The sequence below is a fragment of the Leopardus geoffroyi genome, chromosome C2, assembly GCF_018350155.1.
Source record: "Leopardus geoffroyi isolate Oge1 chromosome C2, O.geoffroyi_Oge1_pat1.0, whole genome shotgun sequence".
NCBI classification, from domain to species: Eukaryota; Metazoa; Chordata; class Mammalia; order Carnivora; family Felidae; genus Leopardus; species Leopardus geoffroyi.
This window is the reverse complement of record NC_059333.1, coordinates 130,169,345-130,241,433: the sequence shown is the minus strand read 5'-3', so window position 1 is coordinate 130,241,433 and position 72,089 is coordinate 130,169,345. Positions and strand designations below refer to the sequence as shown.

The following is a 72,089-nucleotide window of genomic DNA, read 5'->3' as shown; positions in this document are numbered from 1 at the left end:
AAGACTATAATTCTATAAAACAAAAAAGCAAAATGGTATTCTGCTATGTAAAACAGTAGTCTTCTGAGTTTTCTGAAAGAAGAATGCCCTACCTATAAAGAACATGTGTGTTGCTAGTAAATGATTATTGGATAAAATTAGAGTAGGGCAATGGTTTTATGAAGCACATCAAGTGAACCAGAATGGAAGTTTATCCTATGTTTCCATTTATAATCATGGTAGACAGATCTTATTTTACTCCTATTTTATAAAATAAATTCATCCCTCTAGTGTATTAATTTTAAAAATCAATTTACAAATAGAATAGAGATCTGAAAGAAAAGTCAGTATCTTTCCTCTTAGGATCTAGTGGACTAAGCTCATACTAATGTAATTAAAGCAAATAATGAAATGGTTCTGGAGATTATAACAAAATACACTATTTTGTGTTGGGCTCTTTAATGTTACATTGGGCTCAAGCTTTTTTCAATACTAAATGATGTAAAAAAAATGCTTGTGTTCACATTCGATCTTATTTCTTGAATGGGCACAGAGAAATAAAAACAATGTCAAAATCCAAGTTGTTTTCAACTATATTCTTTTTTTTTTTTAAGACTTTATTTTTAAGTAATCTTTATACCCATTGTGGGGCTTGAATTCACAACCCTGAGATCAAGAGTTGCATGCTCTACTGACTGAGACTGCCAGGTGCCCCTTAACTGTATTCTTAACACAACTGTAAGAATTTTTAAGTTATCTCAGTGTGCAGTAAGGCAAAGCCTGTAATCTCTATTTTAAATATTATCCCACCATGCATGTAAGAATGGTCAAATCTCTCATACTCTTATTCACTGTTTTGCTTTTCCCAATGCCCTTAGAAGAGGTTGCTATGAAAAGGCTCTTTCTTACACTGATCCTTGGTCAACAGTAGACGAAAGGACTCTGCACTTGGGGAGAAAAGCACAGGAAAAAATCTGATTTTTCCACTCATAGATCATACCCTTTGTAGCTGTGTATTGCTATTTATCCCTTTCTTTTTCTCATAGTCGACAACTAAGTCTATTGGCTCTACTGTCAAAATTTACCGATTCCTGTTTCTCATCACTTCCTCCACCTCCACCCTGGTCCAAGCCACCAGCATCTTTCACCTGGTGACTGCAAGAGCTCTCCAACTCTGCCTTCCTTCACTACACGGCAGCCCAAGAACATCCTTGTCAGAATCGTATTTCTTCTGCTGCTGCTTAAAGTCTTCCAATGACTCAAGTAAAAACCCCCAGGTAAAAAAAAAAAAAAAAAAAAAAATCTCACTCCCAGTAAAAAAAACAAGGTTTCTATAGTGATCTCCGAGGTTCTTTACCCTTAGCTCCCAGTCACCTGTCCTATTAATCTCCCCTTACTCACTCCCACCTCATGGCCTTTGCTCTAACACTTCCCTTGGGCAACCAGGTTCTTAAAAAAATAACCTTCTGAATTTTACCTTGGCTTTGTTGGTCTTGTTCAGGTTAGAAACTTGATCAATCAATTGCTGGATGGAGTTGGAACTGACTTTCCCATCCTCTAAGCGATGATAAATTAATCGTGGTTTGCCTTCAGTGTTTTTCAGAAAAGCTTCTTCGCAGTCTTCCAATAAAAGGCTAGATTGGAAATCAGTATTTCTTGTCCTACACTGCACTATGGCAGCAAACAATCAACCTAAGTGTCAATAATGGCAGTTTAAAGCAATGACAAGGGGCCAGAAGAAGCCCAGGGACAGAACAAGGCACCTTTCCAAAAATGGATGTTTTATAGCTCTGTTCCAGCTTAGCCAGAAAATATAACGCATTCATTAGCAGACAGAACAAGTACAATAAATTCTGCATTAAATTGAATCTCAAAGCATACATAACTTTAATTTTTCAAATCTAACAACAACAACAAAAAAAACTCTCAAAAAATACTGCAAACATGGCTCAAAATAATGGACCAGACTCATGAGACTTTGCAAATAAATGGAAACCTAATTCCACTTAGAAATAAATAATTTCCAAATTAAAATACAACTATTATCAAACCCAGTGCTTCAAGATTTTTCTCTTCTCTAATCTGTTAGCCTTTCTCATCCAATGAACGACCTGAATCTTTATACCCAAGATACAGTATGAGAAAGATCCAGAGGCAGATGGGGGAGGTCAGATGGCTAGTAAAATCTTAGCTGAAGTACAGGGTTAAAAAAAAATTCTAACTTTGCTACAGGGTACCATAATGACAGTTTTTATTATTCCTATTTAAATTCTAGAAAAATCTTAAAATAACCTACCAGTGTTTTCTACACGGCAAGGAAAATTACAACCAATTCCCCTTTCTAAAAAGCATTAAATGAAAGATTGTCTAGAGAGGCAAATTAGTGTGTGTATGCAAGGGAGAGCTATTACATGATTCAAAATTTACATAATATATTAAAATACTAGCCCCAATACAAAACAGAGTAATGTTCTATCATACATCTCTGTGCCAATCCAATCAAACCAAACCAAGGAACTTTTCCTTGTTCAAATCATTCTGACCATGTTCTATATAATTTTTGGATTTTGGTTCTTTTGTTATTACTTTGGGAGAAAAGTCTGTGGTACATGTGAATACTAAAGAATGGGCCACCGTTCAGGCACATGTTGCTATTTCAAAATCACTCCCTACAAAATTGACACATGGGGCTCACATGAAATGATATGACATCTGGGATTTGGTTCAAATTCTTTGGTGGGAGGGAAGAATATGGGGCTACTGGGTACTGCTCAGGGGACATGATTCTAGAGTCATCTTTTGAGAAGAATGGGGGAATCATCATGAGAGGTGAAGGAACAACCTGAGAAAAATAAAAGCTCTATCAACCCTTGTTTACGGTGTGAAGCCTACAATTACTGCCATATTTCTTGACAGCCATGAAATAAACATTAAGGAAATAAAATAATCAGCAGATGGAATATGAAAAATTAAAGCAAGATAAAGGCAAAGCATAGGTGAAGAAATGATTAAATTTTAGAAATTAAAATTCTTATTCTTTAAGAATAAAGTTTTTAAAATGTAAAATAAATAAAATTTTAGTTAAAGAAGATAAGCTGAAATCTGCCAAGCAAAGTAATAAAACATGAAAGAAATGAAGGATAAAGGGTAAAAGATGAAGGGTAAAAGATTAAGAGGGATTTAATATGAGAAAGATAGAAATAAACGTTAAAAATGTAAAAATAGGGGTGCCTGGGTGGCGCAGTCGGTTAAGCGTCCGACTTCAGCCAGGTCACGATCTCATGGTCCGTGAGTTCGAGCCCCGCGTCGGGCTCTGGGCTGATGCCTCAGAGCCTGGAGCCTGTCTCCGATTCTGTGTCTCCCTCTCTCTCTGCCCCTCCCCCATTCATGCTCTGTCTCTCTCTGTCCCAAAAATAAATAAACGTTGAAAAAAAAAAATTAAAAAAAAAAAAAAGTAAAAATAATGTGCAATATTTTATTAACTAAACATGGATAAAAGGTAAAGAAAAAACAAGATGGTTTAAAGGATTAATCCTTTAAACCAAACAAATGACATATTACCACCTGAGATAAAATACTACCCAGATATTAAATAATAAAACAGAATATATCCTTAATAAATACAAAAAAATAACAGGAAAAGAAAAGGGGCGAGGGAGGAAAAGAACCCCAACTAAAAGGGAATCAAGTGGAAAGAATCCTTGAAACTTGTTTGGGTGGAGGCTCATTGACCAAGTGGTTCCTTGGCCACTGGGCAGTCTTAAGGAGCGATGATGGATCACACTGCAGGGTCTCTGGTAAAGCCTAGGGCTCCACATACTTCTGCACACAGTTGAGGTCAGAGTTGGTCCTCAATAAAAGGAAAAATGCTCTGGAAGGGTTAAATCCAATCAGACAGCAAATGTAGAAAGAAAACCTCTTATTAAATATATTTTGTCTTCTATCTATGTATCTAGTTGGTTAAAAAAAAATCTTTATTTGCAGACTAACTCATTGGTGTTAATTATATTCACATCACAAGAAAATTGCTCACTTTACTGGAATTAAGTAGTAAGCTCCTCAGAGAATTAAAAACTTGATTTAACATCTATATAAGTGTTCAAGTAGCTCTCAATTTGTATCTGAAGAAAGAAAATAATGAAAGTTAATGCAGATTATTGAAATCAGGAGTTGCCAACTTGCTCTATTAGGGCCAGTGAGTATACAGTTTAGGCTTCATGAGCTACACAGTCTTTGTTGTAACCGCGGTACTTAACTCTGCTCTTGTAGTATGAAAGCAGCTGTAAAAATACATAAATAAATGAATATAACTATGTTCCAATAAAATTTTATTTATAAAAGCAGGTGGCTGACTGGATTTGGCCTGAAGGCCATAGTTAGCTACCCCTGATTAAAATGATCTTTGCATTAATGATGCCAACATTAGGACCTGTTAATGCAAACAGTGTAAAGTTCTTAATTCTTTGTTTCTGTATGAAAAGCCAAAACATTTATTGAATTTTGTGGATTGTTTTTGATTATAAGGATGCAATTAGAACTTATCTTTGAAGTTCATTTGGCAATCTCAATTCTTTTTTTTTGTATTTTATTTATTTATTTATTTTAAATGTTATTTTTTAAAATTTACATACAAATTCGTTAGCATCTAGTGCAACAATGATTTCAGGAGTCGATTCCTTAGTGCCCCTTACCCATTTAGCCCATCCCCCCTCCCACAACCCCTCCAGCAACCCTTAGTTTGTTCTCCATATTTATGAGTCTCTTCTGTTTTGTCCCCCTCCCTTTTTTTATATTATTTTTGTTTCCCTTCCCTTATGTTCATCTGTTTTGTCTCTTAAAGTCCTCATATGAGTGAAGTCATATGATTTCTGTCTTTCTCTGACTGACTAATTTCACTTAGCATCATACCCTCCAGTTCCATTCAAGTAGTTGCAAATGGTAAGATTTCATTCTTTTTGTGGCAGTCTCAATTCTATACAACTCCTACACTTGATCTTAGTCAAAAGGCCAAGAAGTGATCAATTCTATACAACTCCTGTAATAAATGACAGAATTTTCAGCTTACCTTGGTAAGGTTAAATGAATGAATAAAATAACTAATGAACTCTTCTCAATTTCCCATTTTCTAACAGCAAGGTATTGATTTTCAAGATCTATTGGAAAATATATAGCGTGGAAAAAATATCCCATTGTCTCACACATTCTTTTAAGTTTAGGTGAATAGTCCTAAAAAGAAATTAAAACAAAACAAAACACAAGAAATTAAAACATAATAAAAGCACAGCTTATATAACTAAAGATCTAGTCAGCTTCATACTACTTAAAATAAAAAAGCATGCTTTAGAACAGGTTATATAGAATATTTTTTTAATTTAAAACTTAAAAATATAATTATATTTTAAAGAAAATCTTTAAGAGAAAAGGCAAGTTTCCCTTAAAACAAAAATATATAAGCTTAGTAACTTGGCTGTTTCCTAGCTCAGAAAATAATTTATTTCATAATAAAACCTAAAACAATGGAAGAAAAATATTGGCATAATTTCCTTTGGTATTTATTTTTGTTATTATTATTATTATTATAAATGATTTCTGCTTTATTGTTATAAAGAGTAGAAAACCCAAATCCATGAATCTATATTGTAAAAAGTGTCCACCATGATATATTAGAACATTAAAGCAAACAGATATAAATAAAAAAATTATGTTGGTCTATAACAAATTAAGTTACTAAGTAATGATGAGCATTATTATGCAATAAATGAGTAATTCCCTCAACATCAGATTGGTAATAACCTATATTCAGTTAGTGAGTAGAAACTTTGGTTTTCAAAATATTTTATCTCTCAACCCAAGTTGAACAATATCAAAAAGCAAAGCTAAATAAATTCATTAATCAACAATCTTTTAATCAATAATGTTAATATAGCAGGTATAGCATGTGACATGCAGATTTATTTAAAATTCAGTTAGAACAGTAATAGGCAAACTTTTTCTGTAAACGGCAAGTATTCTTACAAATTAGTAATAGCTTAATGACTTGATATTTTAGCAGAGGTCCTTGGGGTTCATTTAGTCTCTAGTGATTTATTCCGCCATTGTAGTATGAAGCAGACATAGACAGTGTGTAAATGAATAAGCTGTGTTCAGCTTAATAGTGTGTAAATGAACACTAGCTGTGTTCCAGTAAAACCTTATTTATAGACACTAAAATTTGAATTTAATATAATTTTAACATGTCACAAAACATTCATCTTTTCATTTTTTTTCCAACCATGTGAAAAGGTAAAAAGCAATTTTAGCTTTCGGTCCTATAAAGACAGGCTGCAGGCCAGATCTGGCCCACAGGCTGGAGTATGCCTGCCCTCTCCCTCAGGTTAACCCCGATGACTGCCTTGAAAAATTAAAAACCATGATAAAGATTAAATTTTGTTATAACCTGAAACAGATTCAAGGCTAGGGCTGGCAGATATTACCTAAAGCAGGCGCTATCAACAAGGGTCTTAAACGCTGTGCACAATGTACAATAAAGCATTCATCAGAATTAAGTTCCAAAGCCTTTATTTGAATACACTGATAAAACTGAGCAAGATTTTCTCTTAAAAAAAGCCCAAATTCTTCTTGCTCTTTAAGACATATAATCTGATAGGTAGTAAACTACTTGGTTTAGATGTAGTAGTGTCATAAATAGGACACAATATTAACTTGTATTTTAAATCAGTGAATAAAGAATTTATAAATATCCTCACCTTAAGGAAAAGATCCACTTCAGGCTGGGTTTCATCTGTATAAATGAGGTAACATCTGACAGTGTTACTCCACAGAGAATGTGAAAACAATGGAGTAACTTGTAATAAACTAGCTACAGCAACATCCCAGTCATCTAAAAGTAAAATTTATCATGAGTTCATGAAAAAAAATCATCAAAAAACATTTGACAAGATGTTTAAAAGTCTTTTAAAAGTCTGCAAAAACACAACAGGCAACATAGAATGCAATCTGATCTTACTCGTTAATAATGACACACCTTCTGGAATAACATATTAGAAGGCAAACAGTTCTTTAACCTCAAATTCTATCCTTGGACATAAAGTAATCAATGTCACCCAGGGTCCTTGCTGAGGTACCAGTGGTTCCAGTCAATATCATGAACCTATGTTACTTGAGCTGTTTAATTAGTTTGCAACTGTAGGAGGGCCTACATTTGCAGGCTGGCCTATACTTTTACCTACTTATTATTCTTGAGATATATTAAGTCAAAAAGAAACTTTAAGAATGGCATAAAATGAAATGCTATTTAGTGAAAAAGAACATTTTAAGACATATTTGGCTAATTCAAAAGGCATAATTAAACACTTTTCATTTTGCTGATAATCTTATAGTTTAAGAAAAAAAAAATAGAGCTACTTATAACATCTCAGATCTGCACTGGCATTGAAATTCTGAACAGATCTCAGAGCTGTTTTGGACACCAAATTATATAAAAATAATGAAAATATTCTTCTGACTAAGGATACTACATTGCATAACTTTGTACTCTATTCTGCAGCCTTCTCTAACCTTTAAAAGCATCAAAAACACAGAGGGAAAGACTAAAAACTACTGTTTCTCAGTTAATCTATATTACACTCTCAATGATCAACTGAAACCCCTGAGAATTCAGACCAGAAGCGAAGTTTTTAGAACCTGATTTGTCAGTCTGGCCAGGGAACACCATCTGATCCTGATGTGAATTACAGAACTTACTTAGCCCTGCTCAGTGACAGCACCGGTAAGTACATGCTGGTTTGACAGTGGAAGACACCCAGAATAAAAATCTCATGCCTGGTTGATGGTTGTTTTCCCAGCACACAAGATTACAGCATAGGAACAGTCATTACCATTAGCCAAAGTAATTGGCAAATGGCTTGTGTTACCTCTGTTGACATTTGCAAAGGGTCCTTCCACATCTATAGAACTATGGGCAAACTCAGGACCCCTGAAGGACTGCTGAAGCTGGATCATACTGCCTATGGAAGGTTCACTTCCCAAAGCTCCTCCAGTCCAGTATTCACACTGGGTTCCAGCAGCTATAAATGCAAGACATTTTATCTTGTGAAAACCAAATTACTGAATGTTCAAAAACTTATCACATATACTACACAGGATTTCTAATTAAAAAAAACTATAATATTATATACAACAAATACCCAAATATTCAATCTTTAATGATTTTGAAAGTACTTTGTCACCAACTTTTGGCAACTTCTAAGGTGCTGGTTAGCATAATTCTGGTTGTCATCTCAAACTCAAAGAGGGGACTAAAGAGAGAAAGATGAAAAGAAATAAACGATATAGTAACCAAAGGAACTGTAACAACTGTGAGAAGTTAAAAATATCCCCATACAAAAATTCTAAACAAGATTTCTAACCATATAGTTTAGGCATCAGTGTAAAATTTGAAGGAAAGAATTTAAAAGGAAGACTATTACTAGCACACCTGTAATTAACATTGGTAATTCATTAGGATGTAAGCTAAAGATGTAAAGAGTGCCCCCTCTTTAAACTTCCAGAGAAATAAAATTAATGTCTGAATCAGTTGGTGCTTATGAACACAGCATCTTTGACTAAATATGCATATACTAGTATTTGGACTCAATATCTGGCAAAAATAAGATCATTATTTGTAGGTCTTTGAATGTGAAATGAATGATGTTCCCTCAGTATCCTTTCTTTATGTTCAAATCAAAATATGAAGAAAGACCTAGGAGGAAATACTAACTTGTTCTTATTAACTTGCCAAGGCAATTACGATATAATAGTTTTGAAACACTGCACATTTTAAAACATGTCAACACTGAAATAACCACTAAGACTAATGTGGGGTCAACAAGAGGATCCTCTTAGTCACTCAAAGCCATTAAGAATCACTTCATTTTTTTCCCCTTCAAAAGTTAGTAATAAAAATCCCAGAATGCTGGTCAGATTCCAATGGTTCTAAAATGTAAACTAAGAGGGAATTGTCAAGTTGCCATATTTCACTCCCAAATCAGTTTGTAAGAATAAAATGCAGGTTCCTGTAAATGAGAGAGTGACTACATTTTTCTACTGCATTCATCAATAGAATATTTTTCATTTTTCAGTATCAGTCACAGTTTATTATTATTTTCTTAGAACATGGTAGACCCTTGCCTTCTATGGCTCCAAGCTTTATTTCTAGAAAAACATATTTTATATGTTTAATTACAGAATATAAACTTTTTGAATAGCTTACGGGACTGCCCTGGAAACCATTTAGTGGAATATCATGCAGATATTCTAATGGATGGTTGCAAAGAATTTATCATTATGTGGAAAAATAATGTAACAGAGACTACCAACTATCCTCCAATATCCATTCTCCCCTTCTCCCTTTAGTAACAGAATTTCCAACTTTACGTGGATACATGACTCTCCTACTAATGATTACACTCTCCAGTCTTCCTGAGTGTAGTGCTGGCCAATGCGGTATCAGATTGTGCTTCTTTCTTTCTTTCTTTCTTTCTTTCTTTCTTTCTTTCTTTCTTTCTTTCTCTTTTTCTTTCTTCTTTCTTTCTTTCTTTCTTTCTCTTTTTCTTTCTTCCTTCCTTCCTTTTTTTTTTTAAGTTTATTTCTTTACTTTGAGAGAGAATCCCAAGCAGGCTCCACACTACCAGCATTGCTGCTAGATGCAGGGCTCTAACCCACAAACCAGGAGATCAAGACTGGGCCCAAATCAGGAATTGGACACTTAACCAACTGAGCCACCCAGGGGCCCCTTTCAGATTGTGCTTTCAAGGAGAGGAATGAATTCCCTTCCCTCTTCCCCCAGCCAAAATGGAGATATCACGGTGAGACCTGAAGGAGCTGAGACCAGAGAGAGAAAATCTATGGGGTGAGGTTGGCAATGCAAGTCAGAAGAAAACATGGCTCTTAACAATGTCATGGACTTCATGGAAAATTGCTGTCATAACACCTGAGAAAGAGGCAGAAAGTGCAATTCTGTTTATAACAGCAACCACTCACAACTAAAAGGATTCAACGTTGGCTCTACAATATCATTACACCTATAGTGAAAACTTAAAATATTATAAATAGGAAGTCAATTTACCAGTAACATCTGTACAGTTGTCATCTGAATCAGACTCTCCAGGATCAAATACTTGGATTCCCTGAGCCTGGAGCCTCTGAAGTTTACTTTCCAACTCTCGCTTAGCCCTCAGTAAGTCCTGAATTTCATTCTCCTTGGTCTCCCTAAAAATCTTTAAAAGACAGATGTTAATTTTGAAACCTCTCCCATAATCAAAAGGTTGTGTCATCAACTCTTAACCAAAAAAATCTTTCACTCATGAAACCAATATTCAGTTCGGTCCTGACCTGTAGGATGAATAACTAAAGTAACTCTACTGTTTTGTAACTGGAACCCACTGGAATTTGGGCAGGAGGCCTGTCTGTGCCGTGGGGCTGTTTTGTGCACTGCTGACGTTTAGCAAATTTGTCTCCCTCCCACTAGGTGCCAGTAATGCCCTGCCATACAAAACATCCCCAAATATTTCCAAATGCCTTACCCCCATATAGAAAGACTTTCTTTTCCCCAAATCCCTATTGCAGTGCTCACTTTTTTTTTCCTTGAAATGATCTCAAGTTTACTAGGTCCATCTCAAAAATGTAAAAAGTGCTCTACTCTAGTTCTTAGAACCTTCAGGACTACATCTACTTATTCATGCAGCATTATAGAAACTTTTAAAATATGTTGTTTTTATTCTGCATCACTCTGCAGGTAAAAACATAAGGCATTTACCTTGAATTGCCTTTTCACTTTATCTCTGTCATGTTCAAATGTTGCTGCTCTCTCCATTGCTTGGTATTTTGCTTCTAAAGCACTTTCCTTTTCCCGAAGTATCTTCTGATATGTTTTTTGAAGCGCCTGAAATAACTGACCTTGTTATTTCTAACAAAAATAATATTCCTCCCAAATTTTTCAGTATCTTACATATATATTACATACATACCTTAGAACTGTACCAATCTACTTACTATTTTACCAGTTATCAAGGACTACATATTGCCATTTTATTCAAACACATAATGAATCATGAAAAAAATGCAAACATGCTTAACTATAATAAATGAAGACACTTCAATGTTAAGCTTTTAATGGAAATTAGTACTGTGAATTGAAATTGAAATACTGTGTCAAACTCTTAATTTTCCCTATGGCACAGTTTTCCCATCTGTAAAAGAACAAAAAGTATATGAGGCGCCTGGGTGGCTCAGTCGATTGGGCGTCCGACTTCAGCTCAGGTCACGATCTCGCGGTCTGTGAGTTCGAGCCCCGCGTCGGCCTCTGGGCTGATGGCTCAGAGCCTGGAGCCTGCTTCCGATTCTGTGTCTCCCTCTCTCTCTGCCCCTCCCCCGTTCATGCTCTGTCTCTCTCTCTGTCTCAAAAATAAATAAAACGTTAAAAAAAAATTAAAAAAAAAAGTATATAGTTTGTAAGTCTTAACTTGAAGGATAATTAATTCTGTGTGACCAGGCACTTCCTGGCTCCATGTCTTTCTCATTTTGCTATCCCCAGAGCCCCCTTGGTGCCTGTCACATTGAAGGCCTCCAGTAAGTGTATGACTGAATGGGTTAAATAAATATGGAAGAGGTTTTTTTTTTAATGCCTAGATATATGAGAAAGGAATCAAAAAGGCTGCATAAAAAAATGGGTGGGTTAGTTAAGGAATCAGTTTAGACCTCAAGATAATACTAAAATGCATAGTGAATTCTACTCAACTTTCAGAACTACTACATAAGGTAACAGGAGGAACCTGAGACTGGCATTTGTCAGCTCTTACTGCACTCTGCCCTGGTTGGTCCAGCCTTCTTTTCTACCCCCCATCTCACAGCCATTTCCAATGTGCAGCGTCCATTAGACAATAGCTTCGATGCATGAAATCAGGTATCTGAAATGCGTTAAGGTTATACAATGCAAGCTATTAGACAATAGCTTCGATGCATGAAATCAGGTATCTGAAATGCGTTAAGGTTATACAATGCAAGCGCATTAAGACTGCCCAGTAGGAAAACTGGGCAGTCAACAGATAGACTGGTAAGTAATTCTTCCCAGATAACAGTCTAATTTTACAACAGCTACTAGGAAAGGTGCCTAGTCTAGAAGGAAGGAGGATTTTTTTTTTTTTAATGTTTGTTTATGTTTGGGGGCGGCAAGGAAGAGAGAGAGGCAGAGGTAGACACAGAATCTGAAAACAGGCTCCAGGCTCTGAGCTGTCAGCATAGAGCTGGATGCCAGGCTGGAACTCATGAACCTTGAGAACATGACCTGAGCCAAAGTTGGCCGCTTACCCAACTGAGCCACCCAGGTGCCCCTGAAGAAGGCTCTTCTCAGAAAAATCAGTGTGAGGTATTTATTCAATTCCTACTGTGATGAGCCCAGAAACACTTGCGCTGTCTAGAAGTCTCTTCCACAGTTAAAAATAAAAAAAAAGAGTAAAACCACAACCCTCAGAGAGGCCTAAAACAGATGACACAAAGTCTGAGAAATTTGCTCACAGAAAAGCAACCTCTTGCTTTACATACCATTTTAATGAGTCAAAACACATCTCCTAGAGGGAGACCACGCAATAATTGTTTTTCTGAGTAAATTAGTCAAGTGCATTAAGAGCATTTGACTACACCTAGGGAATGTTTTCAATCAAAGCAGTTAGGATGGTGAAAATCAGATTTCCAGAAAAATTCACTTCAAGATCATTAAAACTCAAGAGCTCCACACGAAGAAACTGAGAGATATATTTAAGGGGGCGGGGAGTGGAGTTAAAAACTCCTAGGGAATTTGATGAGTTGGCTTCAACAGATGTCACCAAAATCTTTGTGTGTCTGTGAGCCCTGGGTTAACCTACTTCCCTGGAGCCCCCTGCAGATTGGCATTTGCTGCTTCAGGACACGTTCAGGCTAATTGTTTCAAGGTGTCTGAATGAATGAACCAGAAATAGAAAAGGGGCGGATTAGTTAAGGAAATCAGTTTAGACCCCAAGAGAATGTGTCTCTCAAATTAAAACGCAGAGCGGTTCCTAGCCAACTTTCGAAACTACTTGGTTTAGAGAGGGGGCAGGATGGACGAAGGACGGAGTTAGGCGTCCAAAGCCCAGCCTGGCAGGGCGCGGGCGGGGCGGGGGGGGGGGGAGTCCCGACTGCCCCCGCCGCGCACGCGGGCCGGGTGTTACCTGCAGCTCCGCCCGCAGCCGCTTGTTCTCCGTGTCCAGCTTGGCCTCGCGGCGGCCCATAGACAACAACTCCTGATTCTTGCTGACCCGGAAGATCTCATATTCCTTCTTCAGCCGCTCGTACTCGGCCGCCGCGTACTCCAGCTCCGGCACGGACGAGCCGGTAGACTTGAAGCTAGCTCCCAGCAGCCCGCCGCCGCCCGCTCCACGGGGCAGCGACCCGGGCCCGGCCCCTGCCGCCGCTGCTGCAGCGCCGCGGCGGAACGAGCTGCGCAGCAGGCGGGCCTTGGGCTTCACCTCCACCGGGATCTCGCAGGCCTCGCCGCCGCCCGCCCCATACGTGTCCTCTATCACTTCCCCGCCAGCGGGGCTCACAAGCGACGAGGCGGTCCCCATTACGCCTGAGGCCGCTCCTACCTGCCAGCGGGGTACCAGAAGGGGGCGGGACGCGGCGAAAGAGACGGGGCGGGGCAGCAAGAAGGGGCAGGGCAGGGCGAAGGGGCGGGGCGAACGGGATGGGGCGTGGCAGCAGGACGGGGAGGGGCGGAGCGCAAGGCGTGCGGGGCGGGCGGTGTAATACGGGTGGGGAGGGGCAGCAGGACGGGGCGGGGCAGAGCTCAAGGCGGGCGGGGCGGGATGGATGGGGCGTGGCAGGAGGGCGGGGCGGGGCCGAAAGAAAGATGGACGGCCGCGCGTGCGGGACCTATACTGTACTAAGTCGGGGGCTACGGACCAGCGCGTGCATGGCTCCTCTCAGCAGGGTCTTCTCGGTCCCAGGCCCCCTGACGAGGGCGTGCCTCACAGCTGGCAGGTTGCTCTACCTTAGCGGCTGCTGTTCCTGTTCTGCCGCCGTGGGAGACCCAGCGCTCCTCTCCAAAGGCAGTTGGGAAATCTGAGAAACGTACTGAGCGCCTGCTGTGTACCTGTCACTCTGTGTTTCACGGTATGCAAGTAGTTGGAATGGCCAGCAAGACATAGTACCACACAAGAAAAAGCTTTTAGACTTTACAGCCTGAGACCACCAGGGACAATCTTTAGACAAGGTGAGGTTTTTTGACTTTTTGTACGGATTTTAGAGACTGCACGTCAAAGGAGATGTGGGGCATATCACCAAATAAAGGGAAAGATAAGAGTATTACGGTATTTGGGGCAAGGGTGGGCTCTAGGTGATATGAAAATTTTCAGAAGATGGGGGAACTGTTTTAAATAAAGTCAGGGAAGGGGTAGGGTTGACGTCTTTTACCCTATCTTGGGTTCTTGCCCCTGCGCCTGCTAACTTGGGCTTCTAACCTCTCCAGGTTGGGAGGCCTACAAGAAAGTATTTGACTGACGCTCCTGTGAACTGTATGTTGGTACTCTTTGGACTTGGTAAACTGTTAAAAGTTGGCCTTTTTTCCTCACGGGTACTTTTGTTAGGTTTTTCAAAGACCCCTCTCCCCCTCATAATTAAAAACCTTGACCCAGGCTGGTGTGGCTCTATTCAAGCTGTTGCTCACTCTTTCCCCAGCTGGAATCCAGTGATACATTAAACATCCTTTCTGCTGATGTTTGTTCAGATCCAAGATAATCCACTGGTTCACTTGACCCAGAGGCCCACATCTGATCCACAGGTGTTACAGGTCAGGTTTCCTGGGAAGCTGACTCTGAGATGGAGACAGCCATGCAAGATGTTTATTAGGGAGTGTCCTTGGGATCAACACTTATGGAAAGTAAGGGAAAGAAGCACGTTTGCGCAGCAGCAGAAGTTGAGCTTTGCTGCATCTCAGTGGAGGCCTCAGTCAGTCCTCAGAGAGTTCTGATGCTGGAATGGCCCTGTAGAGTGGTCCTAAATTGGGGTGCAGGGCTGGGACTTTATACCCTCATACCAGCCAGTCATCAGCAAGCTCTCTCCAGCCAAAGCAATCCCCATGGGGACTCATAGTTGAGGGCTCTCTGCTGGTATGACTTCCAGTGGCAGGAGGAACAAGTCTTTCAGTCATCACAACATCTACCACAGTAGGAAACACAATCTTTTCCCTGAAGAACTCTGGGAGTGCAAGCCAATTCTCCACCAAAGTAGCTAGTCATCCTTTCTCTTACCCTTTAGATTTTCATCAGGAGGGAATCAGACACCAGGCCATTACGGTTCTTCAAACTCCAGGAGACACATATTAAGTTTTCAGATTGTCTCCTGAGATTAAGGGCATCATTACTACCATCCCAGTACCTCAGGAACTCTCTCCCTTTTAAAGTCCCTTCTGATCTCTAATTTCCAATCCTTGTACCCTCAATGGGGATCCGTGTTTTAAGGATCATTCACTAGGTTTCTGACCACCTCCTCTGAAAAATTCTGCATCTTAATCTTGCACCTTCTTTGGAATGTAGCTCAGTTGAAGACTTCCATTATTATTCTTGCATATAAAATAAAAAGCCATCACCCATCCCCTTTAAACCAGTAACAAACAAACTGCAGTAAACGTCCCACAGCTTGTGGAGTGAATTCAGATTCTGCATCCTGGTACTGAGTGCCTGAAGCAATGAGTCTCTCCTTTCTTCACTTCTCATCTATACAGTAACATCCTTCTACCCACATTACTCTATCCTAGTCGGGCTAATTTTCTTCTCCTCAAGCCAATAGGGTTTCTATTTCCTTTCAGGACTGTCTGCCAAGCTCCATCTCTTTCAACATCTACCTTTGTTCCCTCAGAAACTTGCCCTGGATAATTATACCTTTTGAGTGGATCATATCAGTAGTTTCAACTCAGTAATCCTTGCCCCCCATGTGCAAAGTACTATACTTTTCCTGACCTTATTCTTCATTCATTGTGTCTATCAATCTTGGTCTTTCAGTAGTTGTTTTTGTTATTGTTGGTATGCCATTTGTTGCTTAGATTCATCCCAGCAACCCTTATTGACCTCCTGCTGGAAACATAATGTAGCACAAATGACTGATGACCCAAAGAGATGTTAAATGTGGCTGAGTTCTCAAAAAGCATGTGAGTCGTCTCTGCCTTCCTTGATAACCTTTAAATAGTTTTGGCAGATGCCCCAAAACACAAATCCAAGTTTGCTGAGATCATGGAGACTTTTCCTTTCCCCATATAGTAATTACTAGCTGCCTTTCTCATCAAGGACACTGTGTATACTGCATGCATACTGACCTTGGATAACTGTTGGTTAATGCCTAAGCCACCTAACTGGATGAGCCCAGAGGTGATCAGATCTAGAGTACTAGCAGGTACTCAGCATAATAGCGTGGTTGGTTTTCAACGGATTTCTTAATTGTAAAACATCACAGAATTTAGTCTAATGGTAAGTCTAATTTTCAACATCATAATTTGTTTTTCTTCTTTATGCTGAATTTAACCTACATACCTCAGTTTGAATTTTGAAAGGATAACTTTGGGGGTGCCTGGGTGGCTCAGTCGGTTAAGCATCCGACTTTGTCTGAGATCATGATCTCACTGTTCATGAGTTTGAAGCCCATGTCAGGGAGCCTAGAGCCTACTTTGGATTCTGTGTCCCTTCTCTCTCCTCCCCTCCCCCTGCTCGCTCTCTCTCCCTCTCCAAAATATATAAACATTAAAAAAATTTTTTTAAATAATTTAAGAAAGTATAACTTTGAATACAGACGTATGGTGAGGAATAAAGTCTCCGGCAAACAGCTTATGACTAATGAAAGATGGCTACAAATTTTTTAATTACTCCTTTTATTGTAAAGTGAAGTTTATGAGGACAGGCTATATAATTTGTGGGACCCAGTGTAAAATGAAAACGTGTTGCCCTTTGTTCAAAAATTGTAAAGAATCTCAAGATGGCAACAGAGCATTAAACCACAAGCACAGAGCCCTTTTGTGTTGAGCACTTGGGGTTCTTCATGGGTTGCACAGCCATGACTCCTGCCTGTTTATGACTCCTCCCCTTGAATCTGGTTGGGCTCTGTGACTGCTTTAACCAGTAGACTATGGCAGATATGACACTGTGCGAGTTTCTGAGTCCGGCACTTGCGAGAATGGCAGCTTCCATTTCCTGTGTCGTGGAACAGTCTGTCTGGGAGACTTCAGCCACTATGTAAGGAAACCTACTACCTCACATGGGACTGCCAGACTGGAAAGGTTATGTGTGGACATTCCAGGCAACAATCATGGGAAGTGAAGCCATCTTGGACTCTCTGGAACAGACTACTTGCTAGTTGGATACTACTAAGTGACTTTAGTTAACACCACAGGGAGAACAGAAGAATCACTCAGATGATCTCTACCCAAATTCCTAATCCAACAAAATCATGAGATATAATAAAATTGTTGTTAGTTTAAGCCACTGAATTTGAGGTAATTTCTTCTCACATCTGGGAGAAAGATTTCCCCGCATTTGGTGAAAGTAGCTTGTAAAATTAATGCTACCACCTTTTTAAAAATGTGATTTGTAGAATAAATAGCATTTGTGGTGGTGACTGTGTATTTGGTTCTCAGACTATGAATCTCAGAATCATTTGGGACACCCGTTAAAAATTAAGATCCACTGAATTTTAATTTCTGAGACTGGAGCTTGCAAATTTGCAGGTTTCATTAGCTCCCAGGTGACACTTATGTAGTTTAAGATCTCAGAACCAGTGAAATTGCATAAAAATTGTGGCTAGGGATGACCTAATTCCTTGCTACTCAAAGTGTGATCTATGGACAGGAGCATCAGCATCACCTTACAGCTTGTTAGGAGTCAGAGGCTCTGGTGCCGTCACAGATGTACTGAATCACATGCAGAGTAAGAAGATCTCCAGGTGATTTGTATATACCTTAAAATTTGAGAAACTACTATAGAACAATGTTTTTAATGTTGGTTGCACATCACCATCACTTGGAGAACTTAAAAAAAAAAATACTACTGCCTGGGTCTCTCCCCAGAACAATTAGATCAAAATCTCCAGAGGTGGGGATATGGCCATCATTATTTTTTAAAAGCTCCTCAGAGGATTTTAATCAGCAGTCAAGGGGGAATACCAATGGCTTCATCCTCTGCTGTCTCATTATTTCCAACATGTGTGCAATCCACCTTGGTAACTGTCTTGGCATATGTTTGCATACATCTAGCTTCCTATTGAAGGTTTCTTTCCTTTAATCTCAGTTCATCATAGCGAGTGCACATGCGATTTTGACCATATTGTTAGTATTGTGCTTCACTTTTAGAAATAGACATGGTGGGGCGCCTGGGTGGCGCAGTCGGTTGGGCGTCCGACTTCAGCCAGGTCACGATCTCGCGGTCCGTGAGCTCGAGCCCCGCGTCGGGCTCTGGGTTGATGGCTCAGAGCCTGGAGCCTGTTTCCGATTCTGTGTCTCCCTCTCTCTCTGACCCTCCCCTGTTCATGCTCTGTCTCTCTCTGTCCCAAAAATAAATAAACATTGAAAAAAAAAATTAAAAAAAAGAAATAGACATGGCATTACAAGTGGTCACTATATCCCCCCAAAAATCTGATTGGAAATGCTGCATAGGGTAATAGTGCTTGGAGAGCAAGCAACTTTACAGAAGGAAGGGATTCTAATTCTCATTAAAACTGCCAATGTTCTCCCAGGCCATTTAGTCCTGCTCCATTATACCATTCATAATCAGAATCAGGAATTCTGATTCCTGAAGTCCCTTGCTACAAAGTCTATATGTATGACTCGGATTTCAAGAATTAGTAAACAATGGGCAACATCTAATCTGATTAAGCATCTGTGATTTAACATTTCTACCATCAGGGGGCAGTATAACTCAGGAAAAATTAATTTGGCTGGTAATTTGTATATATAAAAAAGAATCCTCATATGAAGATAACATTTTATTTTTTATTTATTTTTTTTGAAGATACCATTTTAAAGAATTTAGTCAAGTGTTGTTTTCAGTAGTGATCATCTACATTGCCTTACTTAGTTCCCATCACAATTAATAACACTTGTCTGGAAATTAGTCCTGAAACAGACAAGAGCATAGTTTGGCAAAGTTTTTTTCTGTAAAGGACCAGATAGTAAATATTTAACTCTCTGTGGGCCATTTGATCCCTGTCTCAATTACTCAACTCTGCCATTATAGCATGAAAAAAGCCATACACAGACATCAATGAATGGACATGTCTGCATTCCAATTCCACTTGGTTTACAAAAACAGATGGCAGGGCATATTTGGCTTGAGGGCTGTAGTTTGCAGACCCCTGAACTACAGGGACAATTTTCAAACCTGGAAAATTTTCAGAAGTATCTGGGGAGCTTGTTAAAAATGTAGAGTCTTGAACCCCACATCAAATCTACTGAATCAAAATATCTGTGGACCAGGCCCTGGCATCTAAATTTTTTTAAGTCCCCATGTGACCCTGCAACAAATATGAATTTAGTAACCATTAGGCCAAAATAAAGTTAACTGCCCTTTTTGGGAATTGTAAGGTCCTCCTTGGCATTTTATAATATTTTTAGTATCTGAATACATTGTAAAAGATATATATGTGGAGTTTAGGGTTAGATTATCCTATGGGTGCTATCAAAGTGCACCAGTGAAGGCCTCATTTCTGTGTAAATGTATTGTGTGCATGGTTTGGGGTTGTTTTGTACCACAGCACATGTTAGCCCATCCTGACTGGTAGAGGGGCATACGGAATTAGTTTGAACAGGGAAGGGGAGGAGACTGAAGAAAATGGAAAAGGAGACAGAAGTGTTTAGTGAGATGGTGGAATGTTGTGCAGGATCTCTCCAAAATGTCCTAAATCTTCAATAAATTTACAAAATTTACAAAAAAGGTGGCTGTGATTGAATTTTTGATTTTTTTTTTTTTTTTTTTTTTTTTTTTTTTTTTTTTTAAGAAATTGGGTAAGGAGAGGAGTTTAATGCCTGGATGAGTACAAAGGTGAAACAAAGGCAACACAGATGTAGTGGGCAGGGAAGTTGGGTAAGAATATTTTATGTATGGAGTATCCATTCTTCATGGTGTGTGTTCTCTGAAGATAGGGTTGCCCTGGGCTTTTTACCTTGGATTAAATAAATATATGGGTATGTAGAAAGACATGCTCTAAAAAGAGTTGCAATGGGTTTTCTTAAGAATATGATAGCAAATATATTTACTAGTGGTCCTAAAACAGATCACACATTTTGGACACTTATTTAACAAATAAAGCGATTCTGTTTTTCCAGAGCAGAAGCAGCCTCGGAGGTGCAGGAAGCCATTTATTTCTTGCTTGCTGAAAAATGTCCCTTTGTTTCTCAAGTTCAGCATTTTTCTTCCCCCCTCCTTCTACTCACATTCAGCTGTGAAGTTGAATATAACCTTTTTTGTTCTTTTGAAGTTGAATATAACCTTAATTTTTTTTTTAAATTGAGCCACCCATTTCAAATCTGGCAGCCAATGTCCACTTTAGGCTGTCATTAGTGACTGTCACTTCTTACCCACACCCATGACCCACATGGCAGGAAGCAGGCAAGGAGCCAGATTTAATCAGCTCCCACAAAGGAGAAATGAAGTGTTTTCTCTACTGTATAAATGTAAATGTGAAAAAGGATGTGCCTTTTCTGACTTAAGTCAGGCACTGAGGAGAGTCAGCTGAGATCGGTAGTTGTAAGAAGAAATTTTTGTTTCTTCACAAGTAATATGTGAATAAAAACAGCAGGTTTTAACTTTCAGAGTTTAAAATGTAGAAGAGTTTATCTTTTAGATATGATTTATTCATGGTTATGAAATTTTACTAACTCTTATAAAACTGATGGGAGTTATTTGAGTTATTGCCTCAATCTGTAAGTGAGTTGTGTTCCAATGATTAATTTAATAATCTGATATTTAGTATTTGAAGCATATTTTCTCAAGAAACAATGTTAGATAAGATGGTTATTGTTTCATCTCAGCACACAGAATACTATTTATGGTAAGTGCAGAATAAAAATAATTCAGATGCCATTGTAACATGTCATCTATAGAGCCATGCTTTCAGCATATTAACTCAGATTATCTAGGAACACATCCATCTTTGGGTTGTAAAATCTTAGATATCACCTCTGCTCATATTTGTGGCTTGTTGGTCTCCATGAAGAAGATAACTACAGAAGGCAATAATAAAGAGTAGAGTGGAAATAAATGAAATAGAATGGAAAAACAATAGAAAAGATCAACAAAATGAATGGCCGGCTGGTTTTTGAAAAGATAAACAGCATTGACGAAATTTTAGCTAGACTTGAGAAAAAAGGAAGACTCAAAGAAAACATAGAGAAAAAGCTCCTTGACATTGGTCTTGGCAGTGATTTTTTTTGGATATGACACCAAAATCACAAGCAACAAAATAAAAAATGAACAAGTGGGATTACATTAAATGAAAACGCTTCTGTACAGCAAGAACAAAACAAAACCAACAAAATGAAAAGGGAAATAGGCACGTGGGTGACTCAGTCAGTTAAGCATCTGACTCTTGATTTCGGCTCAGGTCATGATCTCACAGTTCGTGAGATTGAGCCCTGCGTTGGGCTCTATGATGATAGTGTGGAGCCTGCTTAGGATTCTCTGTCTCTGTCTGTCTGTCTGTCTCTCTCTGCTCCTCCCCTCACTTGCATGTGCTCTGTTTCTCTCAAAATAAATTAACACCCTAGGGAATGAGAGAAAATATTTACAAATTGTATATCTGATAAGGGGTTAGTATCCAGAGTATATAAGGAACTACATATACATGGAACTTAGACAACTCAATATTAAAAGCATCAAATAATCTAATTTTTAAATGGGCAAAGGACCTGAATAGGTAATTTTCCAAAGACATACAAATGGTCAACAGGTACACAAAAAAGTATTCAATACCACTAATCATAGAGAAATGTAAATCAAGACCACAATGAGATACCACCTCACACTTGTTAAAATAGCTGTTATCATAAAGACAAGAGGTAATAGGTGTTGGCAAGGGTAGGGAGAAAAGGGAAACCTTTTGCCCCACTGTTCGTGGCATTATGGAAAATGGTATGGAGTTTCCTCAAAAAATTAATAGAAGTACCAGCAATCCCACTTGTGGGTATACATCTGCAGGAAATGAAGTCACCATCTCAAAGAGATAATCTGCACTTTGTGTTCATTGCAGTGTTATTCGTAATAGCCACAACATGGAAACAACCTAAATGGATGGATGCTGGTGGATGAATGAATAAAGAAACTGTGGTACATATACCCTGTGGGATATTATGCAGCCTTAAAAGGAAGTCCTGCCATTTGTGACAACACAGATGAACCCTGAGGGCATTATACTAAGAGAAATAACCTAGACAAAGAAAAATACTGCATGATCTCACTTATATGCAGAATCTAAAAAAGTCAAATTGATAGAAGCAGAGAGTAGAATAGTGGTTACCAGGGGTAGGGAGGTAGAGGAAATGGGGAGATGTTGGTCAAAGGGGACAAACTTTGTTATAACATGAGTAAGTTCTGGGGATCTGATGCACAGCATGTACAGCCCTGTGACTATGGTTAAGAATATTGTATACTTGAAATTTTCTAAGAGAATAGGTCTTAAATGTTCTTACCACACACACAGAAATGGTAACTATATCAGGTGATGGGTGTGTATATACTAACCTTCTTGTGGTAGTCGTTTCACAATTATATATATATATATATATATATATATATATATATATATCATATCTCACATTGTACACCTTAAACTTACACAATGTTATTTGTCAGTTATATCTCAATAAATCTGGAAAAAGAGATTCCTCTATATACTCATCCACATAACTAGAGGAAAAAGAAAAAAAAAGAGATGATTTCTAAGTGTCAGAAGGATAAAAATTTGGAGAAACTGCAACTCTGTGCACTGAGAATATAAATTAACATAAACACTTTGGAAAATTGTTCATAGTATCTCTTAAAGCTGCATATCCTACCTATCCTAGTCCTAGGCATAATCCTTACTCAAATGCACCAAAACCATATACGAGAATGTGAAGAGTACTATTACTCATGACTACCCAAGTTCCCATCAACAGTAAAATGGACAAATGTATGGAGGTATATGGTCACAGACAAATACTACACAATAATGAAATGAATAAATTATGTCAACAGGTAGTAACATGGTTACATTTCCCAAATATTGGACAAAAGAGGCAGACACAAAGGAGATAATGTTTCATAATGCCATTTATAGTATGTTCCAAAGCAGGCAAAAGTAACTGATGATGGGAGGGTACAGTAGCTTCCTTTGGCGAGAGAGAGAGAGAGAGAGAGAGAGAGAGAGAGAGAGAGAGAGAGAGAGACAGACTGGGGGCTTCTTGGGTACTGGTTGTGTTCTATCTTTGATCTCTTCTTTGATCTGGAAGGCAATAACATGAGTTATTCACTTTATAAAAATTAGCCAAGATTTACACTTAAGATTGGTGTACTTTTCTGTATGTCTTACTTATTTTAATAAAGAAAATTCACTCTTAAAAAGAAAAAAAGAGGACACCTATAGCCACAGGTCAAAGTGGGCACATCCCACTGGTCTGAAACATGCTCCAGCAGGAAGGGGACCTGGAAGAGGGGAAAGGGAACAAGTTGTTATATAGTTTCCATTGTTTAGATTCTAGCAAGATCTTGTGCAAATTATTTGACTTCTCGCACTTCTGTTTCCTCATTTGAAAATGAAGATGATATGGGGTGCCTGGGTGGTCAGTCGGTTAAGCATCCGACTTAGGCTCTGGTCATGATCTCGCGGTCTGTGGGTTTGAGCCCCGTGTCAGGCTCTGTGCTGACAGCGCAGAACCCGGAGCCTGCTTTGAATTCTGTGTCTCCCTCTCTCTCTGCCCCTCCCCTGCTTGTGCTGTGTCTTCCTTGCTCTCAAAAGTAAATAAACATATTTTTTTTTTTTGAAAATGAAGATGATAGAAATTCACCTCATAGCAGCTGTGGACAGCCAAATGAGTAGTCTAGAAGTGTTGGAATTCATTATATTTTGTTCCTCAGGGAATCCAGAAACACACTACCTAATTTAGCTTAATTCTCTTCTTTAAGTAACTTAGTAGGATTGCGCAAAAGAAGTTTGACAAGCCTGACAGATATATTCATTCTCTGAAGGCTACTTGGATTGACAGACCAAGACTCGGCCTCTCTGTGACAGAGAAAGCTCTGGCGTATCTGCATCCTTATGCACACATCACCACTGTCCTAAAAACAGTATCTCTCGACTGCTTTTGTGGCTGTTCCATTTTGAGCCAATCAAATCATTCCAAGAAGATGGTCTGTTAGATTCTGAGGTCAAGAAGCAGGAAATGTCAGACTTCTTTTTAGCAGCATCTGAGATGTCTTCCATATATCAGTTTTTAAGATGGCAACAGATTCACAAATCAAATTGAACCAAATCAAACCAAAACCCACAAAACACACTCCCCTGAGGATGGCAGAAAGCATTGTTTTTCATGGAGGAAGAAACATAACCAGAAGAGAATACAATTTTTGTCTTGACACATCATTATTTGGTAGCACCAAATTACAGACTATAGCAAATAGGGAATAGCTTGCCTAATCACTTTTTATTACCTGTAATTAATGTTTTCTGCACTCCTATTGGACTCACGGAGTCTCCACAAAACTGTCTTTGGCTTTTCTTCCAGTGTATTTAGGTTTTGAGTGGCCCCATCCTCAGCTACAAGGTCAGCTGCATTCTGTGTACAAGTGACATTTAAATCCACCCTTTCACTCTTGAACTCCTCTCTGTCCATTTTTGTATTACCTTTTGTCAAGTGTACTTCCGCTGGATGCTTATTTGCAATTCAAATGTACCTGGGGAAAGCCCATCTTCTAATCTTTTCCAGCAAAGGGTAGCAGCCACAGTCTTTTTTCTTACACCATTTAATCTTCAAATCAGGCAATTAAGTAACATTTGTGACCTACCAATAAGGTCTCACCACTTTCACACACAAAGCCAGTTATGCAAATTTACATGATTCTCAGTCACTAGGAAGTTTCCAGAGATTCAGGTTCGCTGCCCTTGCCTTATCCTACGCGTTCTACGGGTTAATTTTTATCCTTGGTGGTTATCCATAATTTCCCTTTATTTTTTTTATACCTTTTTTTAAATGACTTAACTTTATTTTTTATTTTTTAAAATTTACATCCAAATTAGTTAGCATATAGTGAAGCAATGATTTCAGGAGTAGATTCCTTAATGCCCCTTACCCATTTAGCCCATCCCCCCTCCCACAACCCCTCCAGCAACCCTCAGTTTGTACTCCATATTTATGAGTCTCTTTTATTTTGTCCCCTCCCTGTTTTTATATTATTTTTATTTCCCTTCCCTTATAGTCATCTGTTTTGTCTCTTAAAGTCCACATATGAGAGAAGTCATATGATTTTTGTCTTTCTCTGACTAATTTTACTTAGCATCATACCCTTCAGTTCCATCCACGTAGTTGCAAATAGCAAGATTTCATTCTTTGTGATTGCCGAGTAATATTCCATTATGTAAATATATATATATATATATATATATATATATATATATATATACACATACATACCACATTTTCTTTATCCAGTCATCCATTGATGGACATTTGGGCTCTTTCCATACTTTGGCTATTGTTGATAGTGCTACTATAAACATGGGGGTGCATGTGTCCCTTCAAAACAGCACACCTATATCCCTTGGATAAATGCCTAGTAGTGCAATTGCTGGGTCATAATTTCCCTTTAGAGTAGTTTAAAAATACCACATAAGAAGAAACTTCAGATTCACTTAAAATCCATTCTTGTCTTTCTCCATTATATACTATTCATTACTTAGGATTATTCACTTTTTCATTAGAGGATTTTAGATTTTTATGCTATCTTTTTCATCTTTGTGGTTTTCGAGCCACAATAACATTGCCCAGAATAATGGAGCTATGTTCTCACCATAGTACACGCTCCAGCATTAGTCTTTTCCAGTTAATCCCTGAGACTTTCCAAAGCTTTGGCTTAGTGGAAGGAATAATAGGAGGTAATGAGCCATGCCAGGGTTTGAATCCCAGCTCTGCCATTTTCTAGCAGTGTGACTTTTGACAAGTTACTTTACCTCTCTGAACTTTTTTTCTGTTAGTCTTTTTTTTTTCCTTAATAATAAAATGAAATTGCTCCATAGACTGGCTATAAGAATTAAATTTGATTTCACAGTGGTGACCGAGCTTTATCTAGCATGTTCCCTTTCTCAGTCAGTGGTAGCTCCTTTCTCCTTCACCTCTGCACCCCCTTGCATCTGGGAACTAAATGAGCCAATTTCCTAAAAGAATTAAAGGGCTGAAGTTCAGACAGAAGTAGGTTCTGACATTATATGCATTGTTAATAAAAAAAACCAAACATGTAATTGTCATTTCCGAAAAATTCATGTATAGAGAAACCTCAGCTATGGGGAATACCACCCAAACAACATAAATGCAAAAGGAGGAAAGTGGTGTCTCCAAAGTCCTTAAGCTTTGCATGGCCAACATTCACTTGACTCACAGGAAAGCATCTAAGGTCTCTATGAAGATCCTATGTATTATTATGTTGGATATTGATTTCCAATTTTATTTTATTTTACACTTATTTATTTATTTATTAATTATTTTTTTTATTACATCCAAGTTAGTTAGCATATAGTGCAATGATGATTTCAGGAGTAGATTCTAGTGATTTATCCTCTATGTATAACTCCCAATATTCATCCCAACAAGTGTCTTCCTTAATGTCCCTTACCCATTTAGCCCATCCCCCCTCCCAGAACCCCTCCAGCAACACTCTGTTTGTTTTCTATATTTAAAGAGTCTGTTATGTTTTGTCCCCATCCCTGTTTTTATATTATTTTTGCTTCCCTTCCCTTATGTTCATCTGTTTTTATCTTAAATTCTACATATGATGCAGTCATATGATATTTGTCTTTCTCTGACTAATTTCACTTAACATGATATCCTCTAGTTCCATCCACGTTGTTGCAAATGGCAAAAGATTTCATTCTTTTTGATTGCCAATTAATACTCCACGGTATATATACATACCGCATCTTCTTTAGCCATTCATCTGTCAATGGACATCTGGGCTCTTTACATACTTTGGCTATTATCGATAGCACTGCTATAAATATTGGGGTGCATGTGCCCCTTCGAAACACCACATCTGTATCCCTTGGATAAATACCTAGTAGTGCAATTGCTGGGTCATAGGGTAGTTCTATTTTTACCTTTTTGAGGAACCTCCATACTGTTTTCCAAAGTGACTTCACCAGTTTGCATTCCCATCAGCAGTGCAAAAGAGATCCTCTTTCTCTGCATCTTCACACACATCTGTTGTTGCCCGAGTTGTCAATTTTAGCCATTCTGACAGGGGTGAGGTGGTATCTCATTGTGGTTTTGATTTGTATTTCCCTGATGATGAATGATGTTGAGCATTTTTTCCAGTGTCTGTTAGCCATCTGGATGTCTTCTTTGGAAAAGTGTCTATTCATGTCTTCTTCCCATTTCTTCACTGGATTCTTTGTTTTTTTTATCTTGATGAGGTCCCAATACTTTGCTTTTGCTATTGTTTCCCTTGACTCTGGAGATGTGTTGAGTAAGTTGCTGCAGCCAAGGTCAAAGAGGTTTTTGCCTGCTTTCTCCTCGAGGATTTTGATGGTTTCTTGTCTTACATTTAGGCCTTTCATCCATTTTGAGTTTATTTTTGTGTCTGGTGTAAGAAAGTGGTCCAGGTTCATTCTTCTGCATGTCGCTGTCCAGTTTTCCTAACACCACTTGCTGAAGAGACTGTCTTTATTCCACTGGATATTCTTTCCTGCTTTGCCAAAGACTAGTTGGCCATATGTTTGTGGGTTCATTCCTGGGTTCTGTATTCTGTTCCATTGATCTGTGTGTCTGTTTTTGTGCCAGTCCCATACTGTCTTGATGATTACAGCTTTGTAATACAGCTTGAAGTCTGGAATTGTGATGCCTCCTGCTTTGGTTTTCTTTTTCAGGATTGCTTTGGCTATTTGGATCTTTTCTGGTTCCATACATGTTTTAGAATTTTCTGTTATAGCTCTGTGAAGAACACTGGTGTTTGTTGGGATGAGCACTGGGTGTTGTATGGAAACCAATTTGACAAAAATTTCATATTAAAAAAAACACTGGGGGGGCGCCTGGGTGGCGCAGTCGGTTAAATGTCCGACTTCAGCCAGGTCACGATCTCGCGGTCCATGAGTTCGAGCCCCGCGTCGGGCTCTGGGCTGATGGCTCAGAGCCTGGAGCCTGTTTCTGATTCTGTGTCTCCCTCTCTCTCTGCCCCTCCCCCGTTCATGCTCTGTCTCTCTCTGTCCCCAAAATAAATAAACGTTGAAAAAAAAAAATTAAAAAAAAAAAAAAAAAAAAAACACTGGGTGTTATTTTGATAGGAATTGCATTGAATATGTAGATTGCTTTGGGTAGTATTGACATTTTAACAATATTTGTTCTTCCAATCCATGAGCATGGGATGTTTTTCCATTTTTTTTGGTGTGTCTTCTTCAATTTCTTTCATAAGCTTTCTATAGTATTCAGTGTATAGGTTTTTCACCTCTTTGGTTAGGTTTATTCCTAGGTACTTTATGCTTTGGTGCAATTGTAAATGGGATTGATTCCTTGATTTCTCTTTCTGCTGCTTCATTATTGGTGTATAGAAATGCAACTGATTTCTGTACATTGGTTTTATCTCTGAGACTTTGCTGAATTCATGGATCAGTTCTAGCAGGTTTTTGGTGGAGTCTTTGGGTTTTCCACATAGAATATCATGTCATCTGCGAAGAGTGAAAGTTTGACTTCCTCCTTACTGATTTGGATGCCTTTTATTTCTTTGTGTTGTCTGGATGCTGAGGTTAGAACTTCCAACACTATGCCGAATGACAGTGGTGAGAGTGGACATCCCTGTCATGTTCCTGACCTTAAGGGGAAAGCTCAGTTTTCCCCAAATGAGGATGATATTAGCGCTGAGTCATTCATATATGGCTTTTATGATCTTGAGGTATGATCTTATATCCCTACTTTCTTAGGGTTTTTATCAAGAAAGAATGTTGTATTTTGTCAAATGCTCTCTCTGCATTTATTGAGAGGATCATGTAATTCTTGTCCTTTCTTTTATTGATGTGATGTGTCACATTGATTGTTTTGCAGATATTGAACCATCCCTGCATCTCAGGTATAAATCCCACTTGGTTGTGGTGAATAGTTCTTTTAATGTATTATTGGATCCGGTTTGCCAGTATCTTGTCGAGAATTTTTGCATCCTTGTTAATCAGGAAAATTGGTCTGTCGTTCTTTTTAGTGGGGTCTTTGTCTGGTTTTAGAATCAAGGTAATGCTGGCCTTGTAGAATGAGTTTGGAAGTTTTCCTTCCATTTCTATTTTTTGGAACAGCTTCAAAAGAATAGGTGTTAACTCTTCCTTAAATGTTTGGTAGAATTCCCCTGGAAAGCCATCCAGACCTGGACTCTTGTTTGTTGGGAGATTTTTGATTACTGATTCAATTTCTTTACTGGTTATGGGTCTGTTCAAATTTTCTATTTCTTCCTGTTTCAGTTTTGGTAGTTTATGTTTCTATGAATCTGTCCATTTCTTCCAGATTGCCCAATTTATTGGCATATAATTGCTTGTAATATTCTCTTACTATTGTTTGTATTTCTGCAGTGTTGGTTGCGATCTCTCCTCATTCATTCTTGATGTTATTTATTGGGTCCTTTCCTTTTTCTTTTTGATAAATCTGGCTAGAGGTTTATCAGTTTTGTTAATTCTTTCCAAGAAACATTTGGTTTCATTGGTCTGTTCTACTGGTTTTTTTTTTAATTTATTTATTTCAATAGCATTGATTTCTGCTCTAATCTTTATTATTTCCCATCTTCTGCTGGTTTGGGTTTTATTTGCTGTTCTTTTTCCAGATCTTTAAGGTGTAAGGTTAGGTTGTATATTTGAGACTTTCCTTACTTCTTTAAGAAGTCCTGGATTGCTATATACTTCCCTTTTATGACTGCCTTTGCTGCATCCCAGAAGTTTTGGGCTGTCGTGTTTTCATTTTCATTGGCTTCCATGTGCTTTCCAGTTTCCTCTTGAATTTCTTGGTTAACCCATTCATTCTTTAGTAGGATGTTCTTTAGACTCCAATTATTCATGGTCTTTCCCAAATTTTTCTTGTGGTTGATTTTAAGTTTCATAGTGTTGTTGTCTGAAAATATGCAAGGTATGATCTCGTTCTTTTTGTACTTGTTGAGGGCTACTTTGTGTCCCAGTATGTGATCTATCCTGGAGAACATTCCATGTGCGCTCAAGAAAGAATGTGTATTCTGCTGCTTTAGGATGAAATGTTCTGAATATATCTGCTAAGTCCATTTGGTCCAGTGTGTCACTCAAAGCCATTGTTTCCTTGTCTATTTTATACTTAGATTATCTGTCTATTGCTATGAGTAGAGTATTGAAGTCCCCTACTATTATGGCATTATTATCAATGAGTTTCTTTGTGTCTGTGATTAATTGATGCTTTCACATTGAGGGTATAAATATTTATAATTGTTAGCTCTTTTGATGGATAGACCCCATGATTATGATATAATACCCTTCTTCATTTCTTATTACAGTCTTTATTTTAAAATGTAGTTATCTGATAGAAGTATGGCTACATCAGCTTTCTTTTGGTGACCATTAGCATGATAGATGGTTCTCCATCCCCTTACTTTTAATCTGTAGGTGTAATTAGGTAAAAAATGGGTGTCTTGTAAGCAGCATAGAGATGGGTCTTGTTTTCTTATCCATTCTGATACACTATGTCTTTTGATTGGAGTGTTTAGTCCATTGACATTTAGAGTGAGTACTGAATGATACGAAGTTCGTGCCATTGTGTTACCTGTGGAGTTGCAGTTTCTGGTGATGTTCTCTAGTCCTTTCCAGTCTTTGTTGCTTTTGGTCTTTTTGTTTTGTTTTGTTTCATCTTTTCTCCACTCAAAGAGCCCCCCTTAAAATTTCTTGGAGGGCTGGTTTAGTGGTCACAAACTCCTTTAATTTTTTTTTGTCTGGGAAACTCTTTATATCTCCTTCTATTTTGAATGACAGCCTTGCTGGATAAAGAATTCTTGGCTGCATATTTTTCCAATTCAGCACATTGAATATATCCTGCCACTCTTTTCTGGCCTGCCATGTTTCTGTGGATACGTCTGTTGTGAACCTGATATGTCTTCCCTTGTAGGTTAAGGACTTTTTTTTTCCCTTGCTGCTTTCATAATTCTTGCCTTCTCTGTGTATTTGGTGAATTTGCCTATGATAGGCCTTGTTGATGGTTAGTTTTTGTTGAATCTAATGGAAGTTCTCTGTGATTGGATTTTGATGTCTGTGGCCTTCCCCAGATTACAAAAGTTTTCTGCTATAATTTGTTCATATAAACCTTCTTCTCCTTTTTATCTCTTTTCATCTTCTGGGACTTCTATGATATGGATGTTATTACTTTTTAATAAGTCACTGAATTCTCTAAGTCTTGTATCATGCTCTTTTGCCTTTGTTTCCCTCTTTTTTTCTGATTCATTCAAAAGGTATTAAAAAATTTAAAAATTTGAAAAAAATGTATATAATAAAATAGAATAAAATGAAATAAAGAAAGTGAAATAGAATAAAAAATTTACAAAACCACATAGTAAAAATTTTTTAAAAATTAAAAACAAAATAAAAATTGAAAATAAAAGTTTTTCTTTCTGTATCTAAAAAAAAGAAAAGAAAGGATGAAAAAAAAAGAAAAGACAATTTAAAGACTGAAGAAAAAAAAAAACGAATATAGGAACCAGCAAACAGAATGAAACCTGAATGAAGTTACATCCAGTTTCCCTTAGAACTCAAACTATGAAGCACTCTATAGCCCATACACTGAGCAGGCAGAGAGACTTGTGCTGGTCTAGCAGATGTGCTTGGAGGGCACAGTTGGGTGGGGCTTGGTATAATGGCTCAGTTCTCCACTAGGTGGCGCTGCTTGGCTTACTGAGGTGGATCAGTGTGACAATAATGCGTGTGTGTGTGTGTGTGTGTGTGTGTGTGTGTGTGTGTGTATGTATGTGCATGTGCAGGAGAGGTGGAAATGGCTTTACCCAGCTTCCTGGTCTCTGGCACTGGAACTTTGCACTCTCACTGACCCACAATCAAGCACCCCTCCTTTGTCTCAGGCTTCTGTCTACTCCCCGCCTCTACCCTGTCTGTGTCCATGCCATCAGCCTGCCAGGCGACACCTTGCTCCGGAGTTTTTTCTCAGATGGGTCTGCATTACAAAACTCCTCACTTCAGACAACCCTGTGGCTTGGACCCACACCAACCCTCTAGTATAGGGTCTCATTGAGCAGTGGCTGGGTACCAGTTTGCCCCAGAAAACGTTCTTGCGATTGCACAGTGGCAGAGGGTTCAGAGATTATGGCAAATCACAACACACAGATGGTGCCACGTTTCACGGCAATCTGGAGTCTTTGTCCCAATACCAGCAAATATGGCTCCTCTCTGGGGTCTGCTGGGACCTTTGCCTGTGGGGAGGCTGTATGGCCTCTACCAAATACTCTCCAAGCAGGGGAACCACTTTTTCCCTTGTGGCACATGGATGCCACAGACCCCGCTGCCTGCCTCTGGTGATTCACCCTACTTCCTCACCAGAGCACTGCCAGGCACTGAGCTCCAGAACTTCCAACTCTGTACTCCCCTGTTTATAGAATCCTAATGGTATTGAAACCCTCTCTTTTCTCCCTGTCAGTGGTTTTGGGGAACAGATTTCTTGTTTAGTCCCTTGTGAGTGTTTTCACTCTTTCTCTTTCTCTCCAGCTATTTTCGAGGGAGTGCTTTTCCTTTTATTCTCCCAGTGTGCCACACTGTCCCCCCACTTTGTCTGTCCTCTCTGCAAAAACAGCTCCCTATCCTCCACCTCCCAGTTCACCTCTCTGCACTGCATACCTGCCGAGTTCTGTGGCTCAAATTATGCAGATTGTTGTGTTAATCCTCCGATCAATTTCTCAGGTGTGCAAAATGGTGCTGATCTAGCTGCATTTCAGGGATAAGACAAACTGAGAACTTCTATGCTGCTCTGCCAACTTGTGTAACCACCACCCCCCCTCCAACAATTGTCAAGTTTTTTTTTTAAAGCATTTATTTTAGCACTCCTGTAGTCCCTGAGAGCATTGCAGAATAGTATAATAGTCAATGTCCATAATGGTTCCTTAATTGTCATTAAAAGCATAAATTATGTTGTTTTTTGTTAGTTTAAATATATTGGTAAGTGTGTAATAAATTTTTTAAAATTTCGATGCTAAGTAGTTAATATATTTTCTTAAAAAAGATGTTGGTGGCCCTTCATCAAGAAATTTCAATTATCTTGAAATTTTTTTCATGTTATAATAATACCAACATTTTAGGGGCACATGGATGGCTCAGCTGGTTAAGACTCTGACTTCAGCTCAGGTCATGATCTCATGGTCCATGGGTTTGAGCCCTGCATCAGGCTCTGTGCTGACAGCTCAGAGCCTGGAATCTGCTTCAGATTCTGTGTCTCCCTCTCTCTCTGCCCCTCCCCTGATCACACTCTGTATTTCTCTCTCTCAAAAATAAATAAAACATTAAAAAAATATGAGCCAAAGCATAAGAGACTCTTAAAAACTGAGAATAAACTGAGGGTTGATGGGGGGTGGGAGGGAGGGGAGGGTGGGTGATGGGTATTGAAAAGGACATCTTTTGGGATGAGCACTGGGTGTTGTATGGAAACCAATTTGACAATAAATTTCATATATTAAAAAAACATTAAAAATAATATCAACATTTAATTTTATTATTTTTTTCTTCTTTTTAACTAACATTTTAAAATTTATTTAAAAATGTTTTTATTTATTTTTTTATAAATTCACTATTTAAAAAAAATGTTTATTTATTTTGAGAGAGACAGCGTGAGAGGAGGGGAGGGACAGAGAGAGAGGAAGAAAGACAATCCCAAGAGAGAGAATCCCAAGACAGAATCCTGATATGGGCAGGATCTCCGAACCATGAGCTCATGACCTGAGATGAGACCAAGAGCTGGATACTCAGCTGACTGAGCCATCCAGGTGCCCCTTTTGTTTATTTATTTTGAGAGAGAGAGCAGGAGAAAGAGAATGAATGGGGGAGGAGCAGAGAGAAAGGGAGAGAGAGAATTCCAAGCAGGCTCTGCACTGTCAGAGCAGATCCCCATGTGGGGCTTGAACCTGTGAACCGTGAGATCATGACCTGAGTCCAAATCAAGAGTCAAATGCTTAAATGACTGAACTGTTCACCCAGCCTCCTCATTAACCAACATTTATTTTAAATAACTGTATTCATGTAATACAAGGAATACACAATCTGAGAGTTCTACTGAATCTGTTTCCTGCTCTAATCTCTCTGAAACTATTTTTTGGTAAGATTTTCATTCTTTGGTCAGTGGAAAGATTTGAACATTATCTGTTTACATAGGCAAAGATCATAGACCCTCATTTTATGATTTTTGGGGGTGTTTGTGAGGAATTTCTTAAGATGCCTCCCTATTTAGATTGGACTAGTGTCTGGGTAGCTTGGAGAAATATTCAGGAGATAAGTCTCTTACAAAAATGACAAATTTTCTGAGATTTTTTTCCCATATCAAAGTATTCTCTTTGTGATTCTAGATCAGTGGTTTATTATAAAAGTATATAACTCAGGAATAGTGAGGTGATAGAGATGCAAAAGGCAAGGTATGTGGGAAACAATGCAGTTTCCATGCCTTTGCTAGGCACACCACTCTCCCGAAATCTCCACGCGTTCACCAACTCCGAAGCTCCCGATTATCTTGAAATTTTATACGTGGAATGTCTGTGATGTCATTTACTTCTATTCGTGTGTGTGTGTGTGTGTGTGTGTGTGTGTGCGTGTGTGAGTGTGTGTGTGTGTGTGTGTGTGCGCGCGCGCGCGCATGCGCGCATACAAACATATAATTCTCTGTATAATATTTTGTTATAATATATTCATGTAAAGTCATCTCCTCTGAACTCTAGTTTAGGAGATGCAATTTCTAAGAGTATAAAAATTTTTAATTCTGTTATGGTTTCACAGAACATTGCTGCAGTAAGGTCTCAAGGGACAAAACCACATCTATCAAATACTATTTCCTTAGATTATGAACAAACATCCTTTGAGTAAATTAGATCCTTCTTCAATAAAATTTCAGGTTCCCATCATCTCCTAAAAAGTGATTTTTGTCACTCTTCCCTCTACATTAAATTATACTGAATATTTCAGCTTCTTAGAGTGAATTGGCTTCCCCAGAACTACCTGTGTTTTTGAAATTTCTTTTCGTAGAAGTAATTTCTATACATTATTGAACTCTATCACAAAGTTTCTATCCTGGGTAATTTTTCTTTAGCAACTTCATAGACTTAAACATAATAGATTCAAATGCCACGTATAAATTGACAATATTTTTTGTCAATACTCATGACTTAATTAAAAAATTTTTCCTCTTAGTTTTCTTTTTTCATCAAAATAAACCAAAGACCTATATCCAGCAGATGCTGGAGTTCTACTTCTATTTAAAAGGGGAAATATGGGGCACCTGGGTGGCTCAGTCAGTTAAGTGTCTGACTTTGGCTCAGGTCATGATCTCACGGTTTGTGAGTTCGAGCCCCGCGTCCGGCTCTGTGCTGACAGCTCAGAGCCTGGAGCCTGCTTCCAATCTGTGTCTCATTCTCTCTCTGCCCCTCCCCCGCTTGTGCTGTCTCTCAAAATTAAATAAATGTAAAAAAAAAAATAAACAAAAAATAAAAGGGGAAATATATACCTATCTTACCTTTATTTGCATTAATCAGGTACTGTATTTTAAACTTATTCCATCTCTCCATATGAGCTTGTTAGATGTATATTTATGTATTAATCTTTTAGTGGTTGCTCTAAACATTTCAACATGTATTGTTGGTTTATTAAAGTTTATCATGAATTAGAACTTTGAGCACTTCTCAGATAATGCAAGTATTTGAAAACATAAACTTCATTTACTCTCCTTCAACTTTTGTGTTTTTGATATGCATTTTGTTTATATATATATTTTAAATCCTCTGAATTATTTTTATATAGTGGATATTTATTCGTATATTTTTTTAATGTTTATTCATTTTTTGAGAGAGAGATAGAGAGACAGAGTACAAGTGGGGAGGGGCAGAGATAGAGGGAGACACAGAATCTGAAGCACGCTCCAGGCTCTGAGCTGTCAACACAGAGCCTGACGCAGGGCTCAAACTTACAGTGAGGTCATGACCTGAGCTGAAGTCCGATGCTTAACCCACTGAGCCACCCAGGCACCCCGATATTTATTCATATTTATGCCACATTTACCCTTTCTGTTGCTCTTCATCCCTTGCTACATTCTCTGCTTCCATCTGGGGTCATTTTTATTCTCTTGAAAAACTCCCTTTAGTGTTTTCTTTTAGGGAAGGTCTGCTGGTGACAGATTTCTCCATTTTTGTTTGTCTTAAGACATCTTTATTTCATTCTCTTTTTTGAAGGATATTTTTATTGCATTATATTTTTATATAGTTTATTGAGTATACTGTATTTATTGGATGATAGGCTGGAAGCTTTTTCTTTTAGCATCTTAAATTTTGTTTCTTTCCATTGATTTCTACTTTCATTGCATATGTTTGGTAGTCAAATACAAGACTCATTACTGAGCCTTTGAAGATAATGCCTACCCTGTGTCTGCCCCACATGGCTGATTTTTTATTTTTTCTTTATTTTTCACTTTCAGCAGTTTGGCTGTGGTTTTTTTTTGCACACTGCTTGGGATTTTAGAGTTTCTTGAGCCTAAATCTTGATGGTGATCAGTTTTATAAATTCCCAGCCAGTCATTCTTTGATTCAAATATTGTTTTAAACAAATCAAATGTTGTTTGTTTGTTTCCAAATCTCTTTCTCTCTCTCTTTTTATTCTGGTTCTTTGATTAAATATATATTTGACCTTTTGACCTTATCTTATATGTCTTTTATCTGTTTTCTGCATTTTCCATTAAAACATTTTTTTAAACATTTATTTATTGCCGAGAGACAGAGAGAGACAGAGTGTGAGCAGGGAAGGGGCAGAGACAGAGGGAGACACAGAATCTGAAGCAAGTTCCAGGCTCTGGGCTGTCAACACAGAGCCCGATGTGGGACTCAAACTCATGAACTGTGAGATCATGACCTGAGCTGAAGTCAGACACTTAACCGACTGAGCCACCCAGGCACCCCATTTTTTAAAAAAATTTTTAATGTTTATTTATTTTTGAGAGACAGAGAGCACGAGCGGGGAAGGGGCAGAGAGAGAGGGAGACACAGAATCCAAAGCAGGCTCCAGGCTCTGAGGTGTCAGTACAGAGCCCGATGTGGGGCTTGAACCCACGAGAACTGCGAGATCATGACCTGAGCCGAAGTCAAGATGCTTAACCGACTGAGCCACCCAGGCACCCCTGCATTTTCCATTTTTTTAAATGCTCCCTGTTCTTCATTCTGGATATTTTATACTGAACACTTTCACTGATCTTCACAAATACTGAATTTAATCTGCCTTTAGAATCATCTATTGTCATATTTATTCATTTAGTTGTTTTTACTTATTTCTACTAGAATCTTAACTCCTTCAGGTAGAGTCCAGTCCTTTTATAAAAGTCTCCATATTGTCATCTATTTTCTTGAACCTATTAGTCTCCTAGAAAACCCACTAGACCAAAAGAGTTTGGTAGGAAATAAATCTGCTGAAGGATGACTGCTGTCCCGGCCTATTAAATCTCATTTCTACAAGAGGGAACACTAAACACAAGATAGAAAGGTTAAAAAGCAATGAGAATTATATATAACAAAAGAGAGGATGAGCTGCATTTATGACACAAAATGGTTATAGAATTTAAATGCTGAATAACACTTTAGTGATAATGTCAGCAAAACCCACCATAGTGTCTAATGTCTCACACCTAATGAACACTCAGTAAGTCTATCTAATGAATGTATTCTCTGGATGAGTAAATCAAGCCCAGATGACCTGCCCAGGAACCATTATGCAAGCATGGCTAAAATGGAGCTCAGTTCAGCAGAATGTCACAGAATCGTCATCTCTATAAAGTATCTTCCATTGACATATATTCTTTTGTTTACTAGACTTTTTATTATAAAAATTTAAAACATATGTACAGTAAATGGAATATTTATATATGCAAAGTAATGAATCCCATGAAAATATCATCAAAGTTCAAAATTGTTCAACATTCTAATTATTATTTTGTGTAATTATTATTTCATTGGATTACCTACTCACCAACCCTCAATTTACAATTTTTTTCATAAAATTTTTGAGGTAGACTTTACAAACATTGAAAAGAAAAATCTAACTGTACAATGTTGGCAAGTAGATCCGCTCATGTAACTGTACTGTTATGGACTGAATTGTGTTTCCTTAAGATTCAGTTTGAAGCCCTAACCCCCAATGTAACTGTATTTGGAGATGGGGCCCATGAGGAGATATTAAAGGTTAAATGAGAGCATCAGGCTGGGGCCTTAATCTGACAGGGTGTCCTTATTCAGTAAGAGGAAGAGACACAGAGATGTCTCTTTGCACACAAAAAGGAAGGGCCGTATGAGCACACAGCCAGATGGTAGCCACCTATAAGCCAAGAGAAGAGGCTTCAGAATGAGACCTAACTGGCAAGCACCTTGATCTTGGACTTCAGCTCCCAGAACTGTGAGAAATACATTTTTGTTGTTTAAGCCTCCCAATGTATGGTATTTTCTCATGACAACCCTAGCAGACCAACACATACCCTAGAATGACAGAGAACATTCTTATCTACCCAGAAAATTTCCTCATCTTTCTTTCCAGACTATCCCTGATGCTCTTCTTCCTACTGTTGAGACAACCACTATTTTGATTTTTTTTAATTTTAATTTAATTTAATTTTTTTTATTTTAGAGAGAGAAAATGCAAGCAGAGGAGAGCAGCAGAGGGAGAGATAATCTTAAGCAGGCTCCTTAGTATGGAGCCCGATGTAGGGCTCATTCCCATGACCCCGGGATCATGACTTGAGCCGAAATCAAGAGTTGGACACTCAACTGACTGAGCCAGCCAGGCGCCCCAGCGGTTTTTTTTTTTTTTTTTTTTTTAATTTTTTTTTTCAACGTTTATTTATTTTTGGGACAGAGAGAGACAGAGCATGAACGGGGGAGGGGCAGAGAGAGAGGGAGACACAGAATCGGAAACAGGCTCCAGGCTCTGAGCCATCAGCCCAGAGCCCGACGCGGGGCTCGAACTCACGGACCGCGAGATCGTGACCTGGCTGAAGTCGGACGCTTAACCGACTGCGCCACCCAGGCGCCCCTTTATTATTTTTTTTAAGCTTATTTATTTTTGAGAGAGACAGAGACAGTGTGAGTGGGAGAGGGGCAGAGAGAAGTGACAAAGGATCCCAAGAGAATCCCATGAGATCATCACCTGAGCTGAAACCAAGAATTGGATGCTTAACCAACTGAACCACCAAGTGCCCTTGATTTTTTTAACCTTATATTTATTTTGTCTGCTTAAGAAATTCATATAAATGAAATAATTCAGAATGTTGTCTTTTGGGGTTTTTTTGCTCAATATTATGTCTGTGAGACTCATCGGTGTTGTGTGAATATGTGGTTCATTCCTTTTCATTGTTCAGTAGGATTTCATTGCATGAATATATCACAGTTTATCTGTTCTCATGATGATGGACATTTGAGTTGATTCCCATTTTTTTGGCTATTGTGAATAGAGCTGCTATGTGCATTCTTATACAAGCCTTTTTATGGGCATAAGTTTTAATTTTTCTCAGATAAATGCTTAGGCATGGAATCGCTGAGTTAAAGAGTAAGTGTGTGTTTCACTTCATAAGAAACTGCCAAACCTTTTCCCAAAGTGGTTGTTACCATTTTATGTTCCTACTAGGGATGCTTAAGAGTCTGGTTGCCCTCCATCTTTGTCAGCATTTGGTGTTTTCAGTCTTTTTAATTTTAGCCATTCTCGTGTATATGTAGTGGTATCTCATTGGGATTTTGGTTTACACATCCCTAATGATTAATAATGTGGGACACTTTTCTCATGTACTCATTGGCCATTTGTATATTTTCCTTTGTGAAGTATCTTCTGTATATTTGCCTTTTTTAATCATTTACTATTATTATTTTGTTGTTGTCATAATTCATTATATGTTCTAGATATAAGTTCTTTGTCAATGATAGGATTTATAGGAATTGCCTATTTGTTTTCTTAATATTATCTTTTGATGAGCACAAGTTTTAAATTTTGATGAAGTCTAATTCATCAACATTTTCTTCAGTAGTTATCACTTTTTGCATTCTGCCTAAGAAATCTTTGTCCACTCTCAGGTTGTGAAAATATTCTCCTATGTTTCTTGGAAAGGTTTATGGTTTTATTTTTATGTTGTGGTGTATGATCTATCTTTTTTTAGGTCTTATTTATTTATTTATTTATATTTTAGTTACTATACAGTGCAATATTGGTTTCAGGAGTAGAATTCAGTGACTCATCACTTACAAACAGCACCCACGTCACAACAAGTGCTCTCCTTACTACCCATCACCCATCTAGCCCCTCTGCCATTCACCTCCCTCCATCAACTCTCAGTTTGTTCTCTGTTGTTAAGAGTCTCTTGTGGTTTGTTTCCCTTTATTAACACACTTGAGGTCACACTGTATATTTACGTTTTAACTTGTCCCCCTCCTTGTATTTCATCAACTTTTCATAGATCATTCAAAATACTTTATGAATAATGTTAGGGGCTATATAATTTTCTGTATTGTGGGTGTTCCATAATTTATTTAACTACTTATGTTTGAACATTTAGGTTGTTCTCTCTTTTTTTTCTGTTATAAATAATATTTGTAATGGAAAAGGTAGGCTTTTTGCATATCTATGTGCATTTTGGATAATCTTTCTTTGCGTGCATTCCTAGAAGGGGAATTACTGGGCCCAGCAGTACAGAATATCTTTAAGACTCTTAATGCATATTATATTCCCAAAATGCTTTCTGGGAAAGAATGTGACAACTTAAATCCCCTCCGACAGCATATGAGGATAGCTATCTCACCATAGCCTCTCATGGAGTACTGTAAATCTTTTCCTTTGACATGTTAAGGAAGATAGTGTCAATTTGTATTTTTTTATTAATGAGTTTGAATGTTTTTTTTTAATTTTAAGTTTCCTTATTTTAATTCCAGTATAGTTAACGTGCAGTGTTATGTTAGTTTCAGGTGTACAATATAGTGATTTGTCAATTCTATACATTACTCAGTGCTCATCGTGATAGGTTTACTCTTAAAACGAGTTTGAACATTGAGTAGGGGGATGGGCTAAATGGGTGATGGGCATTAAGGAGGGCACTTGTTGGGATGAGCACTGGGTGTTACAAATAAGTGATGAATCACTAAATTCTACTCCTGAAACCATTATTACACTACATGTTAACTAACTTGGATTTAAATTTTAAAAAACCCAGTAAAAAATAGATTTATTAGACTTGTTTTCCTTAATTTTGAATAGTCAATTCATATTCTATGCTCACTTATTTATGATTTATCTATACGGCCTCTACCTTTATTTTCTATCAGTTTGTAACAGAAATGTATGTATTAAAGCTGTTAATCTTTTGTTTTATTTTACTGTATGCTCATATTATTGTCAGTTTTTACTTGAGAATTTTGCTTATGATTTTTGATATTGTTAGTGATTCTAGCCAAAATTATTGCCAGTACTATAAAGATATTTAGGAATATACCAATTAAAAAATTTCAGGGGCACCTGGGTGGCTCAGTTGTTGGGTGCCCGACTTAGTCTCAGGTCATGGTCTTGTGGTTCATTAGTTCAAGCCCCACGTCAGGCTCTGTGCTGACAGCTCCTGCTTCAGATTTTGTGTGTGTGTGTGTGTGTGTGTGTGTGCGTGTGTGTGTGTGTCTGCCCCACCCCTGCATGTACTTTGTGTCTCTCTCTCCTATTAATATTTATTTAATAAATAAACATTAAAAATTTTTTTTTTTTTTAATTTCAGAGGCGGGGGAAGTTAGTAGGAGTGAGCTAAGCATAGTGGCTTTCACTGGGATGGCAGAGTAAGGACTTTCATATTTGACACATTCAGAGATTACCTAGTAACCTAGGTATTCATGAATAGGTCCCATGTTTATCTTCTGCTTGTTTCCCCATGTATAAAATACAGCTAACACTACATACCTTATGAGTTAATACTAAAAATTTGTGTGAGTTCTGGATGATTGCACAGGATAATTAAATGCAAAGTATTACGCCTATAAGCTATTTTAGCTTGCACATTGTGTGCTAAGTAGAGACCCATTTTCTTTTTTTCATATATTTGTAGGAGATAAAAATGTCATAAAAATGCATGTATCATTTCACTTTTATGACAAAAGTAAATTTATTATATTTAAGATAAACAGCTCCCTAAAAGGAAAGATGTGTCGTTGGTAGAAGATTCAATTACCATTATATGTAATATCCTAGGAAAATTGAGGAAGAAAGAAAAGTCTTAATGAAGAGAATGCATTCTAAAGACATGGTTTGCATCAGACACAGCTCTGCTTTCTGATGTCTTACCATGTACAGCTACTCCCCTTGGTAGATAATACCAGAATTCACTGATATTCATTATGGATTCAAACCATCTTATTTATATCCAATTGCCTCCTTTATATTATGTAATTATAGTCTCATGGAGTTACAGACCTGGAAGATTGGAAGACTATCTTGTCTAGTTTTATTGTTATAAGAACTGAGGACTAAGGAGTTTTAGTATTTTCTCAAGAACTAGTATTTCCTAAAAACTAAAGCTAGAGCCTAGATGAGACCTAAAATTTTTTGCTTCTACTCTGGAGTTTTCCATAACTCTATATTGAGTAAAGGAAGTTAGTAAGTAAATTTTTAAGTTTTTTTTTTTAAATGTGTTTATTTTGAGAGACACAGAGACAGTGCAAGTGGGGGAGGAGCAGAGAAGAGAGGTTGAGAGAGAATCCCAAGCAGGCTCCACACTGCCAATGCAGAGCCTGACATGGGGCTTGAACCCACAAAGCTGTGAGATCATGACCTGAGCCAAAACCCAGATCCGGTGCTCAACCAACTGAGCCATCCAGGCGTTCCAGTAAGTAAATTTTTAAAAGTACAGCTACCTCAAAATGAAAAAATAGGGCATTGAAAAATTTGTACTTTTTAGCTTAAGGTTCACTTGTCCAAGAGCCACTTGTTTTCTCGTTCTAAAGCAATGATTTTATTATGTTCTAATATAATAGGAAAGAAACTACCAAACTCAACATGTAGAAAATAATGTGTTTAAAAAGAGATGCAAAGGGGTACCTGGCTGGCTCAGTTGGTAAGAACATGGGGCTCTTGATCTTGGGGTTGTGAGTTCAAGCCCCATGGTAGGGTGTAGAGCCTACTTAAAGAAAGAGGTGCAAATTACGACTTTCAGACAGTTTGCCCTTTGCTTATAGAATGGATTCTGCTTTATAAGGCTCATTCCCAGATGTCAGAAAGCAAATTTTTTGGAAGTATTTTCCATTTGCTGCTTAAGAAAAATGTCTACCTCTGAAAACCTCTTTTAAATTTACTTCAGAGGAAAAAAAATCTGCTGCGAAGACTCTTCAGCTTATTTGTGAAAAATGAATTGTCATTTCATTTTAGAACAAGGTAAACAAAGCCATAAAAAGCATTGCTCAGAACTGTCAGAGATGCATACGGCTTTTAAATCAGAAGGAAAGCTCAATGCTGTGCTTTAAACCAGTGCTTTGTTGTGGCAAACTAAGTAGTTGAAATGATGAATTAAAAAAAAACATTCTAGTGTTACAGTGATAAACATGCTATCTACACTCTTGTTAACTACTGCAGAGCATGACAAATGGAACTGATCCCCTGACCTTTGCAGAATGAACTCCTTTCTGTAGGCCATGCGGAAAGCTTGTTATTATCTAGATTTATTTTAAGTTAGATGGACTGTTGTTTGGACAAAATGTAGTTCCAGTAGTTATCAGTAAAAAACGGACCCAACTAGATGCTATTAATTTAGTTACTTCCCTTGCAAACATATTTCATGTGCACATGAGTATCTATATGGACATCCTGGAAGACAAGGGAGTCTGAAGCTTTTTGAGAATATTTCTGAAAATTAATCAGAAAGTAAGATATTGAATACAGGATTTTTTTAAATGTCTATTTATTTTTGAACGAGACAGAGACAGAATGCGAGTAGGTTAGGGGCAGAGAGAGCTGGAGACACAGAATCCGAAGCAGGCTCCAGGCTCCGAGCTGTCAGCACAGAGCCTGTTTTGGGGCCCGAGCTCACAGAACTGTGAGATCATGACCTGAGCCGAAGTCAGACGCTCAACCGACTGAGACACCCAGGAGCCGCAATACAGGATTTTTTTAAAGTTTGTTTGTTTGTTTGTTTGTTTATTGCCCTAGCAGAGGACAGGGAGAGACAAAGGGAGAGAGAGAATCCGAGGCAGGTTCCCTGCTGTCAGCACAGAGCCTCAGGTGGGGCTCAAACCTATGAACTGAGGAGAGAACCTGACCTGAGCTGAAATCAAGAGTTGGATGCTTAACTGACTGAGCCACCCAGGTGCCCCTTGAATACAGGATTAAAAAAATGTTTATATATTTATTTTGAGAGGGGGCGGGGAGGGGCAGAGTGAGAGAGAATCCCAAGCAGGGTCTGTGCCTTCAGTGCTGAACCAACACAGGGCTCGATCTTACAAACCATGAGATCATGACCTGAGCCAAAACCAAGAGTCAGACACTTAACCAACTGAGCCACCCAGGGGCCCAACTGTTTTTTTGAAGATGGGATTTTTGATGTACAGTCAATATATTTAACTTGGTGGGCCCAGCTCAGCAAAGTTGCCCGTTTTTTCCTGTCACACTCTTCTACAGAACATTAAAGTATTTTAATTAGATGTTCCCAGAGTAAACTTCAGTTCCAATACTTGGAGTCACTTATTCTGTTTTACTGAATTAAGTGTCTATTGTGTGTGTTTTGAAAACTTGAACCAGTGACTGTACCAATGATTTGGTGTAGGCTTTTTATTTTATTTTTTATTTTTTTATTTTTTTTTTTTTTAATTTTTTTTTCAACGTTTATTTTATTTTTGGGACAGAGAGAGACAGAGCATGAACGGGGGAGGGGCAGAGAGAGAGGGAGACACAGAATGGGAAACAGGCTCCAGGCTCTGAGCCATCAGCCCAGAGCCTGACACGGGGCTCGAACTCACGGACCGCGAGATCGTGACCTGGCTGAAGTCGGACGCTTAACCGACTGCGCCACCCAGGCGCCCCTGGTGTAGGCTTTTTAAGTGTAAGCCCATTTCAGAAGTGAATAAGCTTGGCTGTGGAGGAAGAGTATTGAGCTTCTTAGCAGGTTGCAAGGGCTGATGGTAGAGTGCTGGACCTCTAGAATTCAGTTTCTGGTGCCAGGTTCAGAGCTCTCTGAACCTATGCTAAGAAAGAGTTCCATCTGTAGGAGCACTGGCCAAAGGTAAAACTTGGTGTTTTCATTTTGTCACATTTTTCTTAATGAAAATGGAAATAGAGATGTTGTTAAATAACTACATTTACCAAACAGTTCTTTTTTGGGGGATTTAACTCAGCAGGGAATCTATTATAGTTTCCCCTTTCTAGGTCAAAAAGAAGTATTCCAACAGCGCTCAGGAGATTTTGAAGTATGCATCACAACTCCCAAAAGGAATTATAAAATCAGAAGTGGGATTGCTTAACTAATGATTAGAGTGAAGAAATGCTGCTCCTATTCTAACAAGCTTTGGTATTAACTTGACATGTGTCTCACTTAGGTCGGTAGAGTCGGTGCTGCAGAATTAGTTTTTGGCAATATGCTCTATGATGCTTAAAGGAAAGATTGGTGTTGACTGTGTTGAGAGCAGCATCAAGGGTCTTGCTGGCATAGAGCCGTAGGGTGGAATGAGGACACATATGCTCTGTGGGGATAAAGATGGTCCCTGACAAATATTGAAATAATGTGACCGCTACATGGTAATTACTTTGCAATTTTTGCCTCTGAATGGAGCTTCTTGTTAAACAAGAAAAGACAAAATATCCAAACATGAAACTGCTTAAGAATTTAACTAAAACTCCAGTGAGAAATAGAAACACAAGCAGGATGACAATGATTATTCAGAGTGGTGACTGTCACCCAGTTTCCTGATGATTATGTCTATTCATGTTGAAGTTCATGTTGAAGGAAATTTCATGCTGAAGGAGATTTGTGCTCCTTGAAATACAGCAACCAGGAAAGACCACTCCATTGGATCCAGCTCTAATCATTTCTAGAACATTAATCACAGACCAAGTCAAACATTTATTCACAGCAAACTATTAATTGATATTTTCTACAGGATTACTTTTTTGAGCTATACACACACACACACACACACACACACACACACACACACACATATATATGTATGAAATAAATAGAAATCTTTATTTGGGGTAGAAAGGATGATATATTAGCCAACATCTCATTTGTTCTACAGTTATTTCCTTCTTTGAGTCCGTGTTTTAGGTCACCATGCATATGTGGGTATGGTAAAGCCAAACCCTCAACTCACGTTAAATTCAATCAATAATTAACAGTTTAGTTTCTTCCTGTAGTAATTGTTCCATTTAAGACTAATGTTTTATTTAACCAAGGTTAGTATTATTACCCTTAATGGATATGTATGACATTGAGCAATTTGTTTAACCCTATTAAGCTTTAGAATTTTTTCAGTTATAAAAGGGATGATAAAATACTAACAGAAATATAGTCGGCCTCACAAAGTTGTACTGGGTGGTAGGAGATAGTATCCACGAAGTGTTAAACACAGGACTGGCACATAATAAACATTCAATAAATGAATTATATTGGTATTATTAATGATGTAGTAAAACTGAGGATGTGTGTGTGTGTGTGTGTGTATGCGCGTGTGCGCGTGCACACATTTGAGTGTATGTGTGTTTTGCCTACAAAAGCTTGTTTGTCTATTTTTCCTTAGGTTTGGTGCTTTAAAACAAAACCTTTTGGAATTTCTAAAAACACATAAGGAACAGACTTCACTGAACAAACATTGTCTTTAGAATTACAGTAGTATGGAAGCATATTATGAATATTTAGCGTGGATTATTTGAAAATAACAATGTGAGAACTTCTATTAAAAATCTTGGTTTGGGGGCACCTGGGTGGCTCAGTCTGTTAAGCATCCAACTTTGGCTCACATCATTATCTCATGGCTCATGAGTTTGAGCCCCACGTTGGGCTTTGTGCTGACAGCTTGGAGCCTGAAGCCTGCTTTGGATTCTGTCTCCCTCTCCCTCTGTTCCTCCCCTGTTTGTGCTCTCTCTCTCTCTCAGATATAAATAAAATTTTTTTTTAAATAAAAAAAGCCCTGCTCCAAAACATGAATAGAGGTCAACTAAAGCAGCTAGAATATATGACTCCATACCTGTTCTATTTTTAATGAGTTCTTAATATGGAAACCTTTGAAGGAGAGTTTCTTCTCCAACAGAAAATATGTGTAGATATTACATTGGATTTAAAAATTATTTTTCTGTAGTGCCTGGCTAGCTTAGGTGGTGGAGCATGTGACTCTTGATCTTGGGGTTGTAAGTTCAAGCACCACTTTGGGTATAGAGATTACTTAAGAATAAAATCTTAAAAAAGAATAAAAATTCTCTTTTCTAAAACGATTCTTCTATATTATCGCATTAGTAAGGTCTTCAAAAATACCTTTTTAAAAAAATTTCTAGCCTCAAATGATAAACACCATTTAAAAAATATTCCTTTTAGGGGCGCCTGGGTGGCTCAGCCAGGTAAGCGGCCAAGTTCGGCTCAGGTCATGATCTCGTGGTCTGTGAGTTCGAGCCCCATGTCAGGCTCTGTGATGACAGCTCAGAGCCTGGAGCCTGCTTTGGATTCTGTGTCTTCAGCTCTCTCTCTCTGCTGCTCCCCCCCTCAAGCTCTGTCTCTGTCTTAAAAATAAATAAATGTTAAAAAAGGTTTTTAAAAATTTCCTTTTATTGTGGTATAATTGACCTATATAACATTATATTAGTTTCAGATGTAGTTTCAGATACAACGTAATGATTCAAAATTTGCATATTCTGTGACATGATCACCACAATAAGTCTAGTTAACATCCATCATCATCCATAGTTACAGATTTTTTTCTTGTGTTGAAAAATTTTAAGATTTATTCTCTTAGGAACTTTCAAATATGTAATAAATACAGTTTTTATTTGTTGTTTGTTTCAATTTTTATTTAAATTTGAGTGAGTTAACATATAATGTGATATTAATTTCAGGACTAGAATTTAGTGATTCATCACTTACATATAATACCCAGTGCTCATCCCACCAAGTGCCCTCCTTAATGCCCATCACCCAGGTAGCCCATCCCCCACCCACCACCCTTCCAGCAACCCTCTGTTTGTTCGTTCTCTATAGTTAAGAGTCTCTTATATGGTTTCTCTCTCTCTCTCTCTCTCTCTCTCTCTCTCTCTCTTCTTTCCCCTATGTTCATCTGTTTTGCTTCTTAAATTCCACATATGAATGAAATCATATAGTATTTTTCTCTGGCTGACTTATTTTGTATTATGCTACATATATATAGAGCATAATACACTCTAGCTCGATCCACGTCATTACAAATGGTAACATTTCATTATTTTTTATGACTAATATTCCATTATATATAGATAGATATAGATATAGGTATAGGTATAGATATAGATATAGATACACACACACACACACACACCCCACATCTTCTTTATACATTCATCAGTTGATGGACATTTGGGCTCCTTCCATAATTTGACAATTGTTGATAATGCTGCTATAAACATTGGGGTACATGTGCCCATTTGAATCAGTGCTTTTGTATCCTTTGGGTAATGCCTAGTAGTGCAATTGCTGGGTAGTTCTATTTTTAACCTTTTTTAAAAATTAAAAAAAATTTTATATGAGAGAGAGAGAGAGAGAGAGCATGTGTGTGTGTGTGTGTGTGTGTGTGTGTGTGTGTGTGTGTTTGTCTGTGTGTGAATGGGAGAGAGGGGCAGAGGGAGAGAGAGTGTGAATCTCAAGCAGGTTCCATGCTCAGTGCGGAGTATTATGACCTAAGTTGAAATCAAGTCAGATGCTCCACCCAGGCACCCCTATTTTTATCTTTTTGAGGAACCATGATACTGTTCTCCAGAGTGGTTGCCCAGGTTGCATTCCCACCAACAGTGTAAGAGAGTTCCCCTTTCTATTCATCCTTGCTAACATCTGTTGTTTCTTGTGTTGTTAATTTTAGTCATTCTAACAGGTGTGAGATGATATCTCATTGTAGTTTTGATTTGCATTTTCCTGATGATGAATGATGTTGAACATCTTTTCGTGTGTCTGTTAGCTATCTGTATGTCTTCTTTGGAAAAATGTCTATTCATGTCTCCTGGGTCTTGACTCTATTTTTTGTTTTTTTGGGTGTTGAGTTTGCTAAGTTCTTTATAGATTTTGGATACTAACCCCTTATCAGATATGTCATTTGCAAATACCTTCTCCCATTCCAGACATTCCCTTTTAGTTTTGTTGTGCGGAAGCTTTTTGTCTTGATGAAGTCCCCATATTTCATTTTTGCTTTTGTTTCCCTTGCTTCTAGAGCCATGTCTAGTAAGAAGTTGCTATGGCTGATGTCAAGGAGGTTGCTGCCTGTGTTCTTCTCTATGATTTTGATGGTTTCCTATCTCACGTTCAGGTCTTTCATCGATTTTGAGTTTATTTTTGTGTGTAGTGTAAGAAAGTGGTCCAGATTCATTCTTTCCATGTTGCTGTCCAGTTTACCAACACCATTTGTTGAAGAGACTGTTTTTTCCCCTTTGGATATTCTTTCCTGCTTGGTCAAAGACTAGTTGACCCTAGTTGTGGGTCTATTTCTGGATTTTCTATTCTATTCCATTGATCTGAGTGTCTGATTTGTGCCAGTGCCTACTATCTTGATGACTATAGCTTTGTAATGTAGCTTGAAGTCTGGAATCGTGATGCCTCCAGCTTTGCTTTTCTTTTTCAAGATTGCTTTGGCTGTTTGGGGTCTTTTGTGGTTCCATACATATTTTAGGATTGTTTGTTTTAGCTCTGTGAAAAATGGTGTAATTTTGATGGGGATTGCATTGAATGTGTAGATTGCTTTTGGTAGTATAGACAATACTTGTTCTTCTGATCCATGAGCATAGATAGAATGGTTTTCCATTTCTTTGTGTCATTTCAATTCCTTTCATATGTCTTCTCTAGTGTTCAGAGTACAGATCTTTTACCTCTTTGATAAGGTTTATTCCTAGGTCTTTTATGGTTTTGGTGCAATTGTGAATGGGATCAATTCCTTGATTTCTTTTTCTGCTGCTTCATTATTGGTGTAGTCACCATGCTGTACATTATATCTTCATGACTTATTCATTTTAAAACTGGAAGTTTGTACCATTTGACAACCATCACCCATTTCCCACACCCTACCTGTGGCAACCACCAGTCTGTTCTCTGTATCTATGAACTTGGTTTTGTATTTAGGTTCAGCATAGAAGTAAGATCATACAGTGTGTGTCTTTCTTTGACTTACTTCACATAGCATAGTGCCTTCAAGTTGCATCCATGTTGTTGCAAATGGCAAGATTTCATTCTTGTCTTTACAACTGCATAATATTCCTGTGTGTGTATATATCACGTTTTCTTTATCCATTCATCTGTCTATCTTTATTTATTTATTTATTTATTTCTATATATATAATTCTATATACATATTATATATATATATATATATATATATTCTATGTAGTGTGTATATATTCTATATATATAATATATATTTTAATTCTATATATATTATATATATATATTATTTTAATTCCATAGTTTTTAGTGTATAGATTTTTCATCTCTTTGGTTAGATTTATTCCTAGGTATTTTATGGGTTTGGGTGCAATTGAAAATGGGATCGATTCCTTGATTTTTCTTTCTGTTGCTTTATTGTTAGTGTATAGAAATGCAACTGATTTCTGTGCCTTGATTTTATAACCTGAGACTTTGCTGAATTCATGGGTCAGTTCTAGTAGCTTTTTGGTGGAAAGTTTTGGGTTTTCCATATGCAGTATCATGTCATCTGCGAAGAGTGAAAGTTTGACCTCCTCCTGGCCGATTTGGATACCTTTTTATTTCTTTGTGTTGTCTGATTGCTGAGGCTAAGACTTCCAATACTATGTTGAATAACAGTGCCAAGAGTGGATATCTTTGTCTTGTTCCTGACCTTAGGGGGAAAGCTCTCAGTTTTTCCCCATTGAGGATGATATTAGTGTTGGGTCTTTCATATATGGCTTTTATGATACAGAGGTATGATCCTTCTATCCCTACTTTCCTGAGAGAGTTTTTATTAGGAAAGGATGCTGTATTTCATCAAATGCTTTCTCTGCATCTATTGAGAGGATCATGTGGTTCTTGTCCTTACTTTTATTCATGTGATGAATCACATTGATTGTTTTGCAGTTATTGAACCAGCCCTGCATCTCAGGTATAAATCCCACTTGGTTGTGGTGAGTAATTTTTTTAATGTATTGTTGGATCCGGTTGGCTAATACCTTGTTGAGGATTTTTACATCCATGTTCATCAGGAAAATTGGTCTATAGTTTTCCTTTTTAGTAGAGTCTTTGTCTGGTTTTGGAATCAAGGTAATGCTGGCTTCATAGAAAGAGTTAATAGGTGTTAATTCTTCCTTAAATGTTTGGTAGAATTCCCCTGGAAAGCCATCTGGCCTTGGACTCTTGTGTTTGGGGGAGATTTTTGATTACTAATTTGATTTCTTTATGGGTTATGAGTCTGTTCAAATTTTCTATTTCTTTCAGTTTTAGTTTTGGTAGTTTATGTGTTTCTAGGAATTTGTCCTTTTCTTCCAGATAGCCCAATTTATTGGCATATAATTGCTCATAATATTCTCTTATTACTATTTGTATTTCTGCTGTGTTGGTTGTGATCTCTCCTCTTTCACTCTTGATTTTATTTATTTGGGTCCTTTCCTTTTTCTTTTTGATCAAACTGGCTAGTGGTTTATCAATTTTGTTAATTCTTTCAAAGAACCAGCTTCTGGTTTCATTGATCTGTTCTACTGTTTTTTTTTGTTTGTTTGTTTGTTTCAATAGTATTGATTTCTGCTCTAATTGTTACTATTTCTGTCTTCTGCTGGTACTGGGTTTTATTTGCTGTTCTTTTTCCAGCTCTTTAAGGTGTAAGGTTAGGTTGTGTATCTGAGACCTTTCTTCCTTCTTTAGGAAGGCCTGGATTGCTGTATACTTTCCTCTTATGACTGCTTTTGCTGCGTCCCAGAGGTTTTGGGCTGTGGTATTATCATTTTCATTGGCTTCCATGAATTTTTAAATTTCCTTTTTAACTTCTGGGTTAGGCCATTCATTCTTTAGTAGGTGTTCTTTAGTCTCCAAGTATTTACCTCTCCAAATTTTTTCTTGTGGCTAATTTTAAGTTTCATAGCGTTGTGGTCTGAAAATATGCGCGGTAAGATCTCCATCTTTTTGTACTTGTTGAGGTCTGATTTGTGTCCCAGTATGTGATATTCTGGAGAACGTTCCATGTGCACTGGAGAAGAATGCATATTCTGCTGCTTTAGGATGAAATGTTCTGAATATACCTGTTAAGTCCGTCTGCTCCATCGTGTCATTCAAAGCCATTGCTCCATTGTGTCATTCAAAGCCACTGTTACCTTGTTGATTTTCTGTTTAGATGATTGTCCACTGTTGTAAATGGGGTGTTGAAGTCCCCTACTATTATGGTGTTATTATCAATGAGTTTCTTTGTTTGTGATGAATTGATTTACATATTTGGGTGCTGCCACATTTGGAGTGTAAATGTTTACAATTGTTAGGTCTTCTTGGTGGATAGACCCCTTAATTATGATATAATGCCCTTCTTCATCTCTTGTCTTTATTTTAATGTCTAGATTATCTGATATAAATATGGCTACTCCAGCTTTCTTTTCTCAATGATTAGCATGATAGATGATTCTCCATCCCCTTATTTTCAATCTGAAGGTGTCTGTAGGTCTAAAGTGGGTCTCTTATAACAGCATATAGATGGATCTTGTTTTCTTATCCATTCTGTTACCCTATGTCTTTTGATTGGACCATTTAGTCCATTGATGTTTAGAGTGAGTACCAAAAGATAAGAATTTATTGTAGAATTGGAGTTTCTGGTAGCATCATTGCTAGTCTTTGTTGCTTTTGGTCTTTTTTTTCCCATCTTTTCTCCCCTCAGAGAGTCCCCCTTAAAATTTCATGCAGGGCTAGTTTAGTGGTCACAAACTCCTTTAATTTTTTTTTTTTTTTTTTTTTGGTCTGGGAAACTTTTTTTTTTAAATACATGAAATTTATTGTCAATTTGGTTTCCATACAATACCCAGTGCTCATCCCAAAAGGTGCCCTCCTCAATACCCATCACCCACCTTCCCCTCCCTCCTACCCCCCATCAGCCCTCAGTTTGTTCTCAGTTTTTAAGAGTCTCTTATGCTTTGGCTCTCTCCCACTCTAACCTCTTTTTTTTCTTTTTTTTTTTCTTTTTTCCTTCCCCTCCCCCATGGGTTCCTGTTAAGTTTCTCAGGATCCACAGAAGAGTGAACACATATGGTATCTGTCTTTCTCTGTATGGCTTATTTCATTTAGCATAACACTCTCCAGTTCCATCCACATTGCTATAAAGGGCCATATTTCATTCTTTCTCATTGCCACGTAGTACTCCATTGTGTATGTAAACCACAATTTCTTTCTTTTTTTTTTTCAACGTTTATTTATTTTTGGGACAGAGAGAGACAGAGCATGAACGGGGGAGGGGCAGAGAGAGAGGGAGACACAGAATCGGAAACAGGCTCCAGGCTCTGAGCCATCAGCCCAGAGCCTGACGCGGGGCTCGAACTCACGGACCGCGAGATCGTGACCAGGCTGAAGTCGGACGCTTAACCGACTGCGCCACCCAGGCGCCCCCCTAAACCACAATTTCTTTATCCATTCATCAGTTGATGGACATTTAGGCTCTTTCCATAATTTGGCTATTGTTGAGAGTGCTGCTATAAACATTGGGGTACAAGTGCCCCTATGCATCAGTACTCCTGTACCCCTTGGGTAAATTCCCAGCAGTGCTATTGCTGGGTCATAGGGTAGGTCTATTTTTAATTTTCTGAGGAACCTCCACACTGCTTTCCAGAGTGGCTGCACCAATTTGCATTCCCATCAACAGTGCAAGAGGGTTCCCGTTTCTCCACATCCTCGCCAGCATCTATAGTCTCCTGATTTGTTCATTTTGGCCACTATGACTGGCGTGAGGTGATATCTGAGTGTGGTTTTGATTTGTATTTCCTTCATAAGGAGCGACGTTGAGCATCTCTTCATGTGCCTGTTGGCCATCCGGATGTCTTCTTTAGAGAAGTGTCTATTCATGTTTTCTGCCCATTTCTTCACTGGATTATTTGTTTTTTGGGTGTGGAGTTTGGTGAGCTCTTTATAGATTTTGGATACTAGCCCTTTGTTCGATATGTCATTTGCAAATATCTTTTTGTCTGGGAAACTTTTAATCTCTCCTTCTATTTTGAATGATAGCCTTGGTGGATAAAGAATTCTTGGCTGCATATTTTTCCGATTCAGCACATTGAATATATCCTGCCACTCCTTTCCAGCCTGCCATGTTTCTGTGGATAGGTCTGATGCAAACCTGATCTGTCTTCCCTTGTAGCTTAAGGACTTTTGTTCTTTTGCTGCTTTCATGATTCTCTCATTGCGTGAGTATTTTGTGATATGCCTTGTTGATGGTTGATTTTATTGAATCTAATGGGAGTCCTCTGTGCTTCCTAGATTTTGATGTCTGTGTCTTTTCCCAGGTTAGGAAAGTTTTCCACTATGATTTGTTCACATAACCCTTCTACCCCTATTTCTCTCTCTTCGTCTTCTGGGACCCCCTATGATTCTGATGTTGTTCTTTTTAATGAGTCACTGATTTTTCTAATTCTTAAATTGTGCTCTTTTGCCTTAATCTCCCTCTTTTTTTTTCTTTTTTTCTTTTTGCTTCATTATTCTCCATAAATTAATCCTGTATACTGCTGATTTGCTGCTCTGCCTCATCCCTCCTTGCCGCCGTGTCATCCATTTGAGATTGTAGTTCAGTTATAGTATTTTTTATTTCATCCTGACTAGCTGTTACTTCTTTTATCTCCTCAGAAAGAGATTCTAATCTATTTTCAACCCTAGCTAGTATTCTTATTATCGTGATTCTAAATTCTATCTACTATTGGAGATAATGCTGCTATAAATATCGTGCTGCATGAATCCCTTTAAATTAGTGTTTTTGTATTCTTTGGGTAAATACCTAGTAGTACAATTGCTGGATCATTGAGCAGTTCTATTTTTAACTTTTTGAGGAACATCCATGCTGTTTTTCATAGTGGCTGTACCAATTTACATTTCTTTTTTTTTAATTTTTACATGTTTATTCATTTTTGAGAGACAGAGAGATTGAGAGAGAGAGAGACAGAGCATGAGTGGGAGAGGAGCAGAGAGACAGGGAGACACAGAAACCAAAGCAGGCTTAGGGTCTGAGCTGTCAGCACAGAGCCCAATACGGGGCTTGAACTTACAAATTGTGAGATTATGACCTGAACCGAAGTCAGACACTTAACTGACTGAGCCACCCAGGTGCCCCACCAATTTACATTTCTAAAGACAGTGCACAAGAGTTCCCTTTTCTCCACATATTCTCTGACACTGTCATTTCTTGTCTTTTTGATACTAGCCATTCTAACAGGTTTAAGGTGATATCTTGTGGTTTTGATTTGCATTTCCCAGATTATTAGTGATGTTGAGCATGTCTTCATGTACCTCTTAGCCATATGTATGTCTTCTCTGGAAAAGTGTCTATTCAGATCCTCTGCCTGTTTTTTAATCAAATTGTTTTTTTTGCTATTGAGTTGTATGAGTTTTTAAAAAATATTTTTATATATTTTATTAACCCCTATTCAGATATGTGATTCACAAATATAATCTCTCATTCAGTAGATTGCCTTTTCAGTTTGTTGATGATTTCCTTTGCTGTGCAGAAACTTTTCAGTTTCATGAAGTTCCACTTGTTTATTTTTGTTTTTGTTGCCTATGCTTCTGGTGTGAAATAAAAAAAAAAACATCACCAATAACAATGTCAAGGAGCTTACCACGTATTTTTTTCTGGGAGATTTTTGTTAAAAAAAATTTTTTTTAATGTTTATTTATTTTTGAGAGAGAGAGAGACAGAGTGTGAGCAGAGGAGGGGTAGAGAGAGAGGGAGACACAGAATCGAAGCAGGGTCCAGGCTCCTGAGCTGTCAGCACAGAGCCCGACGTGGGGCTCGAACCCAAGAACTGTGAGATCATGACCTGAGTTGAAGTCGGACACTTAACCTACTGAGCCACCCAGGCACCCCTCTGGGAGCTTTTTGATTTTGGGTCTTATATTCAAGTCATTAATCTACTTTGAATTAATTTTTGTGAATGGTGTAAGACAGTGATCTAGTTTCATTCTTTTGCTTGTAGCCATCCAGTTTTCCCCCTGCTATTTAAAAAAAAATGTTTATTTATTTTGAGAGAGAGAGAACATGTGCATGAGTGAGAAAGGGGCAGAGAGAGAGAGGGAGAGAGAATCCTAAGTAGGCTCCACGCTCAGTATGAAACCTAACGTGGGGCTTGATCTCACTGTCATGAGATCATGACCTGAGCTGAAATTGAGAGTCAGATGCTTAACTGACTATGCCACAATGTGCTCCTCCTCACATTATTTATCAAAAAGACTGTCCTTTCCCCATTGCATATTCTTGGCCCTTTGTCATAAATTAGTTGACCATGTATGCATGAGTTTATATCTGGGTTCTTTATTCTGTTTCATTGATCTATGTGAATGTTTTAATGTCAATACCATACTGTTTTGATTACTATATTTGCAATATAGTTTGAAATCAAGAAGTGTGATGCCTTTGTTCTTCTGGATTTGCTCTTTTTTCCTCAACTTTACTTTGGATATTTAGGATATTTTATTGGTTCCATACATATTTTAGAATTTGTGAAATTGCCATTGTGAAAATGTGAAAAATGCCATTGGAATTTTGATAAGAATTGCATTCATTCTGTAGCTTGCTTTGGATCATATGGACATATTGACAATATTAATTATTCCAGTCTATGGGCATGAGATATCTTTCCATTTATGTCTTTATTTTAGTTTCATTTATCCATGTCTTATAGTTTTCAGTTTACTGGTCTTTCACCTCCTTGGTTAAATTTATTCTTAGGTTTTTTATTCTTTCTGATACCATTTTAAATGGGATTGCTTTCTTAATTTCTGTTTCTGATAGTTTGTTATTAATGTATAGAAATGCAACAGATTTCTGTATATTTATTTGTATCTTGCAGCTTTACTGAATTCATTTATTAGTTCTACTAGTTTTTTGGTGGATTCTTTAGGGTTTTATATATATAGTATCATGTCATATGTAGATAGTAACACTTTTACTTCTTTTCCAATTTGGATGCCTTTTATTTCCTTTTCTTGCCTAATTGCTCTGGCTAGGACTTCCAATACTATGTCGAATAAAACCGACAAGAATGGACATACTTATCTTGTTTCTGATCTTAGAGGTAAAACTTCCAGCTTTTGAGTAGATGTTAGCTGTGAGCCTTTCATATATGGTCTTTATTATGTTGAGGTATGTTCCCTTTATACTCACTTTATGGATATATTTTATAAAGAATGGATGTTGAATTTTGTCAGATGCTTTTTCTGCTTATATGGAGATGATTATATAATTTTTTTATCTTTCATGTTGTTTATTATGTGTATAACATTGATTTGTGGATGTTGAACCATCCTTGCATCTCTGGAATAAATCCCACTTGATTATGACATATGATCCTTTTAAAGTTTTCTTGAATTCAGTTGGCTAATATTTTTTTGAAGATTTTTGCATCTGTGCTCACCAGAGATATTGGCCTGTAATTTTCCTTTCTTGTGGTGTCTTTGTCTCATTTTGATGTCAAGGTAATGCCTCATAAAATGAGTTTGGAAGTTTTCTCTCCTCTTTTTTGAAAGAATTTGAAAAGGATTGGTGTTCATTATTCTTTGAATGTTTGATAGAATTTACCAGTGAAGTTGTCTGGTTCTGGACTTTGGTTTGTAGGGAATTTTTAAATTACTGATACTATCTCCTTACTAGTTTGATCTATTCTGCTTTTCTGTTTATCGTGGTTCAGTCTTGGAAGGTTGTATGTCTCTAGGAATTTACCCATTTCTTCTAGATTGTCCAATTTGTTGGCATATAAATGTTTGTAGTAGTCTCTTATGATCCTTTGTATTGCTGTGGTATCAGTTGGAAATTCCCCTTTAATTTCTGATTTTGTTTATTTCAGCTCTCTCTATTTCTTGGTGAGTCTAGCTAAAGGTTTGTAAATTTATCTTTTCAAAAAACCAGGTCTTGATTTTATTGATCTTTTCTATTGTTCTTTTAGTTATATTTAATTTATTTTTGCCCTGGTCTTTGTTATTTCCTGCCTTCTACTAACTTTGGGCATTGTTCTTTTTCTAGTTATTTTAGGTGTAAAGTTAGGTTGTTTGAGATTTTTCTTGTTTCTTGAGGTACATCAGATCACTATGAACTTTCCTCCTAGAACTGCTTTTTCTGTGTCCCATAAGTCTAGCATGTTGTATTTCCCTTCTTGTTTGTCTCAAGGTATTCTTTGCTTTCACTTTTGATTTCTTCATTGACCCACTGGTTGTTTGATAATAGCATGTTGTTTAGTCCACACATATTTGTGAATTTTCCTGTTTTCTTCTGGAAATTGTTTTCTAGTTTCATACCCATGTTGTCAGAAAAGATGCTTGAAGTGAGTCTTTTTAAATTTGTTAAGATTTATTTTGTAGCCTAACATAGGATCTGTTCTGGATAATGTTCCATGTGGACTTGAGAAGAATGTGCATTCTGCTGTTTTTGGATGGAATGTTCTGTATATATTTGTTAAGTCCATCTGGTCTAATGTGTCATTTAAAGCTGATGTTTTCATGGCACCTGGACGGCTCAGTTGGTTGAGCATTGGACTTCAGCTCAGGTCATGGATCTCACAGTTCATGAATTTGAGCCCAGAATTGGCTCTCTTCTGTAAGCACAGAGCCCGCTTAGAATCCTCTGTCTCCTTCTCTCTGCCTCTCCCCTGCTTGTACTCTCTCAAAAATAAAGAAAAAAACATTAAAAAAAAAAGCTGATGATTTCTGATTGACTTTTGTCAGTATGATCTATCCATTCATGTGCATGGGGTATTAAAACCCCTTACTACTGTATTGCTATTTCTCCCTTTAGTTCTATTAATATTTCCTTTGTGCATTTAGGTGTTTCTAATGGGTGGTGCACAAATATTTACAAATGTTGGATTGACCCCTTTACCATTATGTGATACCCTTCTTTGTCTCCTTATTATACTCTGTTTCAAAATCTATTTGTCTGCTGTAATTATAGCTACCCCAGCTTTTGTTTTGGTTTCCTTTTGCATGTAATATCTTTCTCCATCACTTCACTTTCAGTCTGTGTGTCCTTACATCTGAAGTGAGTCTCTTATAGGCAGCATACAGATGGTCTTTTTTTAAAATCATTTCAGCCACTTTATGTCTTTAGATTGGAGAATGGAGTCCATTTACATTAAAGTAATTATTGATAGGTGTATGCTTACTGCCATTTTGTTAATTGTTTTCTAGCTATTTTTGTAGTTTCTCTCTGTGTCTTTCTTTTTTTCTTACTCCTTTTTATAGTTTGATGATTTTCTTTAGTGTTATGCTTTTATTTATTTCTTTTTAACTTTTGTGTATTTACTGTAGGTTTTTGCTTTGTGGTTACCAAGTGGCTCATATATAGCAACTTATTTATAGACTGTCTATCTTCAGTTGATAACAACTTAAGTTTGATCCATTCTAAAGCTCAACATTTTTAATCCCTCCACCATGCTTTGTTTTTGATGTCACATTTTATACATTTTTATCTTGTGTATCTCTTAACTAATTATTGCAATCATAGTTATTTTTAGTACTTTTGTCTTTTAACCTTCCTACTAGCTTTATAAGTGACCTGAGACCTCAAGATCTCAGGAAAAGTTTAGAGTCAGACCTTAGATGTGTGTTTAATTAAAAGCTGCCCTTCATGCTGCAGCTATGATGATGAGCCAATTGGCTTCTTTCACAGAAAAATTGAGCTCCTTAGTCTGTTGTCTCTTACTCAGCCCTGGGTGGGTAGCTGTTTATGAGTGCCTTCCTCATTGGTTACAATTCTGTGTGACCCATGGGTATAAGTCCCATGGGGACCAGAAATGCAAGCCCCCTGTCCTCCAGAGCCAGGCAATCAAGGGATAGCCCCTGTGTGGCAGCTGCAAAAACTGGGTCAGCAGATGTAAACCCCAGGGACCCAGTTGTGTATATCTGGGAGATACTGGCACTCTGAAGTGTGGCAGAAGGAGAGTGCAAAGATGGCATCTACCTAAAAAATTGGGGGTGGGGAGGAAAGGAAAAAAAAGAAAAAGGGGAAAAGGAAATTAAAAAAAAAAAGCTGATGACCCTTGGCTTTACCAAGGCAGAGGAAGAGGACGTATGGTATCGGTCCACCAGATGGAGCATAAAGGTGGCCCCTGAAGGAAAGGGAAAAAAAAAGATGGTGCCTGTTAGCTTTAGCAAGGCAGAGGGAGAACATGAAGATAGTGCCCACTGGCCTCTGATCTTGGAGAGTATCCTATCAGGCCCCTGCCCAGTGCTTTAAAGTTAGGAAATGATTCTTTCACATAAAGTCTGGGCACTTTTCTTTTCTTTTTTTTTTTTTTATATGAAATTTATTGTCAAATTGGTTTCCATACAACACCCAGTGCTCATCCCAAAAGGTGCCCTCCTCAATACCCATCACCCACCCTCACCTCCCTCCCACCCACCCTCAACCCTCAGTTTGTTCTCAGTTTTTAACAGTCTCTTATGCTTTGGCTCTCTCCCACTCTAACCTCTATTTTTTCTTTTTTTTTTTCTTTTTTCCTCCCCCTCCCCCATGGGTTCCTGTTAAGTTTCTCAGGATCCACATAAGAGTGAAACCATATGGTATCTGTCTTTCTCTGTATGGCTTATTTCACTTAGCATCACACTCTCCAGTTCCATCCACGTTGCTACAAAAGGCCATATTTCATTTTTTCTCATTGCCACGTAGTATTCCATTGTGTATATAAACCACAATTTCTTTATCCATTCATCAGTTGATGGACATTTAGGCTCTTTCCATAATTTGGCTATTGTTGAGAGTGCTGCTATGAACATTGGGGTACAAGTGCCCCTATGCATCAGTACTCCTGTATCCCTTGGATAAATTCCTAGCAGTGCTATTGCTGGGTCATAGGGTAGGTCTATTTTTAATTTTCTGAGGAACCTCCACACTGCTTTCCAGAGCGGCTGCACCAATTTGCATTCCCACCAACAGTGCAAGAGGTTTCCCGTTTCTCCACATCCTCGCCAGCATCTATAGTCTCCTGATTTGTTCATTTTGGCCACTCTGACTGGCGTGAGGTGATATCTGAGTGTGGTTTTGATTTGTATTTCCCTGATAAGGAGCGACGCTGAACATCTTTTCATGTGCCTGTTGGCCATCCGGATGTCTTCTTTAGAGAAGTGTCTATTCATGTTTTCTGCCCATTTCTTCACTGGGTTATTTGTTTTTCGGGTGTGGAGTTTGGTGAGCTCTTTCTAGATTTTGGATACTAGCCCTTTGTCCGATATGTCATTTGCAAATATCTTTTCCCATTCCGTTGGTTGCCTTTTAGTTTTGTTGGTTGTTTCCTTTGCTGTGCAGAAGCTTTTTATCTTCATAAGGTCCCAGTAGTTCATTTTTGCTTTTAATTCCCTTGCCTTTGGGGATGTGTCGAGTAAGAGATTGCTACGGCTGAGGTCAGAGAGGTCTTTTCCTGCTTTCTCCTCTAGGGTTTTGATGGTTTCCTGTCTCACATTCAGGTCCTTTATCCATTTTGAGTTTATTTTTGTGAATGGTGTGAGAAAGTGGTCTAGTTTCAACCTTCTGCATGTTGCTGTCCAGTTCTCCCAGCACAATTTGTTAAAGAGGCTGTCTTTTTTCCATTGGATGTTCTTTCCTGCTTTGTCAAAGATGAGTTGGCCATACGTTTGTGGGTCTAGTTCTGGGGTTTCTATTCTATTCCATTGGTCTATGTGTCTGTTTTTGTGCCAATACCATGCTGTCTTGATGATGACAGCTTTGTAGTAGAAGCTAAAGTCTGGGATTGTGATGCCTCCTGCTTTGGTCTTCTTCTTCAAAATTCCTTTGGCTATTCAGGGCCTTTTGTGGTTCCATATGAATTTTAGGATTGCTTGTTCTAGTTTCGAGAAGAATGCTGGTGCAATTTTGATTGGGATTGCATTGAATGTGTAGATAGCTTTGGGTAGTATTGACATTTTGACAATATTTATTTTTCCAATCCATGAGCAGGGAATGTCTTTCCATTTCTTTAAATCTTCTTCAATTTCCTTCGTAAGCTTTCTATAGTTTTCAGCATACAGATCCTTTACATCTTTGGTTAGATTTATTCCTAGGTATTTTATGCTTCTTGGTGCAATTGTGAATGGGATCAGTTTCTTTATTTGTCTTTCTGTTGCTTCATTGTTAGTGTATAAGAATGCAACTGATTTCTGTACATTGATTTTGTATCCTGCAACTTTGCTGAATTCATGTATCAATTCTAGCAGACTTTTGGTGGAGTCTATCGGATTTTCCATGTATAATATCATGTCATCTGCAAAAAGCCAAAGCTTGATTTCATCTTTGCCAATTTTGATGCCTTTGATTTCCTTTTGTTGTCTGATTGCTGATGCTAGAACTTCCAGCACTATGTTAAACAACAGCGGTGAGAGTGGGCATCCCTGTCGTGTTCCTGATCTCAGGGAAAAAGCTCTCAGTTTTTCCCCGTTGAGGATGATGTTAGCTGTGGGCTTTTCATAAATGGCTTTTATGATCTTTAAGTATGTTCCTTCTATCCCGACTTTCTCAAGGGTTTTTATTAAGAAAGGGTGCTGGATTTTGTCAAATGCCTTTTCTGCATCGATTGACAGGATCATATGGTTCTTCTCTCTTTTTTTGTTAATGTGATGTATCACGTTGATTGATTTGCGAATGTTGAACCAGCCCTGCATCCCAGGAATGAATCCCACTTGATCATGGTGAATAATTCTTTTTATATGCCGTTGAATTCGATTTGCTAGTATCTTGTTGAGAATTTTTGCATCCATATTCATCAGGGATATTGGCCGGTAGTTCTCTTTTTTTAGTGGGTCTCTGTCTGGTTTAGGAATCAAAGTAATACTGGCTTCATAGAATGAGTCTGGAAGTTTTCCTTCCCTTTCTATTTTTTGGAATAGCTTGAGAAGGATAGGTATTATCTCTGCTTTAAACGTCTGGTAGAACTCCCCTGGGAAGCCATCTGGTCCTGGACTCTTATTTGTTGGGAGATTTTTGATAACCGATTCAATTTCTTCGCTGGTTATGGGTCTGTTCAAGCTTTCTATTTCCTCCTGATTGAGTTTTGGAAGAGTGTGGGTGTTCAGGAATTTGTCCATTTCTTCCAGGTTGTCCAATTTGTTGGCATATAATTTTTCATAGTATTCCCTGATAATTGTTTGTATCTCTGAGGGATTGGTTGTAATAATTCCATTTTCATTCATGATTTTATCTATTTGGGTCATCTCCCTTTTCTTTTTGAGAAGCCTGGCTAGAGGTTTGTCAATTTTGTTTATTTTTTCAAAAAACCAACTCTTGGTTTCGTTGATCTGCTCTACAGTTTTTTTAGACTCTATATTGTTTATTTCTGCTCTAATCTTTATTATTTCTCTTCTTCTGCTGGGTTTGGGGTGTCTTTGCTGTTCTGCTTCTATTTCCTTTAGGTGTGCTGTTAGATTTTGTATTTGGGATTTTTCTTGTTTCTTGAGATAGGCCTGGATTGCAATGTATTTTCCTCTCAGGACTGCCTTCGCTGCATCCCAGAGCATTTGGATTGTTGTATTTTCATTTTCGTTTGTTTCCATATATTTTTTAATTTCTTCTCTAATTGCCTGGTTGACCCACTCATTCGTTAGTAGGGTGTTCTTTAACCTCCATGCTTTTGGAGGTTTTCCAGACTTTTTTCTGTGGTTGATTTCAAGCTTCATAGCATTGTGTTCTGAAAGTATGCATGGTATAATTTCAATTCTGGTAAACTTATGAAGGGCTGTTTTGTGACCCAGTATATGATCTATCTTGGAGAATGTTCCATGTGCACTCGAGAAGAAAGTATATTCTGTTGCTTTGGGATGCAGAGTTCTAAATATATCTGTCAAGTCCATCTGATCCAATGTCTCATTCAGGGCCCTTGTTTCTTTACTGACCGTGTGTCTAGATGATCTGTCCATTTCTGTAAGTGGGGTGTTAAAGTCCCCTGCAATTACCACATTCTTATCAATAAGGTTGCTTATGTTTATGAGTAGTTGTTTTATATATTTGGGGGCTCCGGTATTCGGCGCATAGACATTTATAATTGTTAGCTCTTCCTGATGAATAGACCCTGTAACTATTATATAATGTCCTTCTTCATCTCTTGTTACAGCCTTTAATTTAAAGTCTAGTTTGTCTGATATAAGTATGGCTACTCCAGCTTTCTTTTGGCTTCCAGTAGCATGATAAATAGTTCTCCATCCCCTCACTCTCAGTCTAAAGGTGTCCTCAGGTCTAAAATGAGTCTCTTGTAGACAGCAAATAGATGGGTCTTGTTTTTTTATCCATTCTGATACCCTGTGTCTTTTGGTTGGCGCATTTAATCCATTTACATTCAGTGTTATTATAGAAAGATACGGGTTTAGAGTCATTGTGATGTCTGTATGTTTTATGCTTGTAGTGTTGTCTCTGGTACTTTGTCTCACAGGGTCCCCCTTAGGATCTCTTGTAGGGCTGGTTTAGTGGTGACAGATTCCTTCAGTTTTTGTTTGTTTGGGAAGACCTTTATCTCTCCTTCTATTCTAAATGACAGACTTGCTGGATAAAGGATTCTCGGCTGCATATTTTTTCTGTCTAGCACACTGAAAATCTCGTGCCAATTCTTTCTGGCCTGCCAAGTTTCAAAAGAGAGATCAGTCATGAGTCTTATAGGTCTCCCTTTATATGTGAGGGCACGTTTACCCCTTGCTGCTTTCAGAATTTTCTCTTTATCCTTGTATTTTGCCAGTTTCACTATGATATGTCGTGCAGAAGATCGATTCAAGTTACGTCTGAAGGGAGTTCTCTGTGCCTCTTGGATTTCAATGCCTTTTTCCTTCCCCAGTTCAGGGAAGTTCTCAGCTATTATTTCTTCAAGTACCCCTTCAGCACCTTTCCCTCTCTCTTCCTCCTCTGGGATACCAATTATGCATATATTATTTCTTTTTAGTGTATCACTTAGTTCTCTAATTTTCCCCTCATACTCCTGGATTTTTTTATCTCTCTTTTTCTCAGCTTCCTCTTTTTCCATAACTTTATCTTCTAGTTCACCTATTCTCTCCTCTGCCTCTTCAATCCGAGCTGTGGTGGTTTCCATTTTGTTTTGCATTTCATTTAAAGCTTTTTTCAGCTCCTCGTGACTGTTCCTTAGTCCCTTGATCTCTGTAGCAAGGGATTCTCTGCTGTCCTGTATACTGTTTTCAAGCCCGGCGATTAATTTTATGACTATTATTCTAAATTCACTTTCTGTTATATTATTTAAATCCTTTTTGATCAGCAAGTCTGGGCACTTTTCAAAGGGCCGCTTCTGTGTGGGGCCTTGGGGTGGGTGAGTCTGCATGTGGGCTCTGTAAGAGACGTTCCTCAGTTCACCACAGTCCTGTGGGTCTTAAGGACACAAGCCTTGTTGGTCTTCAAAGCCAGATGTTTGGAGGCTCATCTTTCAGATGTCAGTCTTAAAAGTTGGGGTACCTGGGGGCACCTGGGTGGCTCAGTCGGTTAAGCGTCTGACTTTGGCCCAGGTCATGATCTCATAGCTCTCGTGGGTTCAAGCCCTGCATCGGGCTCTGTGCTGACAGCTTGGAGCCTGGAGCCTGCTTCCGATTCTGTGTCTCCCTCTCTCTCTGTCTCTCAAAAATAAATAAATGTAAAAATAAAAAAAATTTTTTAAAGTTGGGGAACCTGATGTGGGGTACAAACCCTTTCCTCTTCAGGTTTTGAGTTCCCTTTGGGTTGTGGGGGCAGGGTTTATGGCGATTGTGTCTCGGCTTCTACCTGCTTCAATGTGGTTTTCATCTCATTTGCTCAATATGAAAGGGTTATTCACAGTTTCTAGAGGGTTTTTTTGGAGGATTTTTTTTCTGTAGATAGCTGTAAATTTGGGGTGTCAATGGGAAGAGGTGAGTTTAGGATGTGGCTAAGTCACCATCTTGAATCAGAACCTTGATGAATAGGGGCACCTGTTTGCCCCAGTTGGTTAAGCATCCAGTTTGGCTCAGGTCATGATTTCATGGTTTGTGAGTGTGCAGAGCCCACTTTGGATCCTCTGTCTCCCTCTCTCTGCCCCTCCCCAGCTAGTGCTCTCTTTCTCAAAAATAAATAAACTTAAAAAAAAAGAACCTTGATAAACATTATTATGAAAATATTTTTCCATTGTCCTAGGTTTAACAATTTTTATACTCTACACATGTCAAAAATGACCTTCATTAAAGTTGCACTTACATTACAGGTAAAAAAAATTCTTTTTTTTTTTAATTTACATCCAAGTTAGTTATCATATAGTGCAATAATGATTTCAGGAGTAGAATCCAGTGATTCATCCCTTATGTATAACACACAGTGCTCATCCAAACAAGTGTCTTCCTTAATGCCCTTTGCCCATTTAGCCCATCTGCCAGCCACAACCCCTCCAGCAACCCTCAGTTTGTTCTCTGTATTTAAGAGTCTCTCATGTTTTGTACCCCTCCCTGTTTTTGTGTTATTTTTGCTTCCCTTCCCTTATGTTCATCTGTTTTGTATCTTAAATTCCATGAGTGAAGTCATATATTTATCTTTCTCTAACTAATTTTGCTTAGCATAATACATTCTAGTTCCGTCCACATTGTTGCAAATGGCAAGATTGCTTTCATTTTTTTATTAAAAACATTTTATTAACGTTTATTCATTTTTGAGACATACACCGTGAGTGGGGGATGGGCAGAGAGAGAGGGGAAGACACAGAATCTGAAGCAGTCTCTAGGCTCTAAGCTGTCATCACAGAGCCTGATATGGGACTTGAACCCACAAACCCTGAGGTCATGACCTGAGCCAAAGTCGGACACTCAACTGACTGAGCCACCCAGGGACCCTGGCAAGATTTCATTCTTTTTGATTGCTGAGTAATACTCCACTGTGTGTGCGTGCATGTGTGTGTGTGTGTGTGTGTGTGTGTGTATACATCACATCTTCTTTATCCATTCAACTTTTGATAGACATGTGGGCTCTTTCCATACTTTGGCTATTGTCAATAGTGCTGCTATAAACATTGGGGTGCAAAATTCTTTATTTTATCAACAAGATTTAAAGATGCTAGCTTGGCAGTGACCAAAGCCTTGTCTCTTGATGGAACTATAACAAGAACTTCACCCTCTTACAGTCAAATCTTCATTCATCAAGGGGTTTTGGGCTAGGGGAACAAGTTGTAACAAAATACACTTTGTTTTAGAATTATTCTTGGTCACACATAAAGGAGACTAGAATCAGGAAGATGGATACTCAGATGGTCTCTGGGTCTTTTTGACTTCCATTTATGTGCCATTCATTCATTTAGGTTTTAAGCAATACGTGGCCTATTTGCTATTTGCTGGGAGCTTGAGGTCCAGTGGTGACAAAAACAGTCTCTCACTGGATACTCTGGGAATTTGGAGTCTAGGGAGAATACTAGTAGTAATAAAACAAATTGTGTGAGTCAATGTAAAATTGTAGGCATGAGAAGAGTTACATGAGAAGGACTCCTGATATAATGAGAACGTAGACAAGGGAGCCTTAACCTGGCCAGGGAAGTCAGGAAAGCTTTCTTGGGGAGAAGCCATTTGAGCTGAAGCTTGAAAGGATGAGATGGAATTCCAAGATGGAAAGGCCTTTTGGTAAGATGGAATTTAGTGAGTGTGAAAGGCTTGAGAGAAGGAAGCAGTGGCTCAATTGTTGAGGAACAATGTGTAACTAGAAAAGGCTGGAGAAGTTGGCAGAAGCTAGAGCATTGCAGGCTTTATAGACTGTGTTGAAGAGTTTCCCTCTTTTTTTAAACAGATTAAAAAAAATTTTTTTTTTAATGTTTGTTTATTTTTGAGAGAAAGAGACAGAGTGTGAGTGGAGGAGGGGCAGAGAGCGAGAGGGAGACACAGAATCCGAAGCAGGCTCCAGGCTGTGAGCTCTCAGCACAGAGCCTGACATGGGGCTCCAACCCACGAGCTGTGAGATCATGACCTGAGCTGAAATTGGACACTGAACCGAATGAGACATCCAGATGCCCTGAATAGATTTTTTAAAGTTTATTTTGAGAGAGAGAGAGTGTGCAAACAGGGGAGGGGCAGAGAGAGAAGCAGAAAGAGAATCCCAAGCAGGCTTCATGCTGTCAGTGCAGAGCCCAATGTGGGGCTTGATCCCATGAACTGTGAGATCATGATCTGAGCTGAAATCAAGAGTCAGACACATAACTGACTGAGCCACCCAGGAGCCCTGAAGAGTTTCCCTCTTTATCCCCAAAGTAATGAGAAGCCTTCAGAGGGTTTTGACTAAGTGGTATGACATGATCAGATTTGCATTTTGAAAAGATGCCCATTCTGGCTGTGGGTAGAGAATGGATTATAGGGGACAAAAGTGGTTCAGGGGATATTCTTTAGAAGGCTACTTATAAATGCACACACATAAAAATGATAGTGGCTTGAACTACATCATGGAGGACATGGAGAGGAGTGGCCATGTTTAAGAAGACTTGGATGTGGAGGGTGGGAGAGAGGGAGGCCTAGCTTTCTGAATTAGAAGACTGTAGAGATGGGCATGCCACTTGCTGAGTTAGGGAGCAATAAAAGGTGAAAGACCTGTTTTTCAGGAAATGATCATGAGGTTTTTGTGTTTGTTATGCTGAGTTTGAACTTTATCTAAGGGTGCTGAGAAGGGCTCTCAAGTAAGCTTTTGGGTATTGGTGTCTACCCAGGGCTTCCCCCCATAGGCTACCACTATGTCGGGGGCACATTTTAATTCCCTTAACAAACTTTAGTAGGAACCTGCCTTGGGTTTAGACCCTAGACCTGCATTCTCTGGCCCTGGCCTCCTCGAAGAAGTTGCACTGGTCTGTGAAGCCTGTTACAATAGGCCTTCCTCCCCACACAGAACTATCTTGAGCCTCAGCCAGGTAGCATAGTATCTTCTTTCCTCTGCCTTGAGCTACAGGTGGAAGTGACTCCTGGAAGTAGTTTCTTCATCTCAAGTCCATTTCTTTCCATTGTGTCGGAACTATACTCACCAGCAGGTTTTTAGGTGTGGTTCTATTTATCTACTCACCTGTGAATATGAACCTCTTTGAGGGGACTTTAGTGGTGAGCCCTATTCCAAGGGGTCTATCAGTTCTGCTTGCTTCTCAGCTGCCTCTAGCACAAACTTTTTGTCTCGTTCTGTTTTAGCTGGAACAACTTGTTAAAACCCATGGTAAATTCCTGTTTCTTGTCAGGAATTTCTATAGTTTTCAGTTTATGGGTAGAACAAAGAATATTGATAGGTCTTGAGCTTGCTTACTTTACATAGTTCTGTTTGATAACTTGGCACCCAGGTAACTACCTTAAAGAGAATTCTAGTGGGGCGCCTGGGTGGCGCAGTCGGTTAAGCGTCCGACTTCAGCCAGGTCACTATCTCGCGGTCCAGGAGTTCGAGCCCCGCGTCAGGCTCTGGGCTGATGGCTCAGAGCCTGGAGCCTGTTTCCGATTCTGTGTCTCCCTCTCTCTCTGCCCCTCCCCCGTTCATGCTCTGTCTCTCTCTGTCCCCAAAATAAAAATAAACATTGAAAAAAAAAAAAAAGAGAATTCTAGAATCCTGTAACTTCAACTTTAGATAGAAAAATACTTGACAAATATAATAATAATTACAGATCATTCCTTCCCAAAAGAGCAGGATCATTTTCAGTATATAAGTGTCTATTTTTAATGATTGATTGATTTACTGATTCACTTATTTAACAAAGATTTCCTGGGCCTGTTCTCAGAGTTTGAATTAGATGGAAGAATTCCTTGTACATCTTTTATTTAGGAATTGACTAAAGAAATCTCTGGTGTCCAATTAACACAGGGAAAATAAATTGTTCAGATGCTCTCGGTGGCAATAGAGTTAATTGATTTTGACCTGATTTTTCAAAAACTTAATTCTCAAAAATCCCCCACGAAAGACAAAAAACACTTATTCATTTGCCAAAAGCGCCTTACTGATTTATTTCTCAACATCCCACTCCTGGTCATTAAAAATGCTGACTGAAATGTTTAAAAACCTGTAAGCTTCATTCACAATTCTGTGTGAATCTACCTTGTCATAAGATTTTTATTTTTATCTACCTTAAGTTTAGGCTGCAGAGATAAGTTGGCTTACTGTGTCAACTTTTAATTATCACAGATATAAGTTTCCTTGACATATAATATAATTTACCTGCATTTTATCTCAAATATACCTGCAATAAGAAAATGAGATACTTCTTGGTGTTTTCCAAATATCACTGGGAATTATATAAGAGATGAAGAGCATGGTTTTTCTGTTTGCTGTATGAGGAAACTGAGTCACAGAGCAGTTAAATACTATTAAAGATCATCCAATATCTATGGCTGAAGAAGATAATAAATTATCTGGTAGGAAATAAAATGTTTCAAATGGATACAGCTACCTCTAGTCAACCTCCATGAACTCTTTCATGATGACTCATTCCATTAATACTTTTTCCTCGTTTTGAGTCCCCTTCACATATTAAAAATCATGGTCATTCTTATATTGTTAATTTTTGTTCAAATGTTGTTTATAATTATTTAAAATTGCTTTTCATCTATGTGTGGTTTTGATCATAGATTGTGGCTGCTAGAGGAGGGGGCAAACTTTTATTTATTTAATTTTAAATCTCCTTAGAATATAGGGTACAAGGATCAGTGTATAATCAGAGGTCAGTAGATTTTAGTTGATTGTAGTTCTGTTTTTTCTATCTTGTATTGTTTTGACTGAAAAGTTTCTGGAGTTTCTGACAAAACTCTGCTGATTGGTGGTCACGAAAGTAACCCATAACCAGAGAGGTTCCCTGTTTGAGTCTTACACTCTATCATATCTATGGGCAGATGCTATGAAGAGAAGAAAACTATTTAGGCTGAGCATTTGAAAAGCCTATTATGTAAAGGTTTTGCCAGTGTGTCAGAACTTTGTCCATCTGTTTATTTACTCCTTAAAAAGCAGAGACTGGGAATTTTGAGTACTGGGTCAAATTTCCTCCAGCTATGAGAATATGTATAGAAACATTTTCTAATGTTTCCTAAACATTTTCTAATGAGCGATACAAATACTTCTCACCCAACTAATAGGCTTTCATGTTAGTCCATAAGCTTACAAAGATAATTGAATGTTGAGAAATTCCAGTAGTATAACTGAAAAAAAAATCCAAAGCCTTGATTTAAAAAAATTCTTGCCATCATGGGAATTTTCTATTTTTATTTCTGCAAGTAAGTATTTCAGTTTATGTTCCAGTTTATGAGCAGTCAGATGTTGAAATATTAGTCCCAAGTCAAGGTCAAACATCTCAGACAAAGAATAACATTTCTCTAA

The 72,089-nt window shown here is 38.1% G+C and overlaps 1 protein-coding gene and 1 long non-coding RNA gene across 5 annotated transcripts in view; both read right to left on the bottom strand.

The window, feature by feature from the left end:
- Positions 1–13,673, bottom strand: part of NPHP3 (nephrocystin 3) — a 44,342-nt gene extending 30,669 nt beyond the window's left edge. For 2 of the 4 annotated variants that reach the window (XM_045503620.1, XM_045503621.1), the window contains exons 1-7: positions 13,203–13,673; positions 10,775–10,900; positions 10,085–10,235; positions 7,893–8,045; positions 6,726–6,859; positions 5,045–5,205; positions 1,457–1,613 (exon numbers count right to left, since the gene is read on the bottom strand). In XM_045503620.1, the coding sequence (XP_045359576.1) occupies positions 1,457–1,613; positions 5,045–5,205; positions 6,726–6,859; positions 7,893–8,045; positions 10,085–10,235; positions 10,775–10,900; positions 13,203–13,598 (1,278 nt within the window). In that variant the 5' untranslated portion in view covers positions 13,599–13,673. The remainder of the gene's footprint in view (positions 1–1,456; positions 1,614–5,044; positions 5,206–6,725; positions 6,860–7,892; positions 8,046–10,084; positions 10,236–10,774; positions 10,901–13,202) is intronic. The other 2 variants (XR_006718732.1, XM_045503619.1) reach the window with 2 other exon arrangements.
- Positions 13,674–23,300: 9,627 nt separating this feature from the next.
- LOC123611559 lies at positions 23,301–70,050 on the bottom strand. Its single transcript, XR_006718731.1, has 3 exons — positions 69,810–70,050; positions 24,696–24,820; positions 23,301–23,490 (listed from the first exon to the last, which is right to left on the bottom strand). It is a non-coding gene; the product is annotated as an uncharacterized LOC123611559 (long non-coding RNA).
- Between the last annotated feature and the right edge of the window lie 2,039 nt (positions 70,051–72,089).